Consider the following 60,948-nt stretch of genomic DNA (forward strand, 5'->3'; position numbering starts at 1 on the left):
CATCCTTCACAAACTTTGGAGAGCTAAACGAGGGCTTCACTTTGCGTGGTGGAGATAGAGTTTCTACACCGTGGATTTTGGGGGTTTCTTCTCTCATTTTCTCCAACACTTGAGGTAAGAACTTCTTTGAGTTATATATACATGTTTATGCAAGGTTGATATTGATTTTGGAGTTTTCTTAAAGATATTATAAAAAGTTTTGGTTTTTGGCTCAAGAAATTAGTGGCTTACAAAAGAAATTCATCTTTTGTTTCTCTGAAAGATTTTCTTGGATAGTTGAAGCACATTGGCATAAAAATGATGTTTTGGGTGAGATTTTACCAAGAAATAAAGAAATGAATTGTTTGGGTGAAAAACCTAGAAATTTGGGGGGTTTGGTGGATGTTGAGAAATTGTGACTTTACTTGTGTTAAATGAATGTTCAAATGGAAATTTCATGACATTGGATACAAAATGTCAAACTTCTTAGCATATGTGAAGTTAGTAAATTTTCTTGGAATCTATTTTTTATGTAGATATGTATATAAATCTTGAAATGACAATATGTTGAGACTATATAAGATATGGAAATGTTGCAACACTTAGATAGATGTAAAAGTTCATATGTTATATATGTTAAATGTATTGGGAAAAGGAAGTAGAAATGGTGATCGCAAACGGAACATTTGTGGGGAAATTCTGTAAATGGTAGGATGATACATCGCATGGGTAATCACCACATCGCATGGATAATTATTGCATTGCATGAATAACTGTGGCATTAACATTTCAATATATTGCTTGTTATAAGTATTGAATTGGGATTTGAAACTTGCATTGAGAAAGAATTATTGAGAAATGAGAACTATTGAAATGTTTTGGGATAAATACATTGGTAAGTCCGGATAGGAGATGTAGATGGAATTGATTAAGTTGGCCTAAGTGTCCGGGGTGAAAAATCAAAAACACGCGCGGAGGAGGTACCACTTCCCTTCCGGTTAACAACCGGTAAAGTAGGGTTTTGGTAGTGTTAGTTATGCCTACTTGCAGACACCAACTTAGGGATTACCTGAGTCATATTTACCACCCCAATGAATTAAATTGTAAATTTATGAATTGTAGAGAATTTCAAGTTATCATTTTGCATGGTGGTTTTCAAAGAAGATGTAAACGAAATCTTTTTCAAGGCATAGCATAGCATGTGCATTTTATATTGGGAAATCTCGCATAAATGTATTTACTTTGTTAAGATTTCTCTACTGGGCTTTATGCTCACCGCTATGGGATTTTGGTGCAGGAAAAGATGTAGTGAACTCGCCAAACTAGGGCGGGGAAGTTTGTATTGAGAGCACACGACTCTTTTTGTTGTGATTATATTTTTACTAGCCAAGGGCTCTAACTGTTTGGGTCCGAGAGGCGATTTTTGTGTAACTCGGTTTAAGCTTTGGAAATTATAAGCTCTTGAGGGCATTTTATTTACTTTTGAATTTGATGTTCTACATGCTGTAGATTCATGTATTTGATATCGTTGAATGTATAATTGCATGTGGAGCTGTTTTGCAGTAACCTTAATGATTCAATGAATGTAAGGGTTACGAATTCCAGCTTTCTTATAATGGATGCTAGTCGTTATACTTATGTAATGTTATAAATTTTTGAGGCGTTACACGAGGGGTTTTCAGTTCCAGGGCAAAATAAGAAAGTCTGTAAGCTTGTCAAATCATTATATGGTTTGAAGTAAGCTTCTAAGCAATGGCATGAGAAGTTTGACAGAAGCTATGTTGTCAAATGGGTTTAGAATTAATGAGTGTGACAAGTGCGTATATATTAAAGACACTAGCAAAGATTATGTCATTTTGTGTCTATACGTAGATGACATACTCATTGTTGGTAGTCATGATGAAATGATTAGAACTACCAAGAGATTATTAAACTCTAAGTTTGACATGAAAGATATGGGCCTTGTAGATGTCATTTTGGATATTAAGATTATCAGAACATCTAGTAGTATTGCACTTTCCCAATCTCACTATGTTGAGAAGATACTTGAGAAATTTGGTAAATCAGATACAAGTGTGTCTAGGACACAGGTAGACGTGAGTCGACATTTGACCAAGAATAATGGTGAGAGTGTCTATCAGCTAGAATATGCTTAGGTCATTAAAAGTTTGATGTATGTAATGAGTTGTACAAGGCTAGATATAGCCTAGTCTATTAGCAGGCTTAGTAGATACACAAGTAATCCGAATGCAACTCATTAGAGGTGTGACAACCCTACTCTGTGTTATACTAATTAATCTTAATTATGCTTATAATTCTATGCTTTATATGATTTTGAGTGCTAATTATATGATTATATGTGTTTTTGAATTTTTATCTGTTCACCGTAGGAAAATCTGTTTGATTTTCTGTTATAAAATTTAAATTGAAGGCCCTAGAGGCGACAGAAACCAAAATTGATTATACCATTGTGATTAGCACAATTTTTAGAGCCTACGGTGAAATTTGATTACAATATCATTCAGATTTAAATAATTAGATTAAACTAATTAAATTAAGCCTAATCAATTAGCACTAAACCTTAATTAGCAATTTTGATTAGGCCAACATATAAATATGTTCTAATGTGCTTAAGCTCATGAAGGGAGCTCAAAAATTCTGAAATATACGCTCTAAGGAAAGTAAACTCTACACTTAGAGAGAGAGGGAAGAGAATTGTGAAGGAATTGAAGGAAATTAGAAGGATTGAACTAGAATACACTTGAATTAAAGCCTTAGGTATGGTTTTTAACCTTTATCCTTGTAAATGAAACATGTAGAAGTTGAATTCATCAAGTTCTTAAGCTCATTTGCATATGATTGTACAATGGAAGCATTAATTGGAAGAATTGAGTTGAATTATGTACATGCATGCAAGAATCACCAATTGAGTTTGAATTTCATGGAATTTTCCATATGCATGAAGTTATATTTGACATTTTTGAAGATGTTTCATGGTTTTGCCACTTTTCATCTCATGCATGAGGGTTTTGAAAAGATTTGGAAAGAAAAGAGTGCAATTCACATCATGCATGGTTTCAACCTCATGATTTGAGCTTGGTCTTGGAATTTGGTCCATGATTTCTAGTAATTGATTTCAAATTAGAAGTGTTCCCATGTCATATAATGTTTTTCCACGTTTTTGTACAAAAAATACGAATTTTGAGCCTTTGGAATGAAGTTTTGAACTTCAAACACAGTTTTGGAAATTTCAGAATTCGACATGTTCACTTGAGCGAGGAAAGTGTTGCTTGAGCGTAAAAATCAAGCTCCTAGAAGTTTTGTAGAGAATTGCACGGTAGCTCGAGCGGCAAACTTTACGCTCGAGAAAACCCTGTTTTTGTCGCTCGAGCGATAGAAATCTTGCTTGAGCTTAAAATTCATCCAACCAGTACTTTTACAGAGTTTTACAGATCACTCAAGCAACCAAAGCGGCGCTTGAGCGAGGTGCCCAGTTTCAGAAAATTTTGCAAAATTGCATTATGTTCCAATTTCCGTTCTCTTCCATTTCTTAGTATTCTTAGGCACACATTGAGCATCCTAAATGAATTAAAGGACATGAAAGAGGCCCAAAAACATTAAGCAAACTAAAGAACGGATTGAACTGTATTATGACCCAATGTGTTATGAATTATGTAAGGTCAAGTGCAAGGACGAATCAAGCATCGGAACACTGTGAGTAATATCTTAGTAAAGATAATTTGTGTATATATTATTTTCTAAATGTTACTTGTGTGGTAGTTTTTGAACTTCTGATTTGATAATGTGAATGAGTATTCTATCCGCTTAGTTCGCAATGAAATATGTGAAGTATTGATACATGATTATGAAATGGGCCCAAGGCCGTTGAGTTTACCTGAAGAGGATATAAAATGGGCCTAAGGCTGTTTTGTATAATTGTGAAATGGGCCAAGGGTCGAATAAAGAAATGATTGGACCTAAGGTCATTTTGAACGTAAAGGCGAATGTGGACATGATTGTAAATTATGAGTGTGCACAAATGTGAATATGGATTGGGTGGACCTAAGGTCGTTTTGTACATAAATTGAATCCAAAGTTGTCTTACATAAGATGGACCTAAGGTCGTTTCGCATATACTGGACCGAAGGTCGTTTTGCCTATGAATTGGACCCAAGGTCGTTCTACATATAAGCGACCAAAGGTTGTTTTGCAAATGCGAGTTAGACCCAAGGTCATTTGGTATATGGATATGATATATGATGTGTTGGACCTAAGGTTGTTTTGCATTGACATCAATCAACAAGTTTAGTTTATAACTTATGATTTAACGAATCTCATTCATGAACTCCTTTACTTTGGTATTATTCACTGGGCGTTAGCTTACTCCTTATTTATATGTATGTAGGTGAGCAACGAGATGTCCAACCCCAGCCCTAGTGAGCTATGAGAAACCGAGATTTGAGGAGTTAACCAAGGTCGCCTCACTCAAGAGGCCTTGTTTTTATTTTGCTTTTCCTTTTGTTCTTTTGCGGCCTTATGTGGCTGAGTTGTGTATAACCTTAGTTTTTGTTAACACAGACTTTTGAATGATCCTGGACTTATGTTGTTCATAACATGAATGTGTGAGTTATTACGCTTATGAGAAAGTTTTTGGTTAAGCCATGTATGCACATTTCATTGGACAAACTTTGTAAATTTTTGCTTCTGCTATTTGTCCCCTGTAATTAAATCTGTTTTGATTTCTGACTGAGGCCATAGGTAATCACATGATTACTGGCCGGTTGTGACCCTAATCCATAGGGGTGGGTTCGGGCCATGACAGGAGGAGCATTATATGGGTGTTAGGTTATATACGCTACACTCGGGATTGTGGGTTGCATTATGGTAGTACCTAGAGGAACTAAAAGGGTATAGTGACGCTAATTGGATATTTGATATAAAGGACTCCAAATCCACTAATGGTTATATGTTTACCATCAGAAGGGCAGCTGTGTCTTGGAAATCTTCCAAGCAAACGTATATATTGAGATCAACAATGGAATCTAACTTTATTGCTTTGGATAAAGTAATTGAAGAAGCTGAATGGTGTAGACCGCCCCAGAACTGCGCTCTCTGCGCAAGGGCGCGAACCGTTTTGTTCTTAGCTACTACAGTTTGGACTCGTGTCACGGTTCTGAATCTAATCTCGCAAAGTGCAATGCAAGATTGATAAATCACCAAAGAGTCCAAATCCGGCAAATCGTTTTGGAAAATTATTTTTTAATAAAGAAGTTCCAAACATGGACTGCTTTGCCAGATACAGAGTCGCCACCTAAATGTTTTGTTTTTGGGAAATTTAGGAAACCCTGACTCGTTTCTAAGGCTACGTTGCCTCAGTTTGGGAACTTGGGTACGAGAGGGGAAGGTCATGCAATGAGCACCCCTGCTCGCCCGATCAAAGATCGACCTTTACTAACATGATATGTTGCGTTCTTATTTTGGTTATTAATCTAACCTTACTACGTGATACGCACAACATACAAGTATAGACTAAATCGCCTAAGTTGGAACAAAACATTTCATGTTCGTTTGTTTGAAAATGGTTTAGAATTGCTATTCGCAAGTAGGCTAAGTCGCGGATTTGCCACCCTCAAGTGGGCTTTAGAAAACATGATTTTGCCACTCTCAAGTGGGCTTAAAACTCGCATTTGATGAATTGTTCCAATTCAAGCAATCCAACCTTCATCCACAGGCATTCATGCAGTTATATCAATTAAGCAGTTAGCCTCATGGCAAGCATACTATACATGGCAACACATACATCTCATCTAATATACTAAAGCGTAAACACTCACAGTGTACTCCGAGCCAAAACAGAGAACTAGTTAGAAATCATGTATAATCCTAGTTCATGTTAAGATGGCTAATGCAACACATGCAAAAATGCAACTAAGATAGGCTTCGCTACTCTAAGATGGCATATGAATGCAATTTGATAACATGTATTCAAATTGGAATTGAAACACAATGCAGTTTGTATGATGCGCCGAGCCCGGTGTATGCAAAACAGATGAATGATGCACGCATACAAGCATAAGGTATGCTAATTGAAATATGCCCTAAAACTAACCACTGAAAGCAGATAAGTAAAACGGAGAAAGAAATGGGAGTTGGAAGACATGCATCACACACACGCACGCTTATTACAACAGTTGTGCCCTCTCAATGGAGAGTCCGAATAATAAGCTAACTAGCTAATCTAAGCTAGTTAAACTAATTATTACATCACAAAACTAATTAACTAACGAGTTAACTAATTATTGCAAAACAAGCTAATTAACTAACAAGCTAACTAACTAGTTATTACAAAACAAATGGAATAGTTAAGCGCATTAACTACTTAAGTACAAAAACAAATAGCAGTAGCTAGCTAAGTAAAGAAGCTAAGTAAAGCAAATAGAAGGGGCCTCAGAGCGAGAAGCGCATGCATGCTCAGTCGCCTCGTTCAGAAATCCACTGCGAAGCCCCAATTTGCCTCTATTTTCAATTGTTCTCAGAACACTGCACAATGCTCCAGATAGCTTCTACTCCACCATGGGAACCTGTAGGAAGGCTGTCGACCACTTGTTGGTGGTGCCAACCACTTGCTGACCACTTACCATTGCTGCAGACCAGAAAAAGTGGTCGGCCAGCCACTTTTACTGGTCTGCCGACCACTTTCTGCAGTACTTCTCTAGTTTGCTACAACAGAAAACAAGAAGGGGCATGGTAATGTATTTACAAGATATGTGTGCACAACCACCCTTTATCATTTCTTAAGCTCAAGGGAGTGTAGTTCTCGACCCTTGGGCCACCAATCACGCATCTCGATACATGATGGCCAAAGAGGCAAGATTGCACATTTCAATGTAAATGAATGCACAAATAACACATAAAGCCTTAACCTCTATCATGCACGATCAAGAGGGTCGGCGACCGAGAAATGAGGCACGTTTCATCACTTCAAGTATGAAAGGTCCCTCGTTTCCCGTGTTCGGATTAACACCTAATCCAAATACAATGTAAAGCATACAACACAATGTAATGCATGTATACACAATGCAATGCAATATTATCAACTTATCAATCCTAATGGCATGCATACACAATGCAATGCAATATGATCAACCTATCAATGCTAATGGCATGCATACACAATGCAATGCAACATAAGCAACTTATGAATGCTAATGGCATGCATACACAATGCAAGGCAACATAAGCATGCAAACAAACATGCTCAATGAACTTAAACCGAATATAGACAGACCTCAATCATGCCCAAAACAGTGACCATAACACTAAAACTAAGGCACCAAAAGGCAAGACATGCATGCACATGCATTGGCTCATCAAGTAAGCCTAAGAACACAACTCTCAAGCATGATGAAGAAGTGATAAACATGGAAGTGTGACAACACTATATGCTCTCAAATTAGGTATGAAATGATGCCAAATCACTCAAACAATACAAGCATAGCATGCTAGGATCCTTAAAGCATTAAAGCTAGCAAAGAGGACTACTCTAGAGACATGCAATACATGACACAAATGCATGAACCAACCATGGACAGAGCTCAAATAGGTCAAGACAATGACCAAAACATGCTAAGATGAGGGCTCAAAGGCCTAGGGATGCATGCATACAAGCTAAGCCACAAACAAGGCAACAATGCACAACCCTTAGAGGCGCTCAAAGGGTGAAAGAAGTGGGAATATGGCAATGCTATATGCTCTGAAATAACATGTTAGATGATGCCAAATCATGCACATGATACAAATGAAGTATGCTATGAGGTTCAAAACTCAAGGCTAGCAAGGCCAATTGCACTACAACTATGCAATACATGAAGCATATGGCAAATACAACCCAAAATAGTCCTAGAGCATATCAAAATGATGCTAAAAAATAAGTTAGCATGGTGAGCATGAAACATGAAATATGCAAGGCCAAAAGAGAGGATTACACTACACCTACTAACACTAAGCATAAGATGGCTTTGCCAACAAAAATCAGAGTTATATCATGGCAAAATAACCCCAAAAACACACTGAAATGATAGCTTGCAAATTTAGGCATGAAGGCATACACAACGACTCATGTTTAAGGCATAAAGCACAAACTCTTCAAAGCATTGAAAGAGTGAAAGATGTGAGTATATGGCCACACTAAATGTACTGAAATAACATTTCAAACGATGCCAAATCATGGAAATAGTCCAAGCAATGCGTGCTAATGGACTCAATACACAAAGCTAATGAGCAAGATTGAACCATGGCTATACAAAGCAATGCATGCATGACCAAAACAACACAAATCAGACCTTAAGCATAGTAAAACATGGCCAAAAGCTTCTTAGAGTTGAGCCAAAAGCATGCTAGAATGATGATCAAAGGCATGATACACATTAGGCTAGTGAATGAAAATGTACTACAAGTGCAAGGAGCATGCATGGGGCTATCAAACCAAGCCAAAATAGTGGTATGCCATGTCAAAATAACCCCAAAAACAAGTCAAGAATAAGCCAACACAAGCTTAACAAACATGCTCAAATATGAGGCATACAAAGCAAGTAACCAAGAAACAAGGAGAGGGGATGACCCTCTCTTATTTAAGACCTCAAAACACAAGTTTTAACTGAAAATCCACTGGATTTCAGTGGTCAAAAGGCCAAGAGAAAGTGATCTCAAGGGCCTAAAGTGATGGTGTAAAACAAAGCCAAACAAGGCACAAGAGGGGGTAGACCACCCCTAACACAAAAGAGACCTTAAACAAATATTACAAGTATGCAAAATCAAGACTTTTTGCAGTAGAAAGTTAGGCCTAAAACAACATGCAAGTAGGGCCAAAAGCTTAATAAAAAACAAGGGATTAAGAGGTTAGAAGTTCACCCTTGTAGAACCACTTTAGAGCAACAACTCCAGCAGCTTTTTTTGATCAAAACCAGTCCAAAAATACAAAAACCAACTTCAAAGTGCCTCAGCTCCAAGAGTATGGTGTTTCACTATGTGTTTGTGTGCAAAAGTGTGGAAAAACTACACTTTCGAACACAAAAATGAGACAAAGAGAGAGATATAGAGATAGATGTATATCTATAGCTCAGGCCAGATTTTCTAAACCTGGAGAACGGAGGGAGGGCCTCCCTCTTATAGAAAATCAAGCAAGAAGCTTGTTGAACACACTTAAGGCTCTAAGCCATGTATGGAGGATAATTTTTGTGTCCTCCAGCTGTTACAGCTGGCACCAAAAGATCTCCAAAAAGGTGCTGGAAAGCTGCCGACCACTTGAAGTGGTACTACTTGTAGTGGTCGGCCGACCACCACAAGTGGTCTGCCAGGAAAGAAAGTGGTCGGCAGGTGGGGGGAGGTGGTCTGCACAATGAAAACAAGCCAATGGTGTGGTGGCTGACCACTTTTGGTGGTCCAAAGACCAAACTAGTTGGCCAACCATAAAACTGGCTGGCAGGCAAGAAAAGTGGTCTCCAAGGGGAAGAACTGGTCTCTAACCCTTATTCCACCCTCCAAGCAAGGAAAACAAGGTTTGTGCCAAAAACAAACAAAAAAGAAACCAAGACAAGAGTTTGGGAGGCAAGGCGTGCAGCCGGAAACCTCGAAAACTAGTCTACGATCACCAAAAGCGATCTACGAGGGAGAAGCAGTCTACAACTACAAAAAGTGGTCTACAAGACCACAGTGTCCCTCTAGGCAAGGTTAACAAGGCATGGTTCAAAAACGAAGCCAAACAGAGAACGTTAAGCAGTCCTGTGACAAGGCGCGCGACCGAAGGCTCCGAAAATCAAAAACTAGTCTCCAAGAAGAAAAAGTGGTCTGTAAGACCTCTATCTCCCTCCAGGGAAGGGAAGCAAGGCTTGGTCCACAAACCGAGTCAAAGCACAAAGAGTTTAAAGGCCCGGAGGCAAGACACAACACGCACAATCACCGAGCCCTCAATCGATGATGTCTGAGTCTTAAGGTCGGTCAAAAATGGGGTGTCTACAAATGGTTTCGCTAGTTCATTGAGGATATTCCACGTTGGCCTGTGCCAGTTATCTATATTCATTATGATAGCCAATCGGCGATTGGACGAGCACCGAGTAATATGTATAACGGAAAGTCTAGACATATCCGTTGTAGACATAATTCCATATGACAATTACTCTCCAATGGAGTTGTCTCTTTAGACTATGTAAAGTCTAAGGACAACATTGCAAAACTGCTAACCAAAGGGTTAACTCGAGAGTTAGCAGAAACGTCGTCAACAGGAATGGGGTTAAGGCCTTTAGTAATGTTTATCGGAACGAAAAACCTCACCTAGTTGACTGGAGATCCTAAGATCCAGGTTCAAAAGGACAACCTAATTTCGTGTAACGAGATGAGTCATTAAAGAGGTAAATCTTCTTGGCCATTTCTTTGTACAGTGATACCCTGCAGGGGTGGAAGGTTAAGCTAATGCTTTTAATGACCTAAGTGATATGAATAATCAACCATGGTATAATAAGATACCTTATATAGGTCAGCAATGTGAGTGCGAAGTTGGGCCACTTCTTTAAGAATTGGTAGGCCGAATTCTTTAAAAAACACTCATTGAACCAAGCTAGTGTTCCAGGGCCACATTGGACACACCAGTGAGAACAAGAACAATGGTTAGACTAACTCTTGTGCAAGGTCTATTGTCTTGGTTTACACAATCGGCAGAACAGTTCAAGATATCATATTCACTGGTTAGCCAGCAAATCCGATAGACTTTCACTATGAAAGGTTCAAGGCCAACATCTACCTTTTCTGATGCAGGGTTAGTCTGTTTGCACTCTTTCCAAGTCTTTGTTGTAAACGTTGTCCATTTTCTTTATTCGGTCAATTTTTATTCATGTGGGGGATTGTTGGAAAAAAATGGTTTTATGGTGATTTTAATGAGAAATTAAAGTATGTCCTAACTATTGGTTAAGGTAGGATTAAATGGATTTAGATTCTTTGGAATAAAATCTTTACACCACAAAAAGAATGACAAAAAACCATTAATAATTAAATGAAAAATTGTCTCATAAAGTTAGCCTCATGAATGAGGTATTAGGAATTATGTATAACTACTAATCCCATATTGATAGTGGAGGAAAACTTTGATGGGTATTTAAACCTCAAGATTTTGATAAGGGCATAAGCCCTTTGGGGCATCCAAATTTTCCAAAGGAAGGGAGTTATGGATGCTTCAAGGATGAGCTTGGGACAAAACTATAGTCCAAGTTAGTTATGGAAAATTTGCCACACTTGTGCGCTTGCGCTGCTCGCTCGCCAGGACTGGGCTAGGTCCGAGTCCGAGTCCGGGTCCGTGGTTTGTGGACCATGGATCTTAGGCTTGGGCTTGAGCTTGAGGCTTGCTGGAATGTGTTAGGTTTGGGCTGGGCGGGATTAGTGGTCCACCAACCTAATCTTTTTGGGCCAGGTCCGCTTCAGATACACACAAATGTGTATATAGAGTGTATAATTTATACACTAATTGACCCATCAGTTTTGGTGCATTACTCCAACAGTTTTGCAGGAATAATGGCCTGTATTTGGTGCCAGCCTTGACGGTTGGAGGCTCCTCCTCTCTCTCTCATTATATATAAAATGAGGCTCATCTTCCTTGGTTTGACACAAAATTTTTGCTGTAGAATATACAGTCAATTTGCTCCTATAATTTTCTTCTCGTGTGAGAGAGTGCTGCCATTGTCGGTTCGCCAAAGCCAACAGAAGGTACTTCTGTGTTAGCCAGTTTAAACCGTTGTATCTTGGGAGACAGAAGCCGACGTGCTGTCAGCACCCACGGTGAGGCGGCTAATTTGTTTTAAGATTGTTGCACAAATGATGTAATTAACTAAAATATATAGATTCATGATTAATCAAATTAACATTACATAAGAAGAAAACATACCGAATATTACAATTATATTGCATAAAAATACACAATACAATAAAATGATAAAGAAGTCAATTTATTTTAGGTAATCATGAATCTATTTATTTTAGTTAATTATATCATTTGTACAACAATAAACAAGAAGGTAATTTTATTTCTATATTTCATCATATTAAATTTACACTTTAATTGAAATAGAGTAATGATAGAGACTCAAAAATTCTTTCAAAATTTCTATCAAATATTTCACATGGTATAAATATGGACCCATAATGTAAACTATGAGGCATTTAATAAAATTTTTAATAGAATTTTTAAAATATCTACCATTTTTCATTAAAATAATAATAAAAGAAAGGAAAATTTCCTTATGTTCAATTTAAGACCCAAAGGTCTCTTAGCGGGTCGACTGGCTGAAGAAACCAAAAGTCATTTGTTCTAAAATTACCTCTCTGATTCTCTCTCTCTCTCTCTCTCTATATATATATATATATATATATGTAGGTGGATTGATTTGCAGTAATGGAGTTACAGGTGTATAATGCCGATAAGAACCTTCCGGCCATAGGAGAAGAGTCTCAAGGTGAACTCAAACCTTTAATGCGTGATAGTTTATACTTGTAAACTATGCTTTAAGCGAATTGTTTCTGAAAATTATCTAGTTCTTCTCATAATACCTTTGAATTGAATGTGTGAAATTCGAAACTAAGACAAAAAGTGAGTTGGGTATTACTCTATTACTCGTTTGATAACAAAATGAAACAACGGTTATTGATGGGAAGATAAAAATGTTGATTTGTTCGCTCGTAAAAAGCTTCATACCCAACCATTCAAATTGTTCGATTTTGGCTTAGTTGAATTTGTTGACCTTAACCTTGTTTGCTGACCACATGGGATTAATTTCCAAGTTGGAGTTCAGAAATTATAATTTGTTTCTACTATGTAGGTTCAAGTTTATTTGTACTTCCATTTCAATTGCACTGTACCCTTTTTTTTTTTTTTGAGCCTAATAGTTCTGAGCAGTGAGCACATTGTTGCTCAAGCTTGGCTTTATGATACAAGTAAATATGTGCATGTCATTCGATTTGTATTATTTAGTTGATGTGTTAGTGGGTGGCAGAGTTGGTTGACTATAAATGGGAATGTGGGTGTCCAATAACCAACCTTCGATCATTTTGGAATAGATATTTTCAGAGATTCTCTCTAGATCTCAATTGAGACTTTCTCTCTCTATGATTTCTCCTCTCTTTGATTTTGATTCCATCATTTTTGTATCAGAGCTAGGGACTGATTCCTAATCTTTTCTGGATTTGAGTGTGATTCATCAATAGTAGAAAAAATTTCGTTTCAATTTACAATTGATTTCGAACTGATATGTGGCCAACCGTAATTGTTGCCTCCACTGTGTGACATAGCTTGACTTCAAGTTGTGATAGCTTTCGAAGAATGAGATTCAAGTTGCAGGAGTGTCAACTAGGTTGTTTGAATCTGGATGGCGTAGGGTTACACTAAGTGGGGATGGGGCGGGTGTCGGGGAGGGGTATAGGGGTGATGTTCATAAATGGGGGTGGGTAAGGGTCCCTTGACCTATCCCTGCCTTGTTGCCGTCATTAGTCAACGTCTTTGTGTTATATCGTGTACATGTGCTATGTATGTGCCTTTGCTACATAGCATATGGGTAATGAAGTTGATGATAGTGCTTGATTGTTGTGGATGGTGAAGAGATGGTGTGGTTGAGGGAGGCACTTTAGGAAGATGGTAGACATTGACATGGTTGGCGATCACCGGAGGCGGAGGACATGCAACCCTTGGAGAGAGAGAAGGTGGTAGCGGAGAGCTTGATGCTTTGCTTGAGAGATAGGAGAGGTTGAGACGCTAATTGCATGCATGGAGGAGGCTCCCTAATATAAGGTGGCCAAACCTTGGTTGCCAACATAGCTTAGGACAGATGGCTCCACACCTTAATTCAACAATATGGATGTTGTTACACGGTCTTGGGTAGAGCTCAACCTCAAAAGCTAGCCCAAGAGGTGAGGGTGCCCTCACGTTTATATGCTTAACATTGCTTTAGTACTTGGGCGATATGGGACTTCAACATGCTAACTCGGCAACACTTGCATTGTGCAGGCCAAGGACACACATCCTACCCCATCTTTGAATTCTCAGGCTTTGATACCATGCTACACGGTGTTGGGGTAGAACTCAACCCCAAAATCTAACTCAAAAGGTGAGGGTGCCCTCATGTGTATATGCTTAGCATTATTTTAATACTTGGGTGATGTTGGACTTCATTTCACACCCTTCCTCATGCCTAGTTTGCTCACTCGACAACACCTGTGAGGGTGCTCTGATACCATGTTGCATAGTCTTGTGTAGTTTTTAACCTCAAAAACTAGCTCAAGAGGTGAGGTTGCCCTCATGTTTATATGCTTAACATTACTTTAGTACTTGGGTAATGTGGAATTTTGCTTCACAGATGTATCTTGGCTACCTTTTCATTTGAGGCCAAACCTTGAGGAATGTATGATGGAGTTGACAATAGGTAAGTATGATATATCTTTCAAGATGTCATAGAAGCTTAGTGTTAGGTATGATGAAGGTTTTAAATAACTGTGGCGGACACTGTAACGGTAATTGTAGTGTTAATGCGGTTGCGCAATGTAACGGCTGTAGCGTAACAGTGGCGGCAACCAGAATCGTGAATTTTTTTTTATTTCTTCGCGCAACTTTAGGAAAACATACCAATATGCATGTTTTTATTTCAAAATCACATTTAGTGAAGTTCAAAATAATTTTGGTATGTTTTTCTTAGTTTTTAAACATGATCCAATATATGTACTAATTTTTATATTAGTTTTAAGTCATTGTGGAGATTTTTCCTATTGTTGGATTATTTAATTTTCTTTGCTATACTAATTATGTACTTGTGGATAACTTCCAACTTATTAAGGAAAAAAACAAAATATGTTTAAAATTAAAAATAATAGTCTCATAAACATAAGTTCAAAATACAAAATATGAATATAATAAAGTAAAAGTACATAACATGAAATCTAAATTTTGTTCAATAAACTTAACGTAAGAGGAAATAGATCTAAGTTAATATCTAAAGAATTAAGTGAAAAAGTAATGAAAGCTTGTCAATAATAAAAATAAAAAATATAAAGTAATGAAAGTTTGAAAAGAGAAAGAGAGAAGTAAGCTCATTTAATTAATCTTGGTAGCAACTCGAGTCTTGTAGAACTTGAAGATTGGACATTCAAAACATGTAGAGTTGAGATTTTTACTTAAGTTTTGTGCATTTTTGTGTGATTTTAACAACTAGAAAATAAAAAAGAGAAAATAACCTTACATAAAAAATAAGTGTAGTGGTGGTAACAACCGTAACAGTGCTGTAGCGGCAATGTAACGGCCATTATGGCCTTTATGTAACGGTGGTGGACATTACAGTTGTAAATTTTTGTCACACTGCTATAGCGGTCGTAGCGGGTGGTGGTAACTACTACAACCTTGAGGCCACTTTTTAAAACCATGGGTATAATTCAACCTTCGAGGTGTCACATGCCTTTGTAAATGCCTAGTGTCTTTGTAAGATTGGCCTAGACATGTTCTACCTTCAGGAAAGAGTTGGTGAGGCACTAAGACGAACCCTTAGACTCTAGCCTCTAGGCCACAAGTCCTCTATTGATCTCTAGCAAGATGCCTAGTCCTTGCTCCCAACCTATGTAGCCAAGGATGGAGCCATGGTATTTTTCCAAAGGAGGCAAAATCTGAACCATACGTGAAATGTTTTCCTATTTGATAGTAAATAAATTTTTTTTTAAAGGGTTAATGTTTTTTCTTATTTAAACCCTAAATCTATGCATATTATTGTCCTCAATGACAGTTATGGAATTTTTCATAACTATCTCAATTACTGCTTGAAAAGTAAAAATAAAAGATAAATTTACATGACTAGCAAGATTTTAATTTGTAAACAAATTTTCTTAAAAAGGGTGTTTGTTTGGTGGGATAGAGCCATGAGATTGGACTCCATGTCCATTAGAATAACTAGTCCAACATTTAGTTAGAAAAGTAAAAGTCAGACTAATAATCTGGTCAGACTAACAGGTTGTGTGGGACAGAAATGAGTGGATTGAGCCAACCTCTAGATTAGCTAGTTTAATGACGAAATTGAACCCCCAAGTACATAACATTTCTTTCTTTCATTTTTTTTAAGAGTGCTACTATCAGCCCCCACTTAATACTTTGGACCCCCCATTTGTTGGAATCCCCACCTACAAAATTCAAAATCCTAACAATTTCTAAGAACCTTCCAAATAATAAAAACCAAAATTATCCTTCTAAAAATATCACACCCACCAAAATACACACCCCCCTTAGCACATCACCTAAAAACTCCCATCTCCCAAAACCCTTATCAGTTGAACTCACCAATCTTCCTCTCACTGTCGAGAGCTGAGCCGTTGATCTTTGTCGTAGCCAGTCCTTCACTGTCGACCTCTCTCTGCCGTTGATCTCTCCACCGCCATGTTTGGACCTATGTTGCCGAAGAAATTACCTATGTTCGGACTTGTGTTGTTGAGCATTATAAAAACGTAAAGTTATCAGTCTATGAACAAGTTTGACCCATCAAAGTTTAACAAACAAAGATAAGTATGCATAAACTAGTTTGATTAACAAATAAAACTAAAGTTTATCGCATAACCAAAACGTGAGTTTGGATTAAGGTTACATTCAAAGTGCCGAACATATGAATAATGTTCGGTTAGACGTTGCTAAACTAATGCCTTTAATTTGGCCACGTATTACTATTTTTTTGGCATATGTTTGGGAGTTCAGTTTTGAAAAAAAGTAGGACCGTTTTCACCAAATTTTTGTTTTTTTTGAAAAAACTTATCATTACAAGGTCAACTTCCTCCGAGATGCGAACATCATCCAAGCTGTGAACCTCCTCTGAGCTTACATTGTGATGCTCTATTCGTCTCATGGTATTGGGGTTGCCGGAAAAACTCTCTCATTGCCATTACTGGAGAAGTGTATACTGTTGAATAGTTGTTGCCGTTGCCGTTGCCGCCAGAGGGTTTTGAAGGTTTTGAGGGTTTTGAAGTGTGTGGGTGGTGATTAAGGTGGATCCTCTCATAAACCCTGTGTTATGATTTAGTGGGTGGATAGATTTAATTATGAGATGGGGTGTCCCAAAATAATTCATGTCCTTTTTAGTAATTTTATTTGAGGTTATTATTGTAATAAAAGAAAAGAAAGACATGGGGGGTCCAAAGTATTAATTGGTGTGGTAATAACAACACTCTTTTTTAAGACATGTTAACCAAAACAAACCAAACCAAACCAAACCAAGCCTTAAGTCCTATCAAATGGGGTCGGCTATATGAATCCTTCTTCTTTACCCAACTCTATCAAAGGCCATTTGGTTAGTCAATTTAACGAGATTCATATCTCTATTTATTACACTAACTCACGTCAATCTAGGTCTACTCCTTCCCCTAACACTTCTATCTAATCGTCACTGTGTCACATCTCTTCACTCTTTTTAAACATGCTGGATTTTTTTATTTATTTTTTTAAACGTGTAAATTAATCTCGTTATAAATGATAGTCTTGTTTGTTTGTTTGTTTGTTTTTATTTATTTATTTGTTTGTTTGTTTGTTTTTTTTTTTTTTTTGCCTTTTTTGTATTAGCAAAATCATAAATGAAAATATACTTCTAAACTCGTATTTAAATAAAATTAAAAAGTGGTTTTAGTAAAATAAAATCAAATATACTTCAAATTTAGCATTGCCATTGCTTAGTAAACAAAAGGACAAAATGGTCTTTTGAGAAGTTATCTTTCTTCATAATTTCCTAACCAAACATGAGATTCACTAGGATAGCCATTTCCAAGCATTTAATCCCATGACCAAACAAATATGAGATACATATCATTTCCAACGAAATAGTCTAAGGACTATTTATTCCAGGACTAATAGTTCATTGCATTGCAATCCCTTTTTATTTAGTCCATTCAAACAAACATGGATTAGAGGAGCTACATAGGAGAGAGTTATGTAGAGAGGAATGGGATTGATATTTTTATTTTTTGGGATAAATGGGAGAGATTCTTATATTACTTCTTAAAAAGAGTGGGGGAACATAACATAGTGGGGGCAAAATCCAGATGTGAGTGAGGCCAAATTGTCTTGCATAGGCTATTTTTCAAAGTCAATACAAGTGACTATAGTAAATTTTTTTCCAAATCTTAGTGGGGGCATTTTCCTTCACGAGTCCTAACATCCCTCTCCCGTGGTAGGTAGCAATGATGAGACACTTCAGACTGGGGATTAAGAAAGCTTGGTTTGCTACACATTAGTTTGTCATGATCTTGGTGGCGAGGTTAATCTCAAGAGGAGAGTGCCTGGTTGTCCTCTTCTTGTTTTCTTCCTTTTTTATTAATAAAATTTCCTTGGCTGCTGATAAAAAAAGAAAAAGAAAAAAAAAGAGGAAGATATTTGAGCAGCCTTGATTAATGCCTAAGCCTGGCTAGCATGTCTTGAGTCTTGACTCTCTAGGGGAGGAATTGGGGATATGTGATTGACCTACGTGTCACCTCACGAGTCAAAACTATGACGCTTGAGCCTTATGGAGAAGTGAGTTTGGATTTGCTAAAGTTGAACATTTGAACTTCATACGTAAAGTTGGCGCATTGTGGGACTAATCCGTACCCATGTCAATGATCTAAACTGTTCATTTCATACGACAAGCTGAGAAGAACATGTATCCAAAAAATTAGATTGATCAGACATAAGTAATCACATGATCAAATCACATATACATTATAGCACATGGATAGTCTATTCTTTAAAACATGTAGGCTGTATAGATAAAAATGGTCTAATAGTATGACAATTGATGTTAGATCAATTTGATATTTTGCATGGATAATTTTCTTAGTTATTGTATAAGATGAATGGCTTGGATCACTGAAGTGAATCCAAGCTAGTCCAATAATTGATCAACTTCACCGTGAAGTTGAGATATTCAACTTCAGCAAATTCGGACTCGTGGAGAAGCCAGCCACATGATGACGTTGCAAAGTGTCACAAGCCGGCTCTTTTTAGAGGCACAACGGAACATATTTGCCTGTGAGGCACTTGAATTGGACCAAATGTCTAGCCTTGCTAAACTCTCCTTGACCATCGAGTGTTGAATCTTAATCCGTCTTGTCAAATGCAAGCCCAATGCTATGTCTAGCAAAAATAACTCCCACAAAGAAGCTCCGGCTTCCATGCCACGAGTGGACTAGATGTCCGCAAGTGCATTACGCGCTGCTGATGTTGCTCCATGGCACCAAACTCGCCCTTGAGCAAGGCGCTTGCCCAACTGAGGTCCAACTCAATCAAGGCGTCCCATGTTAGTGTGACTCACAACTAACCCAACACAAAGTTGCCTAATTGTGCACTGATCTAGAACACTCAATCTGGTTGACAAGCTTTCCCTCTCTTGAATAGGGTCTCTTGTTGCGCCCATCTCAGACAGCCATAGGTGACTATGGTCACATGCGTGGCCACAACTCAAATCCTCATGCACGCATTGATATGCTAAACCATCCACGAAGGGTCATTGTGCACCCAAGGCGTTGCACTAGCGTGTAGCATGAGCATGACAATGTGTGTTAGTATTGCTCAATTAGCATTTTGTCTTCCCACAAGCTCCGCGCAATGCTTCTTGCATGATGGCAATGCTTCATGACATTCAATTGTTCCCACTAGTAGCGGTGTTGTCACTAAACCGCTAGCTAGGCTACACGACCCTCGCATTCACGGCTGAACCCAAGCCTATGTTCACAAGTTGGCACATGAGGCTTTAATGATGGCATGCCTCGATAGCCTAATCTGTTATATCGAAGATGACACCACAATATGCTACAACAAGCGGCATAGCAAGTGCGTGCTTGAACCTCCCGCTAGGAAGTAGCGTGCAATGTTGGCACTCATGCCTCTCAATGACACTGTCCATGGGGTTCCCAAAACACACATGAAGACCAAAGACAACTCTCAATAGAGTGTCAAAGGCCTGCCCTTTGGTTGCTCATTTGTAACCCCATCATAGGTTGGGGAGATAGGTTGAAGCACTCCATGCCCCCTTTTAATAGCATCTTAAGCCCTTTTCTGGCTGGCACAAAGAAACATCCCACATGTTTGAGGAGTCATAATGAAATAATCCAATAATTCTAAATATTACCCAAATATTAGAATTTACGGAAATGCCAACGCATGCTTGAAACCCTCTAGTGTGCAAGCATGGGCAGGCGTGTGCACATCGGCATTGGGTATGCGTTGGACTACTTGGGGCCAACACGCCATGTTGGGGCGCCACGCCACATGCAAGAGTTGCGAGCTGAAGTCAAACTGTTAGCTCATGACACAAAGCCATGTGGCGGAATTGGACCCATGTACCTACAATAGCAGAGTTGATGGTAACTGATGGTGGTATTAGCAACCTTTTTGGGTTTTATTTAGTTGGAAGAGATAGTGGTGTTGATCAAAGTCGGGTCCAAGTAATCTTAGGTGGTTGAGGCGATGACTTTCACTATTGACAACAATTCACTAATGCTTTCTCCTTCTTTCCTTTTCTTCTTACTCTTGTATTTGTCTTAATAATTTGGTTCTGTTGATTTAGCATGTAAAGAGGGACTGAGCAAGGGTTGGGAAGTTTTTGTTGATGAGAAAGAGGCATAGAAATCATATGGGTGATCTATTGGTGATCGGGCATATGCATTGGTGAAGATTCTGATAGGGTACTTATGTTATTTGCATAAGTAGGTTTAAGAGCTAAATTGTCCAAGGCTTTTCCTGGAGAGCCATGGTGCTACCCTTTTTTTTATTTCTTAAAATTTTCTTCTTATATTTTATTTGAAAACGGTTAGATGTGATTTTGGTTGTCTTTGGGAGAAGCAACTGAACTCTTAACTTCTGCACTCTTGGGTTTTATTATTTCACTAAGTATGCTAAATCTGCTTATTAATGGAACTTATTTCTTTTTAGTTGTTTGTCTTAACTCTTTACAAAGTGAGGTTAGCAACTTCCTTTCAAATTAACTAGGATATAATCTGTTGGCACTTTCCGACAGTTGGTTTTGATGAACAACTTCAGGAATTGATTCGTAGAGGCCTAGACTTTGATACTTGGACTTCAATTATTTCAAAGATTGAGAAAACATATCCAGTAAGTTTTCAATTCCATATGTATGTCTTAGAATTTTCATGTTTAAATCTCAAACATATGATTGCATTTTGCTGTTAATGGCACATAGTTATTGGCATTCTAGACATTATTGGGCTCCAGCTTAGATATTTCTCCTACTTTTCTTTTTCTTTCTTCCTTTCATGTGTTATTAATAATCAGTTAATGTGGGAGTGTCTACTTCTGCTCTGCATTAGCAAAGGGAAAGAGTTCAGCCAAATGGGAATTGACAAGGGTCAAGAGAAGGTGCAAGTAACTCACTTAAAATAAAAATGAGAAAGGTGCAAGTAGAATAATTTGAGCATGTCACCCACTAGAAATGTAGCTTCTACTGTGGTTGAACCATTGGCTGTGGTACAACCTGCTATAACTTGACTAGTTGAGCTAGCAAGCATTTTCAAGAGGAGAGCTGCTCTACACAAACAAATTAGGTGATCCGTTGTAGATAATATGATGACGAACATGGAAAGAAGAAAAAGGAAAATCTAAAAGTTCACAAGGATTGCACCTCGGACTTTATGTAATCATCTTTTGGGTTAGTTTGAGTTTTGTTTTATATATTTAGACATTAGAATGCTTCTGGACAAATTTAATGGCTTTTTATTCAGTTTTAGTTAGGGTATTTTGATAATTATTGGATATGAGCTGTAGGGGTAGCCCACGAGTGTTCTTATGGATTAAATTATGTTATTGGGTCTTCCATGGAGTTCAATTGTGTTATTAGTTCTAAAATTTTCTAGTTGGTCAAAGTTTCTTAACTTTCTAATCGTGAAATTGGGGTCCTTCTTGTAAAAGTCTAGTAACTTATAAATTTAGTTGTAAATCTTATTTTCAATAGGAGTTGATTTATGAGAATTTAAGATTGTGTTTTGAGTAAATTTGTTAAATCATTACAAGGGTGAAACACCTTTTCACCTTTCCTCATATTTTTCTTCTTCTTTGCCCACGTACTCAAGTTACTACTCTCAGGTTATAATAAGCCAACATTAGGAACTCAAGTAGCACATCATTGACATGAATATGGTGAGTGACACGACAAATTTCGAAAATTGTTGGACACAACATGCTTGGGACACATTAAATAATTATATTTTTATATATTTGTTACATGTCAAATATATGAATAGTTTTTTTAAAGGTAATGAAAACAAAAAATAACAAGATTGCATTTTAAAAAATGCAAAACAATTGTAGAACATTGAGATACACAACACATGATATATTCATCTTATAAATGCTGCAAAACGTATTTAGACTACACAAGTTGCATTCCGAAAAAATGCAAAACATTGTTACTATGAAGAGATTCATCATATATGTTGTGTTCAGAGTGTTCAAGAAGTGTCGCTGAAGTGTGTGTAAAATGTCTGATGCTATGAATTTTACTTTTTAATTAAGACAAGTCAAAGAAGTGGTTGACCCTTAAAGCGTCCAAAGAGCGTCGTGCCCGATATGACAAATGTCCGTGCTTCGGAGTTAGGAGCTAGTATGGATTTTTTGTTCCTAATTGGTCATCTAAATCTCTATAAGGTTTTGTCTTCTTAGGCAAATAAACAAGTGCTTTCTTAGCATGCATATTTTTAGGTCATAAGCTTTTACAATTTTTGTCGTAACTAGATTGCTGAATAGTTGTAAACTAAAATTCTGTTGGAGAGTATAATGATCATGAGCTATTTAGACCTATAGTTCACTGGATCTTATGTTACGCTTGAAAAATTATTAGATGAAATTTATCTCTCCTTTTTTGGGGTAAACTTTAGAATGCTTCTTATCTTTTTCTGAAATTTTTCTATAATGACGAAAATGATGTTTGGGAGTGAAAGCAGGTGTATTTTTAAATATAGGAAGCACGGATATGGATACGAGATACGGATATGATACAATACGGATACGATACAATATAGATATGGAATAAGACAAAACCCCCTAAAAAAGATATGAGTACGGTTAGGATGTGCTTGTAAATTTTTTTTTTTTTTTTAGAATTATTAGTAGTGAGTTAGAACATAAGCTCAAGAGAAATCACACTATAATGATACAAAATACTAATCTTTAAGCATTAAGTATTAATTTAAGCCAATAGCTAGTTTACTTTACAATTTTTAATTTTTCAATATCAAGTTTAATATGTTTATATTACAAATTTACAATAATATAACAATCCACAGCTTATCCCTATGCTTTTTCCTTTTGCATTAGTCAAAAATGTCGTATGTTTTGCTTGCTTATTTATTTATTATTTATATTTAATTTTACTATTGTTGTATTCTCTTGGTAATTTGTACTTTCTATGTAGTTATAAGGGTGCATGATGCAATAAGGACACGTCAATTTGACAAATTTTATTACTTTAACTCACTATGTTCTTATTATTAAAGAACTATGCAAAATATTGTAAAAATATTCTTACATTTATCCTTGCAATTATATTATATTATAATACTAAGAAATGCTACAATTCTTATTTTGTAAAAGAAGTAATATGTGACTTGGAGTATCCAATACTTCAAAAATTAATTAAGAAGTATTCGATAATTTTAATATTATTCGATACGTATCTGTGAGTATCCAAAGAGTATTGGTATCCAATATAGATACGATATGGATACGTCCCTCTTTTAAAAGTATCCATGCATAGCTGTATTAAGAAACGCGTTTGTCACCATCAAGTTTAACACAAGAGTCCATGGGAGAATCCAAAGAGTATCGGTATCCGATATAGATACGATATAGATATGTCTCTTTATTAGGAAACATGTCCTCGGTGTCACCATCAAGTTTAACACCGGAGTCCATGGGAGTATCACTCGGGTGAGTACCTAAGAGGCTAGCCTTAGAGAGAAGATCAAGCACATACTTACGTTGCGAGAGAAACAAATCCCGAGAAGACTGAGCAATCTCAATTCTAAGAAAATAGCGAAGATGAATCAAGTCCTTAGTGTGAAAGTGCTAACCTAAATATTGTTTTAAGTTAGCAATACCGGTGGTGTCAATGCCAGAAATGATGATGTCATCTATATAGACAATGAGAACAACAATATTTCCAGTAGATGAGTGGTGAACAAAAATAGAATGATCAAATGGAGAATGGCGGAATCCATATGCAAGCACAACTGCATTGAAGCGATTAAACCAACCATGAGGAGAATGCTTGAGATTAGGCCTGTAAATGGATCGGATTTGGATTGGATCTGTCAAAATTTGAATCCGATCTGATTAAGACAAACCCGAATCCGATCCGAATCTGTTTAGCCCATATTTGATAATAGATCACCCGAATCTGAATTCGATAATTTCGGATATTTGATCCGATAATCCGATCCGATCTGATCCGATTAATTTATTTATTTATTGAGCTACAATTTTAGATAATTTGATTTTTTTTTTTTTTTTTCATTTTGTGTTTTCTTCTTTCAAATTGAGAATAATTGGATCAGATTATTGGATTATCTTATCAGATCGGATTGGATTTTTCATATTCGATCTGTTTAATAAACGGATTAAACGCATTCGAATTATTGGATTGCCGGATCGGATTTTTTGTAAATGAATTCGGATTTTCGGATCGGATTCGGGTTAGATTAGGATCAAATCTGATCCATTGACAACCCTATTTGAGACCATACAAGGCCTTCGGCAACCGATAAACCAAATTCACAGTATCGAGAATAGCATAGCCAGGCGGCTGATCCATATAGACCTCCTCTTAGAGATCGCTATGAAGAAGCCATTCTTTATATCATGCTGATATAAAGGCCAAGACTAACTGACGACAACAGAGAGTAGAATTTGACCAAAGTTAAGGTGAGCCATAGGGGAGAAGGTTTCTAAATAATCAACACTATAGGTTTATGTGTAGCCTTTGGCCACCACGCGGGCTTTAAGCCTCTTAACAGAACCATCAGGAAGATACTTGACAGTATAAATCCAATGACAATTGACAATAGGTTTTGTAGAAGGCAAAGGAGTAAGTTCCCAAGTCTGATTCTGATGAAGAGCACTCATTTCCTCATCCATAGCATGCTTCCAACCTAACATGGACATAACCTGCTCGTAAGATGGAATGGAAAGACAAGTTACAAGCAAATGAGTGAAGGCTAGTGGAAAGACGATCATACGAAACAAAACGGGCAATGGGATGTTGTGTGCAAGTGCATTTACCTCGACGCCAAGCAATGGGGGAGATCATCGGATGTCACTATGGTAGGAGGTGCAGGAGCCTCTGACAAAGAAGGTGAACTATTCGGGCCATAAGAAATAATGTGACGAGCCTGAGATCACTGATTAACATGGAGAGAAGATGGAGGCAAATGAGAGGGATCTACATTGGTGTTGGGTGAGACAGAGGACGAGAGGACACAAGGCATGAGAAGAGGTGTGGGAAAGAATGGCTCCCCTTCACGACAAGATATAAGATTAGCGGACAACTGTTGCCCAGATAGAGAAAAATAAGGGGTGGACTCAAAAAAGGTAACATCAACATTGACAAAGAACTGACTCATGGTGATAACATCGATAACAATTTTGAGTACGGGAATTACCTAAAAACACACACTTGCAAGCGCGAGGAGATAGCTTATCTAGGTCCAGATCAAGGACATGGACAAAGGCCACACAACCGAAAATACGACAAGAAAGAGGAAACGGGGAACAATCGAGGTATAACTGAGATAAAGAAAATTGGTTCTGTAACACAACTGAAGGCATGTAGTTAAAATAAGACGGTGGGTAGTGAGCACAAAATCACCCCAAAACTATTTAGGAACGTGCATGTTAAACAACAATGTGCGAGCAACATTTAACAAATGGCGGTGTTTCCGCTCAAGAATACTATTTTGGGGTGAGGTACGAGCACAACTAGTTTGATGAACAATACTATGACCATCACAAAAAATATTCACAGTAGGCTGCACATATTCTGAACTATTATCAGACAAAATATTTAAATATGTTTCTCAAACTGAGTAAAGATTTCATTATAAAACTTATAAATGACTTGGGGTAATTCAGACATTTGCTGTAGTAAAAATAACCAAGTCATCCGAGAATAATCATCCACAAAAATAAAAAAATAAAAAAAGTCATCAACAGTGGGAGTTTGAGAGGGACCCATATGTCTATGTGGATTACATCAAAAGACGCGGACACACGATTAACACTATGATTAGGAAAGGAACTACGGTGATGCTTTCCAAACTGACAAGCATCACACTCAAGTTGAGACAAGCAAAAATGCCATTGCAGAGGAGATATGGTAGCACTCAAAACAACAGAAGTAGGACGAGGAGGGCTATTAGTGTTTGAAAATATAAGCCATCTTTCTCATTCCTTGAACTAATCATCCCTATGAGGCATGGACACGGACATGCAGACATGCAAATTTTCAAAAAACGGAGGACACGACACGCTGGAGACACGCTTAATATATATAATTTTATTTATTTTATTTACTTTAATATCAAATATCATTTACAAATTAATTTTTTTACAAATAAAAATAATTTATTCTATGTATGTTCAGGTTGAGCAAATAAGAATACCCAAAAAATAGAAAAAAAAGGAAAGGGGAAAAAAAGGTTTTTGTTAAAATATATATATATATATATAAAGGGGACATACGCGTTAGAAGAGAGGGAGATGAAAAAAAAAAAAAAAAACACGAATAGAACAGAGGAGAGAGAGTTGAACACGTAGAGAAGAAGAGAGTTGAACACAAGCGAGAGACAGAGTCGATGAGTTGAACACATAGCGAGAGCTAGATAGAGAGAGAGAGACGAACACACAGACACACAGAGAGATGAGCAAAAGAAGAAGAAAAACCAAGAAAAACGAAGAGAAAAGAAGAAAAGAAGAAGAATGAAGAACAAATTTGAAGAAACAAACAGATTTGAAGAACCTACCTCGATCTAGGGCTTCAACAGGTTTTTCTTTACCCTTTCTCTCTCTCTGTATTCAACGGGTTAGGGTTTCTCTCTCTGTCTCTAACGTGTCCACGTGTCCAAGAGTATCCCTCAAGCGTGTCCGGTTGGAAAAATTAAAAAAAAAAGGGAGGGGGGGGGGGACACGTTAGGTAGTGTTTGACACGTGTCCATTGCGTGTCCGTGTCCAACACGTGTTGGACACCTATACGCTGCCTCCAGAGAGGTGTCCGTGTTTCATAGAATCATCCTCTTGGCCTGGAGGTTTTACAAAACACAGTGGGAGAAAAAATTATGGAAAAGTGAAGAACTTTAGTCAATCGACTAACAGAAAGTAAATCAAATGGAAAAGTAGGAACATAGAGACTAGAGGGTAAGGACAGAGATGTAGTGGGCTAGAGAATATCCTTGCCACTAATAGGTTGAGATGATCCATCCGCTAGTATAATATTATGCGTAACAGGGCAAAGAGTATTAAAAAGAGATGAATTACTAGAGAGAGTATATGAGCCAAGGTTGGGGACATTGATGTCACGACCCCATCCCGCCCCAAACAAGATAGTGTAGTGATCAGCTAGTAGTCGTGGACTACCAAAGGCCTAACTTTTAAAACAAGTTAGACTCTTATGATAATTGGGGTAAATTTCCAAATTTTGAGTGCGGAAGCCATTATTTGCTTATATTGATTTGAAAGCATACATTCTCCTTGGATTGTTATCTACATTGTTACATCACTTAAACAATAAAATAAAATACAACATTTATGACATAACCTTACAAAACCAGAACAAGCACACAAGCCCGACTTCTAATTGGAAGCATATACATAGCAATGAACATTCCAAGGCTTTCGAATCAAGAGTCCACAACAGGTGGTAAGAAGAGCTCAGTTATCTGGAGGTTATTGGCATGATTTCCTAATAACAAAACAAGATCCAAGGTGTCATCTTAGTACATGATACAAGAGTATAGAACGTGCATTCATGGCAAAACATTAATATAACTTTCATAAACATGGCATAGGTTTTGCATTTCAAATCATGGTTTAACAAACATAACTTTACTATACTACTACTCACAAATGGCTCTTGAACCAAGGGTGTTTTCTTCCTCCAAATGATTGACCTGCATAGAACATGAACAAGACATTGAACACAATTCAATTTACAAACTCCTACTTCAATTCTAGTGTCTAAACTTACCTTAATATTTCTTAATCAATTTCTTAGATTGTTCAAGGTCTTTCTAAGCTTATTCCAAGTCTAAATCAAGTGTCAAACAAGTGTCAAATGCATGCCTAGAAGCATCCTAGGTGATTAAGGCTTGATGAATATTGAAGTGTGCCAAAGACGTACGTTGAAGGGCTTCAAGTATTCCACAACAATGTCATATGTTTTGTATTAGAAAATATTATGCTTAGATGTTTCAAGTAAAAGGAAATATGAAGAAATGAAAGAAAACTAAGTTAGGAAAGGAGTTAGAATGCAATGTGTAAAAAGAAAGTGAGTAGCCTTCACTATTTTAAACATATCTCTTTGTATACATCGAATTTGGATGTGAGACCACCACCATTAGAAACTAGACTTTCGGGGCTTGAATTTAGACTCAAGAATCGCTTAAAACCGAGTTTGGATGAGAGGGATATGTCCATTTGAAGTTGGGCTGAAATAGGGGTGCCGCACGTGCGCCAGCCTTGGCCGCACTTGCGGTGGCTTGGCTGCTTGAGTGGTGTCCTAGACCGCTCGAGCGGTGGCTCAGGGAGAGGCAGATTGGTTTCTGCTCGCTCGTGCGCCCAATGGTGGCTGCTTGAGCGCCGAACGAGCAAAATGCTGGGTTGGCGCGTGTTCTTGGTGTTCTAACTCATTTTTCTTCATTCTAAAGCCTCAAAACTTGACGTATGATGTACCAAAACATAAATAAATGATGTATGATCCATGAAAACTCATTTGAATGCATGAATTCAAGATTCATCCAACCAAAAACATGTTTTAATTCAAGACCTTCTCAACTTAGTTTCTTTTCAAACCTTTCTTCATTTCCTTCATTTCAATCCTTCAAAGCATGATGTTTAAGACTTCAACACATGAATTGATGATGTGTATTTCATAGATAAACATTTATATGCAATGAATCCTAAACTTAATCAAATCAAAACATGATTTTTCTTTGCAAATCTTCAAGACTATTTTCTTTTTCCTTAACTCACTACAAAACTCCTACTTTAATCCTTCAAAATCTATTCTAAGTGATTTTCTAGCTAGCTTATAACAATAACAAAAGATAGAGGGTAGGATTTCTTACAAAGAAATGGTTTTTCCTTGATTTTCCAAGCTTAAATCTTGAAGCTCCATGATTTCTCTTCCTTTCTCCTTATTTTCTCTTCTCTAGCTCCTCTCTCTCTCTCTCTCTCAAGAACACAAGAATGATCCTACAACTGCTCATTTCTTCTCTATTCTTCTCTTTTGTTGATGAGAATTGATTAGCTTAAGTGTTTCGCTAATTGTCCCATTAGCTTAATTAACCAAGTTTAGTTCTAATTAACCATACTTGTCCTAATTAATCATGCTTAGTTCCTAATCTTAATTAGCCTAATTATTCTCACTTAGGCCTTAATTAATCTTACTTAACTTTTGCTAATCTCTCTTAATTTTTAATCAAGTACTCATTAAACTCTACTTGTTAGACTAAGATCATTAAGCTCCTCACTTAGGGTTTCCTGAACCATTTAAGTAGTCAATATTCATTTCAAAATCAATTCCCTAACTCCATGTCATTTATCAACTTTCACACTAAGGTTCTATTTCTAAGCTGTCTTAAGTTTTTCATCAATCATAAGTGTCCTTAAGTTCCTTTTTCTTAGGCACTCTTCTTCAAGGCTTTCTCACTACTCGTTTCTATGCTTTATTTTAAGTATTCTATATAATGATATTGCTAATTTGACTTAAAGACATTCAAGGGTAGATAATAATATGATTGTGATACGTGGCATTATTTTGGGTGTTACAATTGAGCCATACATGCAATATTACCTGAACTAGCCAATGTAGCTGTAAAGGATGGATGGAGGGCAGTACGAAGAGACTGGACTAGCTCAATAAGCTCACTAATCTGAGTGGTGAGTGCATCATGAGAATTAGCTGAGGAAGCAACTGTGCCAGAGGGAAAAGATGTTGACTAAGATGATGGAACATCTATAACTTGATTCATATGATCAGGTTTACCATACTTCTGCCAACACCAAGGCTCAGAATGGCCTAAGGAACCACAATGAGTACACTCTAATCACCACGGGACGCAAAACCATTTTGACACCCACTACCACCACGAGAACCATGAGAAGAACGACCACCATGTGAACAATGGAAACTAGTATATGAGCCACGATAACTAGATTGGCCATGAAAACTCCCACAGGTAGGCCCACGGTCGCCACTGCTAGAGATCAATGCAGAAGAGGACAAGGTCTGAGAGGTAGAACCAGATGAGGGTTGACCTTGTCCCAAAGAAGAACTCAACCGTGAATAGGCATCAGCAACGGAAGGTAATGTTTCACTAGCAAGGATTTGATCTTTGAAACCCCTTAAGTCAAAATCTAAGCCCACGAGTGATGTAATTAGAATTAGTATGGTAGTTATTTTTTGGTACTATAAGAGTTAGTTAGGGTTAGTTGGGCCTTTATCCTATAAATAGGTGGTTAGGTCCCTCTAGTATTCAGTTTTATGATAATTTGATATGGAATATTTCAGAGCTTGAGAGCTCTTGTACCTATTTTGGGATTTTCTCTATAATGAAATCCATTTCTTGATTTGCCTCCATCAACGAGTAAAGAGGCCATCATAAACTCCTTCCAATGGCGCTTTTGTTGTGCCACATCAGTAGTAAAAGATCTGTGCTGCAATAATTAATCCCACTAGTTCTTAAGGTCATTATAATATGGTAGAGAACGACCAAATTGTTGAGCAGCAGAAATTTGCTCATATAACTCATAGACCCAGGAGACATTACTCTGACTAAAAAATGACTCTGCAAGGGAGTCTCAAATCTCCTTGGAGGTGTCACAAAATTCCACAGTAATAGCAACATTGGGCTCCATGCTATGCCAGATCCATCCCATAAGACAAGAATCCTCACTACACCAGTCATCATAGGCTTTATTATTGGTAGCAGGAGGAACTTCAATAAGAAAGCCGAATTTTATCTTACTACGCAAAATTTTTTTTGTTACATGAGCTCAAGCCAAATAATTCAAACCATTTAGTTTCATGGTAGTAATAGACTTGGGCAACACATCTTCCTTAACCACATGAGGTTTTGTTTCAGCCATGGCAAACACACAAAGCAACAAAGGAGAACTCAATAACACAGTAGCAAAAGAACACTAGAAAACACCAGAAACAACAGTCTGGGACGAAAACGCACCAAAAATCCAAACAAAAGACCAAATCCAAATCTCAAAACAAACCTCAAGGCCTCCTAGAGATGAGCTTACCTGGTAGAATGCGCAGGAGGAGAGCAAAAACACCATTGGAGATTTTTCAACCAAAAAATTTGAAAATACAAAACTCACAGCAAATGGTTCCAAAAAATTCCACAAAATACCAATGACTTCAGGAGGAAGAATTGATCCTTGAGAGCCCAACTTGTCCGTACGGATGATGACATCACACTGATGTCAGCATGTTGCTGTCATCTCACAATGATCTCTAGATTCCGATGAGCACTTGAGAATGTAGGAACGATGCTCCGGTACCAAGTTAGAATGCAAAATAGGTGAAAATTAGGGTTAGGGTTAGAGAGAGAGAGAGAGAGAGAGAGAGAGAGAGAGAGAGAGAGAGAGAAGAGAAGATGTTTTGACTAATTGGTTTAGGGTGCTAAATCAACCTTACACCAGCAGCATATATTTATACGAAGACATTACAATATGACCATAGTACCCTTAACTAATAAAATAATAACATAATAACACCTGACTATTCTTATAGGTGTCAAAGTGCTCTGTGGTATTACAGCAGTAATATATTTTGAATACTTTGTTTTATTAATATTATAATGAATGTTCAATGGGCATAGATTTTATTAAGGCTAAGATTAACTGTTAGCAAATGTTAGGATGTTATCTTTCTAGAAGTAGGATGATGAAAACATTTTGGGTTGGGGTGAGTTTACAATGAAGTTGGATATGAGGCAGGGATTGATTAATCAACGAAGTCTAATGCCTGACCCCTCCGATCAATGATATATAGAGTCGCACATATGAGGTTGGATAGGCAGCAAACTTTGATTAGCTAACAAAGCTTCTTCCTCCATAGTTGCCAATGGAGTTTTTAGGAATCTTGATTTAATATTTAAAAATGAGTTGACAATGTTGGTACAGACATTGCATAGTATGGGGTTCAAATGAATAATCATTATTAAGGATTTAAAAAGTACTACCCTCTTCATTCTCAAACACTGGAATGATGATTATATGACAGTAATGATGGTTATGATAGTAAGTTCTTTACAGTCCTGTCTTGTGCATAGAGCATCTGATAACAGAAGTGTTTTCGCCAGTATGTAGACTCTGGAAAAAATTCTTTTGTGTAGTGCATTTGCTTAAATTTACTATGAAGTAAATCTTTTATTGCTGTTAGGATGCTGACATAAAACAACTCTTCTTTGCAATCCTCGTAGGATAATATAGAAAAGATCTGTTCAGTGTATGACTCCTTTTTGTCGGAATATCCATTGTGCCATGGATACTGGAGGAAGTATGCTGCTCATAAGGCACACTTATGCACGGTTGACAAGGTTGGTGAAACCTTTGAACGAGCTGTGCAATCTGCAACATACTGTGTCGGTATTTGGGTTGAATATTGTAGCTTCAGTATGTCGGCATATGAGGATCCATCTGATGTTCGTAGGTAACTTCTATGCTTTGAAATCTTCATGTAGTTTTTGTTGGAATAATTTTCTGTGTATGTTGTGTAATTATGTGATTAAATTATGAACCAGAAATCACAACAGCAAGCAATTGCAGAAAAAACAAACTTACGGAATTGCAGAAACAAATTTTAGAAACAGAATAGGACTAGATCAAGTCAAGTGTTGGACAATTTCTTCTTGAGACAGATTTGTCCCTTGCACTGGTGCTTACGAATCAACGGACATCTATCTCCCAAGATGAAATGATCTTTACGCAAACTGAAGCAGCAATTCAATCAGTTTGCCCAGTGACCAGAAACTATGTTATGTGTCACGACCTAAACTCACCCCTAGAGGTTTAGGCCATGATCGGCCAGTAATGCTAGATTACCTGGCCTCAAAGGCAAGACAAAAAATTAATAATAGTAAACGGGACATTGCGAAAGCAATAAATAGAACATAACTATGTCCATCGAGTGGTGCATACATGCTAATTACACAAGTATTTAAAACTTACAACTCATACATCCATTCTTATTTACATTCGTAGATACAACACATCTGGTTGAACTTCTTACGCATAATATTCATTCAAAACAAATCCCTAAAGAACAAAAACAAAATAACATAAACTAAGGGTTCACACGGCTTGGCTCCACTCGAGTCCAAGTATGCCTCATCACGGAGGCACCCAAAAAGTGGCTTTATAGAGGGTGGACTCCTGAGGCTTCTCTAAACTTGATGCTCCATTTGCTCACCTACATATATATAAGGGAAGGGGGTGAGCTAAAACCCAGTGAGTAATATCAGTATAAAGAGGTTAAATGAATGATGTCTAGTATAATACAAATCATATTTTATGAGTTTCGAAACAAAGCATAATTAAGTATTTGTCATATCAAAGTTCATAAATCAGAACTCATATGTGGTACATTCAATAGTGTAAAGCAAAGGGCCTGAAGGCATATATCGAAGGGACCATTAAGGTCACCAAAAGGGACCATTAAGGTCACCAAAAGGGACCACATGGGTCCAAACAAAGGGACCATCTAGGTCAAGCAAAGGGACCACTCGGGTCAACATCAGAGATCTCTGTGCTCATTTAACAAAGGGGCTTGGTATTGTTTCTTCCAGGCAAGGGCCTTGTCAAACAAAGGGCCATGGTATTATTTCTCCCAGGCGAGGGCTTCACTAAGGATGCCACGATTACTTTTCAAAAGATACAATAATTCATTCTTATCAAACTAGCATTTCAAAATAACATTCTTGTAGTAATTCAAAAATACATTTCAACATATCTTTATAGTAGGCTGGCACAAGTGTTGGACCTCGGATAACCACCTACACAAAACACATAACAAAGATACACATTGAAGCGCTCGTTTATAACAAATAGCGTGTCTTAATTCAACTCTATTACGTGTGTTTCTAGCTTATTCCATGGCCAAGAATGTCTAAATGATGTTTAAGAATGCCTAAAAGGGCATGAGGATGCAAATATGCACATGTGAGTGTTTGCCAAATTTTGCTGAAAACAGGGTGTTCGCTCGAGTGGACCTTTGGTCGCTCGAGCGGTGTGGCCTAATTGTAAAAGTGCTGATGGTGTCAAAGTAGGCTCGAGCCATCACTTGGTCGCTCGAGCCAAGTGCAATTGCTTGCAAAAATACTGGGAGCATACAAAGTGTGGTCAAGCCATGGATCCGTCGCTTGAGCGGATTGGGCAAATTCTGGGTTTTCTAGATTGCTCTTTGAAGTTCAAAAATGTATCTTTCATGTTCGAAGCTTGCATGACATGGTAGAAATGTGTAGAAACTCTTTATAAAACATGAATTCATGGAAATTTTGAAAACATATCCTCAAATACTCTTTCAATTCTCCAAAACAAAGCTCAAAATTTAATGTTCTTGCCATGCATGTAATGTTTTACGCTTCTTTCCTTTCAAACCATGATTAAATGAGATGAGAAGTGTAGAAACATGAAGAATCCCTCAAGTTAATGTGTAAAAGTTCCATGCATGTATGAATTTGTAGAAAATCAAACTCAAGGATGAAGAATTATGCATGCATGTGCACAATTAACTCATTTCTTCCATGATCAAGTTGATTCTAGCTTTCTTTTCTCAATTTCATGCAAATAATCTTACAACCTCCATGAACTTAACTTCTGCATTAATTATTTACAAGAATTATGGGTGATAATCTTACCTAAACCTTGAATTGAGATGTTGCTAGCTTAATTTCTTCAAATCCTCTTCAATCTCTCTACAATCCTTCCTCTCTCTCTCTCTCTCTCTCTCTAGAAGTTGGTCTCTCTCTCTCTCTATATATATATGTATATATATATATATTCTTAGCCACAATTTTGTTGAAGGAAAATGAGCTCAAATGTTTGAGGCACATATATATATATGGAAGGATTGGATTAGGCTAATTAATTTAGCTTAGGTTTAGTTAATCCTAATCAAGTCTAATTAATTTATTCTAATTATTTTGGTCTGAATGAAATTTTAATTAAATTTTCCATATGATCCTAAATATTCCCATTAGTCTATTGAACTAATCAATTTTGGTTTCTGAATTTGTTTAGGCTTTCAATTTCGAATTCTAAGTCGGTATTCTAACAGATATTTTAGAAGCAAATAGATAGGTACAAATTAAACATATAATCATCCAATTATGCTCACTAAAATAATATATAAAAATAATATGTATGTCGGGGTCGTCACAGTATTGTCTCTCTGACATTCAGTATGCAGAGAAGAAATAGAAAAAATTGGATGCTACGAGGAACAACCTTTTTATAGGCACCATAGAGGCTATTCGGAAAGGTTACAACTCTTTTGAACTGGCAAAGGATTGCGATTGCTTGAAGGAAAAAACCCTTTGTTCGGAGGGCCCTGTTCTCTTCCGAACCGTCACCTCTGTTTAGATTCAAACTATAGAGGACGAGTTTTATGTGATAAACTTTTTTTATTTCTTATTATATAAATTATGGTGGGTTAGTTAGATGAAAGAGGTGGGTTGTAAATTTTAAATTGCCTTCAAACCAACCCGCCTTAAAAAATCATTCAACCTGCCCAACCATCCCAAACTGCACAGAGTGAAGCAGATTGGGGCAGTATTTTGCGCAGCCCTAGTTGGAAACATGTGCTTTGTTTTTACAAACAAAAAGGTTTGCATTCGAATGAATGCTCACGGTGTTCAAGCAATGGATACTTTGGAACCATTATGAAAGATACTGACATTCTCGTTCGAGTGGTTGCTTTGTGCATTTGAACACGCAAGTTTTTTAAGCTATACTAAGAAGTACAAACACTTCTAAGAAGGTGGTATATCCATGTCATGTCTATATCGAACAGCTATGCTCATTGGACACCTCTCGACAAGTGTCCAACTCGTCAAACGTGTCCAATTTTTTTAAATTTTTTTTAGATCTGGAAACTCTTCGGACACTTGGGTCCTTTTCTTGAACACATTGTCCACCGATTAGACACATAAAACTAATTATAGGTTTGAACTAAATAACTTAGGATACAATAATGAATGAAAAAATAATATAAATGTATAAATGAATTGTTATATTATATATATATTTTTTTATTATGTTTGAATGATATATATATATATATGACATATATAAGATTATATATTTTGTGCGTGTTTCCCACGTGTCATGTCCTGTATTTTTTGAAAATTGGCCTGTCGGTGTGTCTGTGCCTGTGCTTCTTAGAAGCTATACATACAAAACTCAACCATCTGGAAATATAAGGCCCAATAACCAAGCCTCTGAGATCTAATAGTCAAGTTGAATAGCTAAGCTAGCATATACTACAAAAGTAAACTTATGTTCAAGTTCTCAATAAAAACAAAGACAAAAGACTAACCAAAGATAAAACCTTCTAAATGATGATAATGCATGCAATGCATGAGTTTTATGATCAAAACTTGAAGTCGAAGTCTTCTTTGTAAATGCTTCACTATAGAACATGCTCAAGACTCAACTAAGGTCTAGTTTGGCAATTGCTTTTTCAGTAGCATTTTTGTTTGTTAGGATAAAATTATTGCTAAAAAGTTCATGGTTTTGGTAAATGCTAAAAAAATTGAGAGGATAAGAGAATACAAGACTAGAAGAAAGAGGGGATTGAGAGGTAGAGGGACAAAAGAAAGACTAAAGTTGAGGTAGAGATGGAGGAGTACAAGGAGAAGGAGAAGATGCAGAGAAAGGGAAGACATGTTCACATCTACACCCAAACACTAACAGAATGAAAATTAGGGGAGTAATTGAACAATTTTTCAAAGGGAGTATGAAGCTCAAGTGTAGAACTAGGAGTGCGATTTATGAGATAGACAGCAGTGGCCAAGGCATCAAGCCATTAGCTGAGAGGTAGGGAAGATTGATGAAGAAAAGTGATAGTTGTTTCGACAAGATGCCTATGTTTCCTCTGTGCTATACCATTCTGTGGGGGATTGTAGGGACAAGTCATTTGATGAAGAATACTGACACGACCCCATCTCACCCCAAACATGATAGCATTATGACCGGCCAGTAGTACTCAACTACCAAAGGCCTAGCAAGACAAGACAAGACAAGAAAAGACAAGACAAGACAAGACTAGACTAATAACATTGGGGTTTATACGGAAACATGTGTCCATTAATTACCTAGAGTCCATTCAAATCATGTGCATAAATCGTATGAAAACATAACAACAATACTTCTCATATTATTATCTTAATATTTATAAGTCCAAACAACAAAAAGAAAGCACATCATTCACAACATAACCTTACAAAACCCAAAACGCATGTACAAAGCTGTCTTCTTAAGGGTACATCTCTCGAGGAACAAAAACAAAAGAAAAAGACTTCTAAACTGACTTCTCTTTAGAACCATGTTCTTCTTCATCACCTATATACATATAGGGGAAAAGGGTGAGCCATTGCCCAGTGAATAGTAATAAAGTAAAGCGGTAAATGAATGAACACCGATGAGCTGTAATAAAACTAAGCACCAGATCATAGTTTGAACATAACCTTGTTTGGTTCTAATTTTTTGAATTTAATTTTCTGAAAATTGAATTTTTTGTTTTTTGTGAACTTTTTTAATTTCTTAAATAATTTTTTTACTTTAGATGCATCTAACCTAGATGCACCTAAAAAGTAAAATATTTGTAAAAAAAAATATTTAAAAAAGCAATAAATACACAAGAATTCGAAAATGTATTTAATTTTTGTAATTTTTTTTTGTATTTTTGGTATTTAGTAAATTTTTTAAAGATTTTTTTTCACAAATATTATACTTTTTAATTTTATTTATATTAAATGTATCTAAAAAGTAATAAATTTGCTTAAAATATTTAAAAAATTGACGAAAAAAAAAACCAAAAAACAAAAAACTTATTTTTCAGAAAATTAGAACCAAATCATGATAGCACAAAACTTAACTGGTAAGCATATACGTAGCGATGAACATTCCAAGGATTCTTGAATATCAAGGTGTTATTGGCATAAGTCCTCCAATAACTAGGACATAACAAGGTGTCATCGGCATGAGTCCCCCAATGATTAGGACATAAGAAGGTGTCATTGGCATGAGTCCTCCAATAACTAGGACATATTCCAAGGGTGTCATCTTCATACATGATACAAGAGTATAGGATGTTCATTCATAATAAATCATTAGCATAGCTTTCATAGACATAACATAGGTTTTGCATTTCGAATCATAGTTTAACAAACATAACTCTACAACATTACTACTCACAAATGGCTCCTTGAACAAAGGGGGTGAACTCTTCCAAAGTCTGACCTACACAGGACATGAACAAGACATTGAAATACTAGTTAACTTGCAAGCTTCTTAAACTAATTTAAGCATAGGACTTAGTTTTAGTTTTTCTTCTCTAATCAAACATACTTCAAATCGGTTTCTAGCTGTATTTAATTTTTGTTTAGGTTCAAAACACGTACAAGGAAGTCCGGTAAGTCAAAAGGAATGGAAAGAATGCAAATCGGACAAGTGCCTTGTTTGGCCGCTCGTGCGCCAAAATTGGGCCGCACGAGCAGAGGTTTAGCAATATGCATCAGAGGCTTGGCCGCAGTGCGGTGGGTTGGCCGCTGGTGCGGTGGCCTAGGCCGCACGAGCGGTGGTTCATGTTAGGGCAGATTTGGCTTTGGCTGCTCGTGCGGTTGATGGTGGCCGATCGAGTGCCCGTTGAGCAAAATTCCGGGCTGGATGTGTTCTTCGAGTTCTTGAGGTTCCTAACTTCATTTTCTTCACCAAAAGCCTCAAAACTTGATATCTAAGGTGCTAAAGCATGTATAAATGATGTAGTCCATGGAAAAACATTTTTATGCATTGAATTTTCATGAATCAAAACATGATTTACTTTCAAAATTCTTCATATTTGTTCTCTTTTCAAACCTTTTCTCATCTCTTCATTTTCAATGCTTCAAATCTTAACATCTAATGTTCCAAAATATAAAATAATGATAAATGATCAATGAAAACTCATTTCTATGCAATAATTTCAAAGTTAGACCAACTAAAAACAAGATTTAATTTAAGAACTCACCAACTTAGTTCTTGATGATTTTAGAGAGTAACCAGCTTAGGGTATGATTAGGATATCATCCCCTGAAGTCGATCTCCTATCAGTTACTGATCCAACCCAGTCAGTATCTGTATAGGCTTCCACACGAAGATTATCATACTTTGAAAAATAAAGATCCTTACCAGGAACAGACTTCAAGTACCTCAAGATTCTCATGACAGCCTCGAAGTGAATTTGATGAGGAGCATGCATAAACTGACTAACTATACTGACAGCAATAGCAATATCAGGACGGGAGTGAGATAGGTAAATGAGCTTACCCACTAATCGCTGATAGCTCCCCCTATCAACAGCTTCTCCTCCTTCATCATCCCCCAATTTCTGATTGGGTTCCAGTGGAGTGTCACATACCTTGCAGCCAAGCATCCCAGTTTCCTTCAACAGGTCAAGCATGTATTTTCTCTGTGAGATAAATATCCCATCCTTGGAGCGAACAACTTCAATTCCCAGAAAATACTTTAAGCTTTCCAAGTCTGTGATTTCAAAGTCACTAGCTAAATACTTCTTCAACAGAGGTATTTCTCCACTATCATAGCCCGTAAGAACTATGTCATCTACATAAACAATAAGTGTTGTAGTCTTACCACGTGAGGAATGTTTCACAAATAAGGTGTGATTTGCCTGACTCTGTTTGAAGCCATATTTAAGCATAGCCTGAGTGAATCTCTCAAACCAAGCCCTTGGAGACTGTTTGAGACCATATAATGACTTCCGAAGCTTGCATACTTTGCCTTCTGTCTGATGATCCTCAAAACCAGGAGGAATGTCCATATATACCTCTTCTTTGAGGTCACCATGGAGAAAGGTATTCTTGACATCAAATTGATAAAACGGCCAATCTAGATTAGCTATTAGAGAGAGTACTCTGACTGAATTCATGTTAGCCATGGGTGCGAAGGTCTCCTGATAATCAATGCCATATGTCTGAGTGAACTCTTTTGCCACAAGTCTTGCCTTGTAACGCTCAATAGAACCATCTGCTTTGTGTTTCACAGTATACACCCGTTTACATCCCATAGGTCGTTTGCTCGTAGGTAACTCAGTCAATTCCCAAGTGCCATTCTTCCTAAATGCTTTCATTTCCTCAATCATGGCTAGTTTCCACTCAGAGGTAGCAAGAGCATCCTGAAAATGGTTAGGAATGCTAACAGAGGAAATATTTGACACAAACGCTCTATATGAGGATGACAAATGAGAGTAGGACACAAAATGTGAGATAGGATGTTGAGTACAAGATCTCACACACTTCCTCTTGGCAATAGGAACATCAAGATCAATGGACTGAAGAGATTCAAAGTTACCTAGACTCTCATCAGAAGCTAGAGATGGCAGTGGAGGAGCAGAAGTGGTTCCTTGCATCCAGTTAACTTTCTGTCTGTCTATGTCCCGGACATAAACTTGCCCTTCTCTATCCTTGGTGACATTGGGTTCTATAGTCCCAGTAGAAGAGGGTGGTGCAAGAACAACTGGTTCCACCATAAGAATCACAAGACTCGCTTCACACCAAGGCTCCTCTGGAAATGAGGACTGTGACACCGGAGAGGACAAGAAATAGGATTGGGACTCAAAGAAAGTAACATCTATGGACACAAACCACTTACGAGAAGAAGGGTGGTAACACTTATTCCCCTTTTGAGTAGGAGAGTAACCAAGGAAAACACATTTGAGGGAGCGAGGGTCCAACTTACCACGAGTAGGAGAGATTATGAACAAAACAGACACAACCAAATATTTTGGGAGGAATAGAAAACAAGGACTGGGAACCTAGGAGGACGTGAAGAGGAGCTTGTTTTTGCAAGATCTGTGTAGGAAGATGATTTATAAGATGTGTAGTGGTGAGAACAGCGTCGCCCCAATACGGCCGAGGCACACTCATAGAAAAACACATGCACCGAGCCATGTCAAGAAGATGGCGAATCTTGCGTTCTGCCACCCCATTTTGTTGAGGGGTATTGGTGCAAGAGATCTGATGGATAATGCCATGAGTAGAAAAATGTTGTCCTAACCCAGAATCTATGTATTCCCCTCCATTATCAGAACGAAATAGTTTGTCAGTGGCCCTAAACTGAGTACAAATCATCTTATAAAAATTGCGAAATACAGAGAAAACCTTACTCTTATCTTTCATGAGATACACTCAAGTAATACGAGAAAAATTATCAATAAATGTAACAAACCATCAGTGACCTTTCACAGACATAACACGAGAGGGACCCCAAACATCAGAATGTAATAATGAAAAAGGAACTAAACTTTTATTAAAATTGGGAGTAAAAGAAGCTCTATGTTGTTTTCCAAGTTGACAAGACTTACAAAGAAATTCAGACACATGATGATTTGCGAAACCAGATGAAAATAAATGCTTAAGTAAATAAAAAGAAGGATGCCCAAGACGCCGATGCCACAACCATAAATTAGCGGGGGTAGTAGAACGCGTGGTAGAAGAATAAGCAAGCTTGTCCGGTTGATCTAGGAAGTAGAGATCATTTTTTGCACTACCACTGCCAATCGTCCTCTTCGTGACAAGGTCCTGAAAAAGACAATGATCAGGAAAAAAACGTCACACTACAATTCAAATCCTGGGTAAGACGACTCAAGGATAACAGATTAACAGAAAAATTGGGAACATGGAGAACATAAGATAGAGGTATGCTAGGAGTGACTTGGACTAAACCTTTCCCAGAAATGAAAGAAACAGTACCATCTGCAATCCTAACTTTGTCCTGACCTGAAGAGGGCTTACAGGCAGAGAAAAGATCAGAGGAGCCAGACATATGATCTGAGGTACCAGAATCAATAATCCAAGGCAAAGACTTATGAGATAGGAAAACACAAGGAAAAGAGGCTAAGTTACCTGAGCGGGCAAATGACGATGAAGATATACTGAGAGTAGTAGAAGACCGGCGGTCCAGCAATTGACGCAGAACATCCTCAAGCTTATTAGTAGTCGTGACAGAGACAGCATCAGAAGCTTGGCCAACGGAAGCAGAATTAGAATCAAGTGTATCAACGGCACTAGACTGATGAGCCCGAGAATAGGAGCCACGTCCTCTAGACTAGCCTGACCGACCTTCTCTAGAACCAGACCGATCACCTCAACCCCCGGATGGAGTCCCATGAAGCTTCCAACACGTCTCACGAGTATGCCGCGGCTTCTTACAATAATCACAGAATACAGACTCCTTAGCGGCAGACGGAGGGATGGGAGTTAGGCTGAGGCCATCTCGAGGGGTAGACAGTAATGCTGAGCGGTCAGTAGAGACAAGGGACATCATAGCAGACCGGCGACTCTCCTCATTCTGTACATAGGCAAATGCCTCCTGAAGTGAAGGAAGAGTGTCCATACCTAGAACTCGACTCCTAACCGGATCATGCTCCATGTTTAGGCTTGCCAGAAATTTAAAGACCCATTCCTGTGCGATGAACTTCTTGTACCCGACAAAATCAGTGGTGCAAACAGGCTTATAGTCCTGCAGGTGATCAAGACGTTTCCAGCCGTTGGTAAGGAAGGTGAAGTATTGAAGAACAGTCTGCTCCCCTTGAATAGAGCTCTCAATAGAGCGGCGCAACTCAAATGCCTGTGAGAAATTTTCTTTGCGGGAATAGGTGGCAGCCACAGCATCCCAAACATCTTGGGCAGTCTCCATAGACTAGTAGCCCTCACTAATTTCTGGAACCATCGAATGAATAAGCCAACCCATAATCAAAGAGTTGGTAATCTCCCATTGGTCATAACCCGGGTCAGTGGTGCTAGGTGTCTGTATCCTGCCATCAACATACCCCATTTTCCCTCTGCTCTTCAAAAAAATAGTCAAACTCTAAGACCATGCTAGATAGTTCTGACTATTAAATAGAGAGGTGGTGATTTTCAGACTAGGGTTAGTGTTATCAGGCATGGTAGTAGGTCCGATGGGACTCTCACTTCTAGGTGTTTGTGTTTGAGGGGTAGTGGACACACTGGTGGAATCTGCCATGGATACTATACAGCCGAACCCGTAACAAAACTAGTGGCAATCACAAACCCGGAAGGTGGTGGTGGAAGAACAGACACAATGACCACTATAAAGGCATAACAAAATTAAGAATTTTTTTGTTTGTTTGTTTATTTGTGTTTTGTGCTGTGTTTAAGATCAAAGGGAGGCACTACACGACATATGAGATGTAAACCCAAACAGAGATAATACCAGACATTAACGAAGTGATGAGCGACGACTGAAGATCAACGACGTTTAAAGCATACCAGAGATGAGCGACGACTGAAGTGATGAGCGACGACTGAAGCTGTTCAAGAGATGACGGCATGGGGAAAGTCGACTGAGGCAGAGGGGCTACCAAGAGTAGTCGACACCAGTGGATAACCAACCCAGGTAAGTTTCGAACCCTAGAGTGATCTTTGTTGCTGAGTTCGACCAACAAGGGTGAGCCGAAACCCTAGACAGGCATCAACCCACCCGAAACTACGTGGGTCCTTCTCAGCTTGAGCCGAAGCCCCTCAGGGTGGAGTCGGCTTGAGGCGACAGAGAGAGAGAGGAACTGGCTCCGGTGGTGGCTGGTGGCTCTGGTTTGTAATAGGTCTAGATGTTAGGGTTTTGCTCTGATACCATGATGATTTTAGAGAGTAACCAGCTTAGGGTATGATTAGGATATCATCCCCTATTTATATTAATGAAGATTAAAGTTTGTAAAAATTACAAGGGAGCCTTGAGGCATAGAATAATTACAAACTAATGACCCAGATAATGATATAATATGTTAACAGTTCTTTCAAACTTTCTTCATTTTTCTTCATTTCAATCTTCTCAAATCTTAGCCTAGATGATTTTTTAGCTAGATTAAAGCAACAATACAAGATAGAGGGTTGAATTTCTTACCTATTGATGGTTTTCTCTTGATTTTCCAAGCTTAGGATTTGTTGATCTTTTGATTTCTCCTCTTTCTCATCTTTTTCTCCTTCAAAAACACCAAACTTCTCCAACTATCAAGAACTCTCTCAAAGCCTCTCCAAGCTTCTCTTTTGTTTGTAGGATTTGATTAATTAATGTAAGTGTTTCATTAATTGACCCATTAACTTAATTAACCAAGGTTAGTTTTAATTAATCAAACTTAATCCCGTGGTTGTCAAATCGTGAATCGAATTGGGAATCGGTTTCTCAAAAAAATGAATCCTAAATCGAATCAAATCATGAATAGTAAGATTCACTTTATTTTATATTTTTTTAATAAATGTTTACATATATATATATATATATATTATATAAAATCATATATATAGTTCTTAAAGATGAAAAAATGGCAATCCATATATATAATAAATAATATTAAAGTGGAAGTGTACAATTACAAAATATATATTAAATATAATGTATAATATATATAATATAATATAATATAATATAATTAGAGAAGGACATGTGCAGTCCTTTCAGCAGAATTTAATGCATAAAAACAGACCCACGAACAAAAAGGCACAAAAGTCTTGCAAAGAAAAAGTTGCCCAACAGCCACAGGAAAAGTGAAGAACACAAAAGAAAATATGAGACCATGAAAACGACAATGAGTAGAAAATCATCCGTCAAATAAACATTGCATATCTTCAGATTTTGGGTAGAAAAGAGACTTCTGTTCCTCGATTTCTTCATTAATTGACTTTGAATCCTCTATTCGTTAAGCCCTAACTTCATCCTGGTATGTATCGACGATTTCTTCTACCATTTTGTCTTCTTCTTCGTTTTGTCATCCTGGTATGTATTTTGACGATTTCTTCTTCTTTGTTTTTTATTTTTTCTTCGGGGTTAAAGACACCAAACAGTCTCGATTTATAGTGCTGTAAGCCAAATAAAAAAGAGCGAACTGAATGGTCAAGATTCGCAAATATCGACGATTCATTCCGATTCTTACAATTTCATATTTGAATCGCACGATTCTAGTAGATTTCTGATTCCTACTTGCGATTCATATTGCCATATGCAAAACTCGTATTGAATCGTATGACTTGTATTGCGAATCGTACGATTCAGACAACCATGCTTAATCCTTAATCTTCATTAGTCTAATTAATCCTACTTAAGCTTTAGTTAATCCTTCTTAACTTTTGTTAATCCCTTAATTTTTAATTAAGTACCCATTAAACTCTACTCGTTAGACTAAGATCATTAAGCTCCTCACTTAAGGTTTTCTGAATCATCTAAGTATTCAACATTCAAGTTCAAGATAAGTTCCCTAACTCAAGGCTCAAAACAAATAATTTTCCTACACTTAATTTTCAAACTAACTTCTTCTTCTACTCTAGTCCTTAGCATGTCCTAATTCACAGAAAGCATAACACACAAGGCATGAATGCAAGAATAATATGATATGTGTCGTACATGAATGATTGGTTGTCACAAATACTGAGAAGAAAGATAATCATGAAATCTGTGATTGTCAAACTCACCATCACCATAAGTTCTGAAAATGTTAAGAGTGGTGTCAAATTTAGTGTCTGCATATGACTTAAAGAGCAAAAGCTTTGAAAAAACCTCACTTTCAGTAACAAGAGGAAATATCCAAGTGAATCCTTTCAACATCCACCTGTTGCAGATAATGTGGTGCTTTTGTAATTTAAGTATTTTCTATTTATCTCAGTTACTAATACTTTTCCAAATTTAACCTGCAGATTATTTAAAAGAGCAATGTCCTTTGTTGGAAAGGACTACTTATGTTATCCCCTCTGGGATAAGTACATTGAATTTGAGTCCTCTCAGAAGCAGTGGATATTCCTTGCCAAGATTTATGTTCAGACTTTGAAGTTTCCTACAAAAAGATTATGTCGCTATTATGATAAGTATACCTCTCTCTGCTTTGAATATTTCACTGTAAATATACTCTTTTAATGTGGATTATAATAGACTTTCTTACTGATTAATGTTTCTTTGCACTGTTGTCTGCTTTTCTATTTTTTTTGTTTTGTTTTTTAATTATCATATTTTATGTGGTTGGTAGGAAATAAATTTTCTTAAAGCTTTTATATGGTTAGAAAATGAAGTGAAGGAAAATAAATATGAAGTGAACTTGCTACCATTTGGTGATATGGCGGTTTTAGGACTCTTTCTTGAACTTGGTAACTTGTGGACATAGATACTTGAACAAATAGCTGAAGCTTGCTCAATTAATACTTGTGCAGAAGATATTGCTGTTAGGGGCAGTAGTTGATGCTTGACCAGCAACAACATGTAATAGCATAATCATAATCATTTTTCAAAGTTGCACAGGGAGTACTTCAATCATATATTTGCATCATCTGCCATGTTTCTTCTGTAATTGCAATGAAAAAAACTTTTCCACCTAAAAGCCTAGCCTTGCTGTGCAAATAATTTAGACAAGCAGAGATGCCCATTTATTTGTCCTGTCACGACCCAAACCCGCCCCTAAAAGTTTGGTTTATGACCGGCCTGTACATAGGCCTCAAAACAGAATTTTAAAATAATATTTAACCAAATACGGTGCCTTAAGCGGAAGCAATATTAATAAAAGACAACATCCATTGAGCTAGTGTATACATGATGGCTTAATTAAATTTAAGCATTTAAATACACTCCCATATATACATGTACGATCACAGAATTTATATAGATCTCACACACACTTACATAAGACTTAATAATTTATGACTCCCAACACAAATTAAGGCCTCCACACGGAGGCATACCCCAAGTGACTTGGCAGACAGGCGAGTCTCAGTACAACTCTAGTGTCAATCTCCGATGGCTCACCTACAGAAATATACATAAAACGGAATGAGCAAGGCTCAGTGAATAATAGCAATGTAAGGAGGTTAATTGAATAAGCAAAACCTTGGATAAAATAAATAGACAGATACCAAACTATACACAGGTCTTATCCATAACTATATTTCAATATAGTCTCAGGCTCACATGTAATACAGACTGGCTTCAAGCCCATATGTAATACAGACTGGCCTCAGGCCCATGCAGAATACAAAACGGCCTTACGCCCAACATATTATGTAGAGCGGCCTCAAGCCAACAGATTATACAGAGCGGCCTTAGACCTAATAGATTATACTGAGTGGCCTTAGGCCCAACAGATTATACAGAGCAGCCTCAGGCCTTACAGATTATACAGAGCGGCCTCAGGCCCAATGGATTATACATAATGGCCTCAGGCCCAACAGAGTATACAGAATGGCCTCAAGTCCAGTATTAGCAAAACAGAATAATCTCAGATTCATAAGAATACCATTACTCAATAGTGCACGTTTATTATAAGTCGACATAGTTGTCTTGCGAATAACAGAACATTAATAATAACTATTAACAGAAGGCAAATGTATCACTACATTAATAGGGACAAAACAATTCACATCATAACGGCCTCGGGCCCACGTCTATTACTAGGGACAGAACGACCTTAGGTCCATATCAATGCCATTATTCAATCATATCCATTAATTTAATCAAAGCACAATATCAATGGAATAGGCCATTCACAAATAACAATACATAAATCATAATCACTGGAAGTAAGTGAAACATATCGTTACACTACTATTACTCACAGTGATCGGCTCCCGGTAGTAATGGGACGATGTCCTCGTCTCGACCTACAAGCATAGTGCACAACACATAATATGAGATTATAATCGATCCTTTATTTATTCTCTTTGATCATGTAATCAATTAGCCATGGTGATACCAAGCTCATTATTCCTTAATAAGTTATAATCCATGTTTCAAAAAATAGGAGGAATCGATGGAAAATGGTTTAAGCGAAGAGACGGCACAAACTGGTAAACAGAAAGTGAACAGTTGTTACTAATTTAGGCATAACTATTTCTGTATTTAGAATTTGGGAGTGAGACTACCGCCATTGGAAACTAGACTTCCGGGGCTTGATTTTAGGCTCAAGAATCACTCGAAACGGAGTCCGGATGCAAGAGATATGTTTGTCCAAAGTTAGCTGGACAGAGCTGTCCCCGCACGTGCGGGAATGGGGCCGCACGTGCGGGACTACGTGCCTTTTTAGCAGAATCAAATTTGGTTTTGGGACTGGACTGCCACATGTGTGGGAAGACCCGCCGCACGTGCGGCTCTGGGCAATTTGCAGTCCGAAAATGGCTGCATAATTTGGAACCTCTCATTTTCAAAATCGAACCCCAATTTCATGTAAATCAAAGCCTAAAACTCTTTAATACATGATAAATTTCACATTATTAGCTTCCATCAAAGATCATAACCTCAAAATACTACTCAAATTCCCAAGCATAAGAACAAGATTAAGATTTAAAAAAACACAAGAGCATAAAGTAGCCATGGTTTGGGGTTCAAAGCTCACTTGTATGGTGGAATCCTCTTTAGCCTCTTTAAGAACCATAAAATTCCTACAAGAAACTAAGTTGTAACATAATTCATGTCATATTCAAAGATTCAACATTTTCTTACTTGAAGAAACAAGACCCATACACACAATCATAGATAACCCAAGAAACTCATTCTTTAGTTTATGATCTTCAAGGATTGGGAGGGAGAATTTACCTTAAGCCTTTACCATCACTTATTCTTGTATAACCATGATGAATTCAAGCCAAATCCTTGATTTCTTCATCATTCTCAAGTTTTCTCTTCTTCTCTTGCTTCTCTCTTGCTCTCTCCAAATTTTTCTTTCCTTAGATATTTTCTTGGCTCAAAGGTTGAGTTGAACAACTCATATAGCATATATATATATATATAAGCTTTTCACAAATAGGAAGGGCCAAACACGCCCTTACAAATCGCACAAAATCAAATTTCAATTAAACTTCCCAAGTGACTCTAAAAATTACGCTGATCATAAATATGTCCTCTGTTCTGGTTTCTAAAGTCTTTAAGGCCTTCAATTTGTAGTACAAAGTTAACCACCCAAACATGTACTAACGAATCAGACTAATTAAATCTCCAATTAATTTTCCCAAATAGCTCTAAAAATTCCCATTAACATATCCATGCACTCAATTCCGATTTCTGAACCCATAAAGGTTGGCAATTCAACTTTAAAGTCGTAACTCAACAGATAATGCTTCAATTCAAACAGATATCATTAAATTAAAATGCATTAACCCACAAGGGCATAAAAGTAATTTCGGATACGGATTTTGGGGTCGTTTACATGTCTGTCGTTGTCATTAGATACTATTCTTTTTCTCAACGTTCTTAGAACCCAAATTTGGCCACTTTTATTATTGAATTGAATATAAAATTCATCATTCAGTAAAGAATAATGCTTTTCAGTGGAATTAAAGAACAGTCATGTCATCATCTGTATGATGACTACAGATGTTGATGGTTGGCAACTACATGGTCTGATTTGTCTTGTTCTCTTGGTAATTCTGGTGATTTTTTTGAAGCAATTTGATGTGCTTTTTTATATTTTCAAATGATTTTAAACTTTTATGATGCTGATTGGGTTGGTAGGCTCAACGTCTTATATATTGTACATGTATTGGAGGCAACCTTGCTAGTTGTTATATTAAAAAACAAAATGTTGTTACTTGTTTGAGTGCTGATGAAGTTGAGTATTGCACTATGGCTCGTACTATCTCTGAAATTAGGGTGTAAGCGTTTTGGTTCGATCTGGTCAGGTTTTGGAGAGATTGCCCCTAAACTGACCACGTTGGTTTTGTATTGCTATGGGACCTAAACTGACAGAAAGTCCTTCTTAACTTTAGCACATCGTTGACCATTGGGTGGTTGATGTGGTTGATTTGAGATATATATAGTAAATCCCCAATAGCAGATCCATAATCTTGTACAGTTTGAGAGAGAAACCCCATTCTAATAATAAATCCTCAATTGAAGCCATCAATTAAATGGCAAAAAAATAAACCTTGAATTAAATTTTGAACCCTAATTCTAAAATAATTTCACAAATTAAACCATCAATTTTGTAAAAGCACACCTTATGTTTGTCAAATATCCCTTGCTTTTCAATTTTATTTTATTTTTTCTCAAAACCATCGTGAAGTACGGGGATGATCATTTGCAAATGAGGCAAATAGGGAGAGACTGATGGAGATGGGCCTACTGAGAAGAGGCAACAAACATTGGTAGAAAAAGAGGTAGATGAAGAGAGATTGACTGAGTCTGCTGCCACGGAGAAGAGGAGGCCATCATTGGCAAAGAAATAATTAGACGAAGAGAGATTGAGGGAGATGGCGGGCTAAAGGTAACCCATATTTCTAGATGAGTTGTTTTCTAGTAAATGGACCCCCCCCCCCCAAAAAAAAAAAAAAAAAAAAAAAAAACAAACAAACAAACAAACAAACAAAAAAGAATAGCTTATTACGACAAAATACTCTTCCAATGACCAGCACGTGTATAAGACGCATTATATTAAAGTTTCTGACGTCAAAGTACCTTGGTAAGTTCATTGTACATTGGTCTTTCATTCACTCAAACTAGACCGAACCAAATACCGATTTTTCATGTATTTCAAAACCAAGCAGACAGTTATTAGTAAAGAAACTAAGCAAAACCAGTCAGTTTGATCGACTTTGAGTGGTGCAATTGGTTTAGGAAGTTTTTCTTTTACCCCGACTTTGAAAAGTATGGGTTATTCTTTTGGATTTTGGCATCGATATCCCTACTCCTATGCAAATGTTTTGTCACAATCAAGTCGCTATCTTGATTACTTACAATCTTTGTTTTTCATGAGCGAATAAAACATATAGAGGTTGTCTGTCACTTTTTGTTTTCATATTTGTTGCTATAGAAACAAATTGTCACTACTTATGTTCCTTTGGATGGTCATTTGGGTAATATTTTCATGAAGAACTAAGTAGTTTTTTTTTTTTTTTTCCCCCTGAGGTTGTCTTTCAAGTTGACCATGTTTCATCTCTATGCTTCAGCTTGAGGGAGTGTTAGAATGTTATCTTCTTCTTGTTTCTTTCTTTCTTTCTTTTTCTTTTTATTTTTAGTCTTATGTCATGACACTTGAAATATAACATTGGATTTAATATAAAACACAAGTGACGTGGAGGACTGATTAGGTTCCCGAAACATATTCTTTCTATAACGCCCCAAATTTCTACCCCAAATGATAATACAACAATCATAACTCTTTCAAGGAAAACCGAATATAAATTTCTAAACTTATATTAAATGATACAATAGTTCTTCATGCAACAATACATTAATCCAACAACAAGTAAATAAACAAATAAATACCCCCAAGGGTTTACAAGTTTCCAAGGCTTGAGCCTGGTTACACAAAACGGTTATTCAAACCCACACACATACAGAGTCATAGCAAAATGAGAGTCTCGTACTCTTAACACACATTTCCTCGCCTTTAGTTAGGCGGCATCACCATATCTTTTCCTGCACAAAAATCCCGTAGGGTGAGCATAAAGCCCAGTAGGAAATCTTTAACAAAGTATATACATTTTATACAAGTCTCAAGAGATGAAATGCACATGCCATGCTATGCTCTTTTGAAAGAAAATCATATCTTCATCTTTGAAAATCCTCATAATCAATGATGTCATGCAATTTCAATTCTTCAAAACTTAACAATTCATTTCAAGAGCGGTAAATATGACTTTGGTAATCTCTAGGTCGGTGTCTGCAAGTAGACTATACAAGTACTACTAATTTGTCATTTTTACCGGTATTAACCGGAAGGCTCGACACCTATCTGCGCGGGTTTTCGGTCTTTCACCCCGGACTCTTAGGCCAACTTATTCAATATCATTTACATCACCTATCAAGACTTACCAACGTACTTACTCCAAAACTATTCCATGAAAACTTGTTTCTCAACGTTCTTTTCTCAATGCAAGTTTTCAAATCAACTTTCAAAGTTTAATGTAATCAAATGAATTGATATGCCAATAACACAAGATGAATATAAATACTTTTATTCCAATTCATCATCCAAGGAATAACAAAATTCTCTCTTTTCAAGTATCCTCAACAATTGGTCATTTCAAGACTATTTCAACGTTTTGAACGATAATTTTCAAAATGAGCAATAATTCTCATATTCTTTGAAATTCATCATTTATATAAATATAAATAAGAAATTTTTCAAACATCTATTTATTTTGACACACAAAATAAATATAATAATGTCATTCATGGATTTTCAGTCTCTTAAAAAAAATTCCCAAATTCTAGGTTTTTTCACCAAAAGTATACAACTCAAATCTTTTGAAAGAAAATTTTTCAAAATCATCTTTTCTTCGATCAACGAAGATCAAAACCCATGAGAGCATTTTAAAAGAGCAAGAGACAAATCCACTTTCAAAATCGCTCAACTTCTTGAATCAACAATCAATTTTCAAAGCTATCGAAAGATGATTTCGAAAATCATATAGATCTTGCAAAAACATATATATAACTCTAAGAAAATCCCTACCTCAAGTTTTGAAGAAAAAATGAGACGAAATATCCAAAATCAACGGTGTCGAAACTCGAGAAGTTAACCATCTTTGATGAAGAAACTATGGCAGAACTCTAATGGATCTTGAGAAATTAAGGTTTTGATCCAATTTGGCATAGGGAAATGTAGAGAGAAGGGAGAGGAAAGGGTTTTTAGAGAGAGAGACCCCTAATAAGAGTGAGATACACTCAGCCTAAAGAGAAGAAAAGACTAAAATTTCAGACTCACCTACCTCCACACGTGCGGCGCTTCTCCCACACTTGCACTCCCGCACTTGCATTTATTGCAGTAGCCAAACAAGCCCTCTCATGTTTTCCGCATGAGCGGCTCAAGCAACTTCGAATGCATTTTGTATTTTTTCTTCAGGGACGCTGCCTCTCGACCCCGCCAAGGGACGCAGCCCTGGACCCCCGCGAGCTGATTAGGCAGCTCGATCCCCGACCTGCCCAGTCGAAGTGGCAAACATATGAAAGAAGGATCGAAACCGGGATCGCTACACTTTCTGTCTTTCTTTCTCCTTCTCTTCTCATCTAAACCTGAATTCCATATTTTATAACTTAAATGTATTACCATATTTTGTAGGTAAGCATTTGGGAGGACGTCAACTCGGACAGATCAAACAATAGTACCAACAATATTATCAAGTGATTCGTTCCATTGTATGTAGGAATAGCATGTTATTTTCAATAATATAATAGAAAGCTATAATCTATTCAAACATGCAATCTAACAATATTACTAACTAACATCCCCATACCTAATAGAATAAGAACCCTAGATCTAGATCTAGCTATGTCAAATATAAATCGACGATACAGTCTAGTATGGTGCGATGAATACAGAGCCCTTCTAAAATGATATAGAACGGAGTCGGATGGGCTTGGTCGGAGACTGATTTTCCTTGGCGATCATTTTTTTGAATTCAATTAAGGGACAACAGATGCGATTGGCTAACGTAGGACTGACATTATTGAGTGTAGCCAAGGGATTTGTAGGGCAATTGAGTTGTTTGGTGGGGAGATAAAATGGGTGGTGGGCCAGTTACGCAAGGCTTCTAAGAGGGCTACTGCCGTTCGACGTTTCTTGGGTCGTGTCTTTGGTGGGTGACGGAGTGTGGCTGTTTGGCTTCGGTTGAAGGAGGATAGGGTTGTGATGGTGATGCAGATAGATGATCACCGAAATCAGATTTTCTTTCCACAATCTTCTTTTGGGGATAGATGAGAGGGGCTTTGTTGTTGGAAAGATTTGCTATTGGGAATGGATGGGTAAATCGAGGGGGTGGAGTTCGTGAGAGAAAAAGGAGAGCATGGCCAATTGGGGGGGCTATGGTGATTCATGGGGCTGGTGGTTGTGATGTGGAGGTTCAGGAGGGGTCTGAGGCAACCTAGGTTTCGTTTTTGGACTCATGCTTTGTGGGACTAGTGGGCTGGATGGGGAAAAAAGAATGGAGGTGTTACGAATGTCGGAGTGGGCAAATTGATTGTGAAAGTTCCCAAGAGGGGTGCAGGTGGTAGCGACTGGTGGTCAATTTGTGCTTTTCGCCTTTCCGACTAGAGATGATGCTGCAAGGATTTTAACTAGTCGTTGGGTGGTTGAAGGCCGACCATTGTTGTTGGATTGGTGATTGCCAGCAGTGTTGTGTGTGAGGGGTCGTAATTCTCCACTAAAGTAGAGTAATTAGGTTCAGGTCTTGGGGCTGTCAGTTCATCTTCGAGGGGAATAGGTATTTCGGGATTGGAGATCGATACGATGGCTTTTTAAAGGTAGATGGTGCGACATTGAATATGGAATCTATAAGGTGTGTTCGAATTAGAGTCCGTGCTTTTGCGGTAGGTGTTCCAGTGGGAATCAGTGTTTGTTGGGGCCGATGGAGGTATACCTTACCTGTTTGGTCAGAGGAAGGCTCGGTGGTGGAAGAATGAAGGTCGTCGAAGGTAGGCAAGCTTCGTGGGGGTGAGAATGGTCTTCAGTGATATATGCTTAACGTGATTTCAGGCATGATTTGAGGAAGGTATATTCACATGGGCCTCCTCAAGTATGGAAACCAAAAGTTTTTGAGCAGAGGAGATTGCATTTGGGCAAACAAAGGGTGAGGGTTAATAAGGCTTTTGGGCCTGCTATTAATAGGCTCAAAGACTTTTCTTTGGGTCTTGTGCCAGATAGAAGTGGTTTAGGCCAAGTAAATGAAGCTGAAATGGCTATACGAAATGTGGGCTCGATGCCTCAAGGCCTAAGAAAGCAGACTAGGTCAAACCCATTAGTGTCATATATCTTTTATCTTTTACTTTTTACGCCAAGGCTTGGGCTCAAGTTTGGTGGGTCGGGTCATCGAGACAGGTGGACATGTGGGCAATCAGGTCGTCAATCCAGTTGAGTCTAGGGCCGATCGATTTGATGGGCCATTCTCATCGAAGAAGGTAGACCTTGTTGATTCAGTGGTCAATGTGGTTAACCATTTACCAAAAATGGAGAGGCCGAATGAAGGGTTGAGTGATGCGAGCAAATATATTCGTTATTGTAAATGTGGGTTGAGTGAGGAGAGGAAGTACATGTATTTTGCTCTAACATTTATTATATATTATATATATTTTTTGCAAGTTAAGGGAGCTATCATGCACACAGTCCATCTGGCATTTATGAGTGAGTATGTGAGTTGTGGGCCTAGTGATGTGAGATATTATATGGAGTGGAGAGACTTCTTTAATTGTGGGTCAAGTGAGGGGAGGTCCTATACAGAGTGCTTGTTGTTTTTACTTCTCTATGACTACTTATACTGGTTTGGAAATTCCTGCTTATCATATTTTGAATAGGTATACAGTATGGTGTGTAGGGGTGGTGGCTGCTTCTTGTGCAGGTCCAGAAGACAGTTTGAAGAGTGTATATGTAACGTGGTGACGACTGCTTCAAGCGCCTTCTTGTGCTACATGAAAGTGATAATCAATTGTCTTTTTCATTGTGTGTATATAGTTTTATTATGTAATTTTGCCTACCCCTACGGGCTGTGTAGGAGGTTTTTTGTGCCTGTAGTTATGCTGTACTATAGGCAACCCAACAAAGATGATACAATGGGTTTGTTTTGGTTTTCCCGTAAGGTTCCTGGTAGGACTTTGTTTTTGAATGTTAAAGGTATAGGAGCATATTCCTACCGGTTGTGTAGGAAGGATCCAAGGATGCTGGGTACTTTTGGGTTTGTGTTGTTCAAAGGTGGCTGCTACTTATTTCTATTGTACAAGGATCCTATCCATTACAGGACATGGCCTTTGTACAATCCGATGGCTAGTAACCACCCTTTGATTCCCGACCTTTGGATGTAGCCCTCGGTTTTCTAGGTTTTGTATAGTGTTTTTAATTTTGTGGCTGGGCTTCGGTGATTTGTTGCCGACGTTTGTGTTTTGTGTTGTTGTTAGGGCCTGGGGTATGCCCCTTGTATTCTTGTAAATCTTTTTGTTTTATTTATTTATTTCTTATTCACCCAAAAAAAAAAAAAAATGTGGCTAACCAAGGATTGGATGACGATGGTGTATGTGATCATGATCGTTTCGTGCTGAGTTTCGACAAGGGGTTGAGGAGTTTCGATAGGAGGCGGAGGAGGAGGTGTTTCGGCAGGAGAAAGTGGAGAAAATTTTCTTGGGCCGATAATATCGATAGAGGGAGCTGGGTATGAGGGGTGAGAGTTGTCTTTGCTGGTGAAGCCTTGGCAATGGTTGCTAATGATGAGTTTCAGGGTGATACTTCGTTTCAAATAGAGGAAGACATGGGCAGAGACCAACGGCTTGATAGGGAGGAGGTGCCTTTGACGGAAAAGGTTTCAAAAGGAAACTATAACTAATGACATCTAAGTAGAATCACAATCACAAATATATTATTCTAACACAATCACAAAGATTTTATTCTAACATAAAACTGGTCTATGCAATTGGAGGATGATATATTTAAGGTTTTTTTTTTAATGACTCCACTGTTTATTGATGACAGCCAAAAGATTGGGATGAGAAGCTAGAGGTAATGAATATTGCATTACCAAACCATCTTTGTTTTTACCTGAATTCATTTGACTACTTAGAATATTGGTTTTGCAGTTGGACTGTAACATTTTCTTGTTTTCACAGGGTTATGATGATATCCCAAAGGAGGTTCTAGATCCTGATGTCAAGAAGGTTATCGTTTAAAATTTTCTTGTTATACTTTGCATTTAGATTTTCTTTTACTTTGTTTATTGGCAAAATGCTATCAAATTGGTCTATGCATTTGGAGGATGATATATTTAAGGTTGATCAACCAAAGGACTTTTTTTTTTTTTTTTTTTACTTTCTCTATTGGTATTATGGGTGAGTACTTCTACTTATAGTTTCTTGGAAGACCTGTGAATCCTTTCTAGATTTATGCTTTTGTTCTCAATTTAAAGCCCTCAATTCCAATCATTTTGGTAGAATCGTTACTGATTTTATGCTTTTAGTTTTTAGAGTTTTTTAGTTTGACAAAATCCATTTTTTTTTAATAAAAAAAATCATTAAAAGAAATCAATTGTCACAACTCAAATTCAAACATGACCATAAAAGAAAGGCTGTCAAGTTGGCAGAGATGGTAATTGGAGATGTGTTATGCCTGTGTATATATAGGCATGAATTTTAGTTTGATAAATTGTTTTGTGTTGACTTGGCCATGGTTTGAACTTAATTAACTACTATGGTCTATAATCAAATACATGTAAACTTGGGGGCCAATCACGATTTTATTTTATTTTTTTATATTAACAAGCTTTCATGGTCTGTGGTTTGCTTGGTTACAAGAGTAACATAATCTTCCAATTGTAGCAGTAGACCACCAATTCATGGTCACTTCAGTTTTTTAACCGTCTCCCTGTCCTTTCTTTATGAATCCCCCAAACCTCTCTCCCTCTCTCCTTGTTTAAGAGAAGGAACAAACGACCTCAGTTATAGGCTTCTCTAAGATTTTATTCTTCAAGTAGAATCAACATATCGCTTTCAGAGCTTGTGATGCACTCTCTCTCTCTCTGTCTCTCGTTTTCTTGTTGTTGTTGTGTCCTGAATAATTGATTTTTAATTATTTGGTTTTATTGTGTTCACAGAGTTAGTTAATAAGCAATCCTCTGGTTATATCAACTGTTAATAATTATAATTCTTATGAATGTGCCTATGTATGTTTGAGATATTTGTTTGTGTAGAAAGGTCTATAGTATAGAATTAGTTGTTATCCCTGCTGGGCCGACTTAGCAAAATCGTTCCAAACCACCTTCTTTCAAGAATTGGATTGGCTAATAATGAGTTTGCTCAGTTCATCACTTTAGTCAAATATCTGTAATAATTTCTGCAATTGTTAGGGTTAATTTTGAAAATTTTCAAACCCTTTTGTGGGTCAATAACAACAAATTTTGGTCTGTTTTGCAGCCTAGCATGTGAATTCAAGATTTAAACTTTAAGAAGAACCATTGAAGTTAACATTGTTGGAAGAATTGTATAAAATGGAAACCGACAATCTATACCACTCCTCCAATTTTCTCACATTCCAAAGCATAATTGGTGTTTATGGCGTTAACAGCATAATCAATTATTAGATATTGACCATGCTTGTTCTGCTGAGCTCGATTATTCATTGTTATTTTATTTTATTTTTATTTTACTATGGATCTGTTTGATTCCCTTGAAAAATTTATACTTTCTAGTAAAGATTGGTTTATTTTGTATGGGTATTATTGTTCACCTGATGTTGATGGAGCAATGCTTATATATGTTTATTTGTTTTTATTTTTTTGGTAAGGTGGCCTTTCAAGTGAACCCAAAAGGCCTTGCTTCGTCCTTTTATCTTGCTCTCCCTTTTTGGTTGAAATGTTTGAATATTCAATAGCATTAGTTTACATTCTGTATTGTTTCTTTATGTTGAATTTCTTTCTTTTTGCTTTTGTACTTGGTTTGCTTAAGAAGCACATTGTTTTCCATAGCTTGTATGAGACACAAGATGCATTTTGTTTTTTCTTTTCTGTTAATACTTGAAAATCAGGCAGATGATTGCCATATTATCTTTTTTGGTTGACCTTCAAACTAAATGATGGATCTATTGCAGCTCTTATTGTTCTCTATTGGAACAACAGCCAAGGGTGGACATGTTTTGGAAATTCTTTGAAAAACTAGATGTACAAGTATGTATGTATAATTGCTGTGTGCATGCTATATGTATGTGTAAGTAATCAATTACTGAAGCTTGAACTCAATAGAATTGCAAGGAATTGCTTACAAGTTTCTAGGGTAGGTATGCTTTTATGATTTACCTACTTAAATCCATCGCCACAAGTTTGCGGCCAAGTATTTAAGTTGTTTATTATTACTCTTTAGTTTTCTAGTGTAAAATGGTGGGGCCATGCTATTTTAGCTTGATTTATAGGAAATTTCTTAAAGCTTATATCAATCTAACCCTAAAACACTACCTTCTTTTTCCCACCGTTGTTGTGAGCTCTTCGTGCCTCTCAATCTATATATTTTAGATTATATCGATCTAACCCTAAAACCCTAACAATGACAATGATGGAGAAGAAACAAAGACGGAATTGCGAGGATTGATTGTCCAAAATCTTGTAACATTTGCTTCACAAAGTGCCGCCAACAGTGGCGGAGGGAAGTGAGGACCAGGGGGGTCACGTGCCCCCCCTGGATCTTAGGCTTCTTCTTCTTCTTCTTTTTTTTGTTACAAATATAAAGAAAATATTTTAAATAAAAAAAATTACAAAAATATTATTAGAGTAAAATGTTAATGACATTTCAAAAATTATGAGAATAATAATGATTATTTTGATTGAAAATGAAGAGACAATATAAATCATATTATCTATGAAAATTTTATGAAAATTTTTGAATATAACGGTGAGTTCATTATTATTGACATGAAAGTATAAGTAATCTCACTATAAAGATATGAAATTTATTAGATTGTTAGTTACATTTGACATATGAGGTTCACTCTCTATGTGTTTATTTACTATTAGTTGATGATATCACATACTAATAATGACGTGGTATTACCATTATATTGAATTTTTAATCAAATTTTGTATAAAAAAATAATTTATCATTATATAATTTATTTTAAGACTTATATCTATATTTTTTTATATTGTAATACACTTGTTATAAATAATATTATTTTTTTGATGTTTCTCGAAATCAATCGTAAAAACTTGCATGAAATATTTTTGTAAAAATTTTCGATATTGTAATTAATAAGTGCCTCTAATTTAATTTTCTGGTTCCGTCACTGGCCGTCAAAGCCTTTTTAAGAAAGCTGTGGAAATCTCTCGTCTACACATCGCCGGCGTCGCTTTCTCTCCTGTCGGCACTCCTTCCGATTTGGTGACGACGCTCTACAAATTGAAATGGCATCCTGTGGATGTTTCGAAGTTTAACTTGTCGGTTCTGAAAGAATATACGAGTAATTTGGAGAAATAACAATCCTATTTATTGATGTCTCTTGAAGAGATGATGAGTACGAGAGACAATTCATGGAAAGGAGATGATGAGGAAGTTGAATTCACTTTTGAGGAGCTCATGTCAGATGATTTGGATGTTGTTCAGTCGTCTGAAGCAACGAAAAATAATGAAGAATGTGAAGCGATGGTGAGAGAATTGCTAGTTCATGATCATGATTTGTTTACATTTCAGATGCACTTAAATGTATTTTTTAGATGCACTTAATTTAAATGTATTTTGTTTGGATTTAAATTTTTTTGTGTAGATGAAATACGCAAAGTGCTTGATAAAATGAACGATTTAGATTATCGAAACGCGGCATGTTGTAGGCCTCATGGGCCAAAATAATGCTCTCTAAACCAAATTTTGAAATGAAAGGGATCTTCCTCTTAATTCGATTCCCTACTCCCTGTGAAACCTCTTAAATTAGAGAGAGAGAAAAAAAAAGAATCACTAATGTAGTTATTTTATATGAGGGAATTCTC

At 37.1% G+C, this 60,948-nt stretch overlaps 1 protein-coding gene across 12 annotated transcripts; it reads left to right on the top strand.

Annotated features, from left to right (window-relative positions):
* The first annotated feature begins 12,274 nt into the window (after window positions 1-12,274).
* Window positions 12,275-58,689, top strand: LOC145796216 (pre-mRNA-processing factor 39-2-like). Of its 12 annotated transcripts, none has more exons than XM_082881257.1 (7): window positions 12,293-12,476; window positions 14,021-14,120; window positions 14,370-14,435; window positions 21,021-21,115; window positions 32,725-32,954; window positions 46,225-46,392; window positions 55,796-56,374. In XM_082881257.1, the coding sequence occupies exons 3-7, from the start codon at window positions 14,417-14,419 to the stop codon at window positions 55,878-55,880; spliced, it is 597 nt and encodes a 198-aa protein (XP_082737383.1). In that variant the 5' UTR covers window positions 12,293-12,476; window positions 14,021-14,120; window positions 14,370-14,416; the 3' UTR covers window positions 55,881-56,374. The 12 variants fall into 12 exon arrangements, 5 of the variants coding, with proteins under 5 accessions (XP_082737383.1, XP_082737388.1, XP_082737391.1 ...); XR_014336830.1 differs by lacking the exons at window positions 14,021-14,120; window positions 14,370-14,435; window positions 55,796-56,374 and adding exons at window positions 56,961-56,987; window positions 57,095-57,142; window positions 58,394-58,689 and having other exon boundaries at window positions 12,302-12,476; XR_014336831.1 differs by lacking the exon at window positions 12,293-12,476 and adding an exon at window positions 13,616-13,923.
* The last annotated feature ends 2,259 nt before the right edge of the window (window positions 58,690-60,948 follow it).

The sequence above is a fragment of the Camellia sinensis genome, chromosome 1, assembly GCF_055761805.1.
Source record: "Camellia sinensis isolate YWXY chromosome 1, ASM5576180v1, whole genome shotgun sequence".
Lineage (NCBI taxonomy): Eukaryota > Viridiplantae > Streptophyta > Magnoliopsida > Ericales > Theaceae > Camellia > Camellia sinensis.

Excerpts from the sequence above, each read along its gene's own strand:
- LOC145796216 (XM_082881254.1), top strand. The coding sequence starts at position 12,416 with ATGGAGTTACAGGTGTATAATGCCGATAAGAACCTTCCGGCCATAGGA. Across the intron at positions 21,116-32,724 it reads AGATTGAGAAAACATATCCA|GATAATATAGAAAAGATCTG; the intron begins GTAAGTTTTCAA and ends CAATCCTCGTAG. Across the intron at positions 32,955-46,224 it reads GATCCATCTGATGTTCGTAG|ATTATTTAAAAGAGCAATGT; the intron begins GTAACTTCTATG and ends TTTAACCTGCAG.